The sequence below is a fragment of the Oxyura jamaicensis genome, chromosome 9 (assembly GCF_011077185.1).
Source record: "Oxyura jamaicensis isolate SHBP4307 breed ruddy duck chromosome 9, BPBGC_Ojam_1.0, whole genome shotgun sequence".
Taxonomy (NCBI): domain Eukaryota; kingdom Metazoa; phylum Chordata; class Aves; order Anseriformes; family Anatidae; genus Oxyura; species Oxyura jamaicensis.
The window spans coordinates 4,399,637-4,470,228 of NC_048901.1; the positions used below are offsets into that span (position 1 = coordinate 4,399,637).

Genomic DNA, 70,592 nt, shown 5'->3' on the forward strand with positions numbered 1-70,592 from the left:
AGGTCAGCAGCATTAACATTTATATACTTGTTTTAAATTTACAGACAGTAGTATTGCTAATGGATTCCTTTGTATGTTAAAACAAATTATAGCGAGAGCATGCTTCACCCAACATTAAAAGGCATGCAGCGTTTGAGTGCAATGCCACAGCTGTTATACTAAATAGGGGGGATATGTGTTTTTGTAACCAGAACAGTAAATACTAGAGCTGGAACCCACAAAGCCATCCTGTTCTTCTGAATGAGGTGTCAAGTATTTTCATGTTACCATTATTTCCATTTTTTATTTGAAGAAGTGCTACATGGCCAATACCTGGCTAAATACTGTGTGATTGAACTAAACTTTAGTATAGAAGATACAGAATAAAAATAAAACAGTGGGTAGGTACTTTTTTTGTATAATTGTTAATGAAGCTCTGTCAGCTATCAATTAACCCACAGTATTTGCTGAATTGCAGAACATTCTGGTGGAGCAGCTGGAGCTGTGTGTTGAATACCTGTGGAAGTCTGAGAGATATGAGCTCATTGCAGAGGTTAATAAGCCTATCATTGCTGTTTTTGAGAAGCAGAGGGACTTTAAAGTAAGTTCTTTTTTTATTGTTTAAATTGTCTTAAGCCAACTGTAACGATCAATATTTTTAAATTAAAGTGCTTTCTTTAAAAGGAATATTTTGTTCTTCCTGTCTGTAATTTCTCCTTTTAATGCTTTGTGCTATGAGTAAACACAAAACTTTGGTATCCTATCTTCCTCTTTTCAGCATCAATAAAACCATAAATGAACAATTTTTTTTCAAAAAAGAATCAACTTCTAAAGGTCATCAAAACCACAGCAACAGCTTTCTAGCCATATTTCACTGAGAGCCTTTTAGTTATGTCCAGAACTACATGTCTCTGTGGAGAAATCTATCTCTGTTAACCAATGAATGTGAATTTTTACATGCATTTTTAAAATCAAGAGCACGTTTGCATTGTATTTAAGTTCAGAAACAGCTGATAAATTATTGTGATCTCTTCACAACTCCAAGGTTCCTTCATTTCTTATTTTCTTTCTACATTTAACACATAACAGATAAATTGATGATAATCTCATTTGCTGATTTTCTGGTTTTTAAATTGGAAGTAAAGGAGTAGGTATAGGCTGTACACTGCAGAAGCAGGTCCTCAGATTTAAACTTAGGTGATCTCTCTGTTCTCTATCACAAGAAAGCCTCTTTTAGTGGTGGGTGTGGGTAGCACATCTCTGCATAGGATTAGGAGCTGACTGGAGTTGTTGGCACCGTGCCCTCCCCTGCACGTAGGACACTTACTTTCTCTGACTGCTTTAGAGGTCCCTATCACTGCTCATTTGTGGAATGCTGTGTGACACCGTACACAAAGTCCCTTCTGCCATAAAATGATGTGAAGATGACAGAAATCTTGAGATTAATGACAAGGTTAAACCGTTCCCTTAGTGTGCGCAGCCATCTTTGCAAAGGTTTGGGTTTCTGATTAAGGCAAGCCATGCTCGTGCAGAGCCTCAGTGTCATTTCCCAAAGTATTTGCTCCCTCTCACCTTCCCTCTCTCCCTCTGTCTCTTAATGTAGAGGCTGTCTGATTTGTACTATGACATCCACCGCTCATACCTGAAGGTTGCGGAAGTAGTGAACTCTGAGAAACGCCTGTTTGGGAGATACTACCGTGTTGCATTTTATGGGCAGGTAAGTTGCCTTGTGTTCTTTTGTTCTGACAGGTGCTTAGATTTCAGCCAGGTTCTTCTAATCATGATGTATTTCAGAAAAGGTAAAACAGGGAAGCAGTTGACAGTGAGTCATGGGGTAAAAAGTGCATCATGGGTCAGATTGTAAGGAGGATTTTAGAAAAAAGAGAACACTGAGTTGCATCTGTGTAAACTGATGTGGGTTAGTGGTGCAATAGAGGACAGACGTGTACATCAGCTTTAGTTCTTGACATCAGCAAACAAAGCTGAGACAGAGGTAGGGCAAGTTTTTCTTCAGAATAAAACTTAAGTGAAACCAGGTAAAGCATCTTCCACATATGGCCCTCTCTTCTAATAAAGTTTAAAATGAGCAGTATGCAGTAGATGCTTTGTTACGTTTCTTGCTGACTGACTTCTGCTTTCAGGCCACCCCTGATTCTGTGCAATATACTGTAGAGTAGTTTTATTCCCTCTGCTGTGCTTCAGCATCCTCAAAGCATTATTTTGTGCTTTCTTCCACTACAAACCAGTGTAGCAATCCAGCATGTTCTTTTAAGACCTGTTTTTAGCAAGCGTACAATTTCCTTTAAAATAAAAAGGTGTGTAAACACCAGATTGATGTGAATCATTCTGTTTGCTAATTGGATTTTAATGCAGAAATTTGCTCTTTTCTCCTTTTGGTCTTATTCAAGGCTGTGGTAAGTCTAGTTGCATGTTTTGTTTAATTCTTCTCACACGTCCTCCATCCTTCCCTGTACTGTTACTTAACATTAACTTTCCTGCGCTCCTGATTCTTTGGTTTGTGGCAGATGAAATAACGTTGTTCCATTCATTGTCGCATCCTGCAAACTAATTTTTGTTTGTTCAGCTACCCAAATTACAATGCTGTATCTGTCACCATGTTGTGTGCACTGTGGGGCTCAATGCTGTCACCTCATCTCAGTGACGGTTTCTCTCTCAGCTTCACTGGGTGCAGGATTCGACCCCTTATTTCTCTGCTGAAAAACTCAGTGTCGCACTAATGCTGTTTGAATGCAAGGCTGTTTCTGGCCTGTGCAGCAGCTCCGGAGAGGAAGGCTGCTGTCAGTCTGCAGTCAGTGGCAGTGGTAATTGGAGCACCCTCAGCAGGGTGCAACCACAGGCCCAGTATTCCCCTGTAGGAGCAAGCAAACCGGGAGTCCGAGGGGAATGGTGAGTCCTGGCTCTTCCTGCAAATCAGCAAAGCCTGCCAAATGCAAGAAAGCAAGCTGCTCTACCTGAGGAAGGGTAGAGTTTTCTGTATGCCCTTCCTCAAGATGGGGGCAGTGGAGGGGGGAAATGGGACTCTGCTTCCAGCTTCTTGCCAGGGCTGTCCCTGAGACAGTGCAGGTCTCTCCCCAGAGGCCAAGTCCGTGGCTTAAAGCTACCTGTAAGTGGGTAACTGAGCTGCTGCAGTTCTGCTCAACTGGGTTAAAATCTGTTACAGCACAAAGACTCTTCAGCTGCCAGTGCCACAAGGGCAACTTCATTTAAACAGCTTTAGTGCTCTAAAGCATATGACTTTTTCATAGCTGTGTATTGCTCGGTTTATTCCCTGGTGCACATGAATACTGAGCTCTAAATGCAAACAAGCACAGCTCCTTCATTTCCTTTTGCAGATGAGATTTTATGTGGTAGAAAGCGGGACTGCTCAGTATTGCTCCTTGCAGAGGCGTAGTGACTAAAGTGTATGGCACAGTGCAAATAATTGAAGGTAGATAATTCCCATCACCATTACTGGTGCCTCATTTGCCAAGGATAATAGCACTGAATGTGCAGAGCTGATCAAGGAAGGCATAGCAATACACAAAGCACCACATCAGGTGTTAAGAGTTACAGATGAGCCTTGACCAGGAAGGGGAAGGAGAGAGAATCATGTGTTCCCACTTACTGTGCAATTTTCCATCCAGAAAGTTTCCTTTCTGTGTTTTGGCAAGTCCCTTTTCCCTTGTGTCACTTGCTTCCACTTTGGCTGTGCGGGTGGAAAGGCATGGGGACTTCTGTTCCTTCCGCTGCCAAGAGTACTTGCAGGCCTCAACACTGAAAGCAATTTCAGTGGGCAGTTCGTTTACATCATTACAAGCTATTCTCTCGTCTGTGTTGAATGCAGACTTTGCACAATTGCTTCCAAAAGCTAATGGTTGCAGGTTTTACTAGTTACCACTACGAATTGCTCTGCTTAGGCCCCTACAAGGGAAATGCCACAGAAGGACACTCGATATGCAGGTATGGGATTCCTTTTCAGTCTTACAGGCACATTGCTCTATTAGAAGAAAAAAAAAAAAAAAAAAAAAAAAAGTGGGTAGGTATGTGTAAGCACACGTTTAAAAAATGTGTCATTACACGTGCATTCATTAATGATTGTATCAATAAACGTACGTTCTGCTTTGTGAACATGAAACATTGGTATTTCTTAACTGTAACAAAATCTACAGAGAAAATAATTAAAGAATAAAAGATTACTGCAAATACTGTTCGTGTTTTACAGTATCAGCAAGGTAGAATTTGGGGGTTGGTTCTTGGTGGAAAAAGGAAATCTGCAGCTGTACCTAGAAATGGTTCTTCACGCCCAGGCAGAGGTCGTGTTGGGTTACTACGCTGCTTTAGGGACCCTCTGGAAGGACGAGTCGAAAGAGTCTATTCCTTAGGAAGGATGTCACCAGAGAGCTTTATTTGCCGCTTCAGAGAGGACGGGTTTCATGGCAGCTGCTGTTTCCGACTGCACACTGCTACGGGCCTTTGGTGACAGCATCTCATGGCACCACCAAGTGGCCGCACTTGCTATGGGCCAGGGACCATGATTTTATTCACAGATGTGTTTTTAGAAGTCAAGATCTTTGTTGGATTAAAAAATAAAAAATCAGCTGCTAAATATGTCGAATAGCTGAAAACTTGTACTGCTAAGCAAAGAACATTCGAGACACAGTTCAGCGCAGTGTTAGCTCAGGGTACAGCTGAGGCTTTGTTCTCCCATCTGTGCAAGCTCTGGAAGTTGGAGGGCAGATTTTCACAGCGGTAGGATGACTGCAGGTTTATGTCTGAAGATCACAGGGTGTGTTCCCTTTCCCAGATGTGATAAAACAGCTGGAATAGCTTCCTTACCAAGGAGCGCAACAAGCCCACTGTCTTCCTAGACACCCAACAGCCAGGTGCTGTGGAGCTCCTCTGTCTGGAACTGCAGTAGTTCCGTGCTGTTATTAAGATGGGGCAGAATCACAATGTCCAGGTCTGGCAGCGGAACAGGGTAATACGCAAAAAAGATTTAAGGCTAGGTCATCTCTGGTGCTAAGGCAAATGCACTGTTGGGGATGTTTTCCTCTCACTCTAGTGGGGCATGCTTGCTGCGTAGGGTTTGGACCATTAGCCAATTTTAGCCCACGTAAGCCAGCAATATCATTTCCCGCCGGCGTGCACCTGGCCTGCATAAAGGTCACATTAGAAGAGGCAGGAGGCTTTACCTCAGAATCCTGCTGGGGGAACAGCGCGTGCTTCTCCAGCAAAGGGCAGAGAAGAGCCTCAGATTTACTGTGAGCTTCAAGGGCTGCGCCTGCGGCCGTACGAGGAGGAAGAAGGGCCCTTCCAGCGCTCCCACACTGACAGTCCTGGGTCACAGCTTGACTCTCGGCACATCAGAGCTCGGTGGAAACCAATAACCTACCGTCCATGAAGTTGTTCTCCCTTCCGTTACGTTCAGCTGCTCCACGTAATGCTTTTCATCTCTAAGGCTGCATTGTTCTTACAGTGCAAAAGCAGCCAGTGTGAAAATAGTCTAGGGATATGCATTGATAATGTGACCCTGTCTGCTTGATATTTCAAAATCTTTGGATTGGAGGATATTTGGCTCCTAAAACATATTTAATCTTGCTTTCAATAGTCTTTGCCAGACATATAGCATATGGCAGACACGAGTATTTATAGCTCACAATTAACTTCTGCTTGTCACTTGTCAGCTGAAATACTGCAGGGAATATGTACTTAAATGATATCCCCTGCATTAGAGACAAGACTAAATCTGATAGTTGTTTATTTGGGGGGAGTGTTGCTTTTTTTTTGCTTCCCAAGCAAAGCCGTTAACACAGATGTCATCCTAGTGTGCTATGTATGCAGCATCAGCACGGAGATTTGGTGTTTGCATATAAACATTGCCTTGCAACATGCAAACATAGAAACAGCATCTAGGATAAGAAGATAAGCTGTATTTTAGCTTGCTCTGTGATTAATTTGGAAAGCAGTTTTTGCTGTTGTTTGTGGTGTTTGCTTTGCTGTTGTTCGTTAAGAGCATTGAATGGTAACAGAAAACAGATGTGTTTTGACAGAAGCAGTGCTGAGCGGTGCGTTTGAGTATGGTTGCATGAAAGTAATGACTTCTTCAGCTATTTTCACATAGTGGTCTTTCTTCAGTGGAAACAAGATCAGAAACCAGGTTATGATCCTGCAGATTTTCTCAGTGAAATCAATAAAAAGTCGGTTGCCTACCTAGCTCAGTAAATGTTTATAGGCTTTTGAGCTCTAGATTTGTTCTCTAATTACCTGTGTGGGTCTTCACAAGCCTATAGGGTTTAATTGATAGTATTGTTAAGAATGGCACAATGTTAGAAGGTCACGGTGAGGCTAATTAAGATGCTATCAGGCAAGCTGCCGGTGCTGCTATTAGTCACTTGTTTCCTAGTGCCCATAGTGCACTTGCCAAATTAACAAAGATGGTTTTCTTGCCCCTTGTCCTGACTGAAGGAGAAGCCACAGATGCACATATTTGTCAAGCCCTGCTAAAACAAAGCTCAGGGTTTTGTTCCTAAACAAACATCAACATTTCTGATTTGTCATAATTCTGAATATCTTTTGAAACACTTGCCTGGTCTACAATTTTAGCAACCAAGGTTTGGAATACATTTCATGTATGGGGCTGGGGTTTTTTTTTGGATGAACACCTGCCACAGATTTTGGCAGATCCTCTGACTTCATTTACTTGTGCTCCCCTGGTTTTCAGCAGATCACAATCTGCTAAGGCATGCCGTAGAATTACCTGTCCAAGCTACATCATGTTAAGTTTAAAGGGCCTTGGGTCTGGCATCATTAACGCTGTCTTTTTTTTCCTCTCTGTCCCTGCAGCGTCAGGAATCTTCCTCTGGGTCACTTTGCATTAAGGTGAAAGGAGGAGTGTCTGGGGACAGCTGCAGTATTTAACACTGCCAAATTTCATCAGTGGCATATGAAAACTTAGAAGGAGGGCTGGTGCTGCCCGTGGTGTTGGGATAAATCCAGTCCTTCTTAATGGGTCAGCTGCTGCTTTCTGCTCAGCTGGGAGAGCTGCTCCCCTGGTGTGTGATGTACTTGTTCATCTTGTGGCAGCTGAGTGTCTCACCTGCGTGTGATGCGATGCTGTTATTTTTCAGCATTTCTTCTGAAGTCTGCCAGGTTCTTGTTCAGTTCTTCAGTAGAGCCTTTCATTAAAGCTCTGCCACATGTACCCAGTGCAGTGAGTAAATGACCCTAACAAGATCGAGCTTTTTGGCAAAGGAACACAGTCTGCGTGACTTCTTTTTTTTTTCTTTTCAAATGTAAACCATTTACTAATGCATCTGTAAATGCTGCAATTCCATACGGCCATTCAGGATGCCACCAGAGTTTCCTCCAGCAGCCCTGAGCAGATGCAGGTCAGTTGACAGGAGCTCCCTGTGCCACAACGCTGCCCATCGGCATGGGGCTGCCAGAGGGCTGTGCCGGCACGCAACAAGCTGTGTGCGCCCCGAGCTGTTGTGCTCAGGGTCTGATAGCATAGTGCTTCAGCAATAGGTGATTTAACTAAATGTTTCACATCTAAACGATGTGAAATGTCCAGGATTTTATTTCATTAGTTGTTTTTTCTTTCGTTGTACAACTCACGAGCATTCCAGAGGAAGCACTGTCACTGTTGAAACAACTAGATATACAGGAATAGATGTGTATGAGTTATTTCCTGGGAAACTTAGGAGACAGCAAACCAGTATACATGCAGACATCTAGGTATGTGTCTGCAAGGATGGGGAGAGGCAAGCCTTTATCTTGGGTGCTGGAAATGGCATACTGGAGGCTCCCTTTGGTATATGGACAGCCTTGATACCTGGTGTAAGCACCTCATTTAGGCTTTGCCTTGCCTGTTGTGTTCACTATATCCTTCCATTTCTTTCCAAACAGGGTTTTTTTGAAGAAGAGGAAGGAAAAGAATATATCTATAAAGAACCCAAATTAACTGGCTTGTCTGAGATCTCTCAGAGGCTGCTCAAACTGTATGCAGACAAGTTTGGAATAGATAACGTGAAGATCATCCAGGATTCCAACAAGGTAAGATGTGATTCCTGTACACGGGGGAAAAGCAAGTGCACAGTTCGTGTTTTGTGAGCAGTATTTTGAACAAACGGGAACAGAGTGTGACTTAGTTTTGTAACCAGAAAAAGACCCTAACCTGTGTGCTGTGTGCAGTGCAACACACTCAGTAGGAAGAGAGCAAGCATATGCCAGCATGTGCATGCAGAGGGCACTCAGATATATACTGTAATGCAGAAGCAGGTTGTTTTCTCCCTTTCTCTCTCATTTATCTTTCATTCACTTTTGCCTTTGGCTATGTTCAAAAAGCCCACTGTTCTAACAGGCCTCTTAGTTTAAAATATTTGTATTACTTTGTGGTCTGAAGATTGTATTTGAAAGTCTCGCTTTTTCATCTGTATTGCCGTGATAGATAAAAGCATCAGAAGTATAATGGATACCTTAGCAGTTTGTCACACTTAAATGAATTTTATTATGTTTGCCACTGTTACACAGGTCAACCCCAAAGACCTGGATCCAAAATATGCCTATATTCAGGTCACATATGTCACACCTTTTTTTGATGAGAAAGAAGCTGAAGATCGAAAGACTGACTTCGAAATGCATCACAACATCAACCGCTTTGTGTTTGAAACGCCTTTCACACTCTCAGGAAAAAAGCACGGAGGCGTGGAAGAACAGTGCAAGAGGCGCACAATCCTGACAAGTACGTCTGCTGCTGCTGCTGCTTTCTCCCTCCCAACCCTGCCTTTGACAGTCAAGCCCCGCAGCGGGTTTCACGTGCCAGGTTTTGTGCAGACAGTGGGCACAGCGTGTTATACAGAATGATAAATAATCTTTTTCAGTGTGTCCATATGCAAAGCATGTTCTTTCTTGCAGTCCTGAGGACCATCCTATGTAAGGTTATTTTCATTTGTGGAGTCATCAGCTGTCCTATTTTTCCTACTTATTAGCATCGTACAGTGATGGAATTTGGGAGTGGTTCTGCTGGAGGCAGTTTAGCACTTGGACCCATTGTTGTTTTGATAATAAACAAGGCAAAGGAAAAGCAGTGTAGGGTGCCTGTTCTGCTGAGATGAGTTAATCTTTGCAGATACGATTTTTGTTCAAAATGGGAGTAAGATGCATTATACAGTATTTTTAAAAGTGAGAGGTAAGCTTTTTAGCTCAGTGGATGCAGTCACTGTTTTAAGACAGGAATGCAGGGAATACTGGATGTGTCTGTTCTTACTGAGTCATGTTAAACAGAAAACATTCAGTTCCTTATCGTGATTGAAATCTCTGTGAAACTACTACTGAAACTTGACCTCTCTGAATTTGGGCTGGGAGTATAAGAAACAGTCTGAGACAGAAGCATTGTTCTCATGAACTGCAGCGAGCAGGGAGGCTGATGTTCACAGCAAAGGCTCCTGAGTGATAAAATCCAGTTCCCCACTGACTTCAGTGCTTGTGCTTCCCCCAAAGGGCAAAGTGAAGAAAGCTGCTTACGGTATAGGCGTAGTTGCCTCCAAGTTTTGTTCTGGCAAGTCAGAGAAGAGGCACTGATGTCTGGGGGCATCTTGTTACATGACACAGCTTTGCTTGTAAGAAGAAAGGAAGACCAGCTTGTGTGGGGGGTTTTTTAAGTGCTTGAGCAGCACTTGGTGTTTTGAGGTATGTACTGAAGCAGGTAGCTTCTCTGACTTGAAAGTGCAGCTGTTATGGTACATCTGGCAAAAACAGAGAGGTTGGTTTGTCCAGCAAAATAATTCCCTTGGGTTATTACACATTGTCATCAGCTCCCAGTGTTCTTAGCCTGGCTCCATCTTCGGCGTTAGGTGGGAATTTGACCTTCTCTTCTCCCCTGCTTTCCCTTTGGCACCTCCCTCAGCTCAGTGCTTTTCTGTAAAGGAAACCTTTTCCTTTGGATAAAGTCAAATACTTTCACTTGCTTCCTGTGCAAGCAGAAATGCTTTTAGTTTGAGAAGAAAACAAGGCTTACTGGTACAGCTGGAAGACTAATGGCAGTTCTTTGTGCTTGGCCAGAGGTACTGGGTGGCTGGAACAGTACCTGCTAGGCACCCTGCTCCAAAACCCTGCTGCCTGCATCGCACAGAGGATGAGTGTGGTCTGGCTGCAGTCTGTGGGTCATTGGCTCTCTGCTGTTCCCGGTTGTTATTTGTGCTTCTAGCTCTGGAAGTCCTTGGTTTCCTCCTGTCCGTGGAGACAGCCACCCTCTGTGATGGAGCTCCTTTAGGGCTGAGCTGCCCGGCAGCATGTGCTTGCTGGAGGAGGGCACATACGGAGTCTGAGAGGTCTTCCAGAGTGTGTAGGACAGTCAGGAACGGGTTATAAAACAGTTCGTATTAGACAGTGTGCCATACTGTATCACTGCCAAACTCCTTTGGATCTGTGAAAGCGGCTTCACTGGAAGGAATGGTTTTACTGATGAATGGTTCCTCTACCAGCTCCCATAAGTAGTATTTACGTTAAATACTAAAATTAACTCCTTGCTTTTTAAGGATGGTGCTTCAATAATGTGTTCATCTGTGGGTGGGTGGTACTTGATTCAGCTGAAACTTGTTTGATGGGATGTCTTGAGGTGTTTGAAGTTCATTATGGGCTTATTGTTTGGTGCTTTGATTCAGAAGAATGATTGAAAGCTTTTGGAATCTGAGCGGTGAGAGCCACGTGGCTCTGACAGAGCTCAGCAGCAAACAATGGTGATTGCAAAAGGAAACGCTTTTTCCAAATGTACCAGGTCTATAAAGAAAAAAAAAAATCAGGTTGGACCTGCTGAATTCTATTGCTCATTTGATGATTAAAACTCAGTTTGTAGACATGGATAAAGAGATTGACATTGTCAAAGTTAACACAATCTAAACCTTTGACTGACTCGTTTTGTTTTCTTCAATACTGTCTTGTTGGGTGAGTAATACGTTTGATGCTAATACACCTCTTGCTTTCGAGTAGCCAGTCACTTGTTTCCCTACGTGAAGAAGCGTATCCAAGTCATAAGCCAAACGAGCACAGAGTTGAACCCTATCGAAGTTGCGATTGATGAGATGTCTAAAAAGGTCTCAGAGCTCAATCAGCTTTGCACAATGGAAGAAGTGGACATGATCCGACTGCAGCTCAAACTCCAAGGAAGTGTCAGTGTCAAGGTAATGAAAATTTGCCTTTTTCCTCTTCAATACATCTACCTGAATCTTTATTCTGTTTTTCATCCTTTCTGACCTGTTTTGTCCATTTCATATTTCTGGTTGTATCTTGTTTTCCTGTGCTGTTGGAACCTGCTCAGAAAACATACAGCAGTGGAAAGCTTTCCGCTGATGCTGATGAGCGTTAGATTTATGTGCAAATATAACTACTTCTGTCAAATCTTCTCTAAAAAAATGTTAAGACCTTTCTAAAAAGACTATTGTGTCACTTGAGAATAAAACTTGTCACACAGTCAAGCATGCAGATACTTTAAAGGGAGGTTTTCTGGGATTAGTTTTGTGGTTTCCTGTTAGAAGAGTTAGTGTTGGTGAGAGGTGCATGTGTTCCTGGGGCTCTAGTTGAAATTTCTTCAAATGTACGGTTTTCTAGGTGGCTAACAAGCTGAGCACCTTCAAAGGCCAGCAGAGATCTGTGCTTTGTGCAAAGCTGCCTAGCTCCTTTTTTCTCAGTAAAACTCTTCAGGTTTCATCCAAATGGCAAGAGAAGTGATTCTGATATTCTTCAGGACAGCTTTGCCTGAGGCCAGCCCCCAAGCCTTAGGATGCAAGAGGAGAAGACAGTAACCTACCTGCTCTCTACACCTAAGCTGTGTATTTCTCCCGCAGGTAAATGCTGGACCAATGGCCTATGCTCGAGCTTTTCTGGAAGAAACAAATGCGAAGAGATATCCTGATAACCAAGTTAAGCTTCTGAAGGAAATCTTCAGGTAAACATTTAGGCTTGCCACCCTCTGCGTAGTATGAGTAAGGAGTAGTGTGACACAAGATTAGGCTGACTTGAAGCACGCTGATTTACATCTGCATTTACTCTATCTTACACGTCATTCTCAAGAAGGCATTTGCTGAAGTTTGGGGCTATCCCATTAGCCAGTGTTCGTCGTCATCTGAGGATGGTTTCTGAAATTCATTTTTAACAAGGTGTAATTTGCAAGGAGAGGAAGAGGTATAGTTGTGTGTATGCATTTTTTTTTTTCATTACTGCAATATTTGTATGGTTTTTCTTTGTGGTTCTGTGCTTGTAGACAATTTGCAGATGCATGTGGGCACGCTCTTGATGTCAACGAACGCCTTATTAAGGAGGACCAATTTGAATATCAGGGAGAAATGAAGTCTCATTATAAGGATATGCTCAGCGAACTCTCTGCGGTTATGAATGAACAGGTTAGATCATTTATTTACTGGTGGCTGGGGCTCAATGAGGGTGGCTGACTGCTTCTTCTAGTGACAAATGAAGCTCTGAAGCAAACTACTAGAAGTAAAATCTGGCAGTGTGCTCAGAACAAGTAGTTCCAATCCCTTTTAAATTAATTTGCATTATATAAAATGAATCTGCTTTTCTGACAGAAATTGTCTTCTGCCTATCTTGCTAGATAGTGAAAAGTAGAGCGTTCGTGAGACTGCAGACTCAGGTCTAGAGGCATAGAAAGATAATCAGTTAAACTAGTGCTTTATGCTTGCACACTTTACCCTATAGTTGTGATATATTTAATTAAAGCAGTAAATTGTTTGTAAGACCTAGCTTATAACTGGAGGAGATATCTCTATAGTTTCTGTTTGTATTCAACTTTCAGAGCATGAATGACATATTTTTAAGTGCACTGTCAAAATACACGCCATGTTAAAATTCCATTTCATCTGTTAGCAGCTTTAGGAAGATAAGCATGCATTAATTAAACGCAGCGCGTCCCAAAATGCTGAAGTTCACACTGGGAACTATTCCATTGCTGCGTCTATGCAGATACATTTTACTATGTTTTCTGTTTTAATGGAAATAATAATTGAATTATTCTGCACAGTAAGTGCAAATTAAAGCATGATTAATTGCTTCTCTTCATGGTTATGAGTAGGCCACTTCAGGTTGTGCCCAAGAAATATTTATTCCCTAGTAGCTGCGCTGTATTTCCAGTTGCCCATAGCACAGATCAGCGTTAACCAGAGGTATCAGTGATGGCATCTCACGGAACTGCCTGATTCTACCCCATTGGGCCATGCTATATTATTCATCTTCATGCATGAGAAAAATAATGATTTATGAGAATTTTTGTCCCATTGTTAATCTTACTGTGGAATGAAGCTAGTTTTTCACCAGGTATAAAGGGTATAAGCCTGTATAATTGCTTTGAGGCCTCGGTGCCTGCCAGCTGGGAGTCAAGCTCAGTGGTTGCTCTTTTGTGAGTTGTGCTCTCTTCCTGTTTCAGTGCATAAAGATCCGTGAAACTCAAGCATTCCAGTAATTTTATAGTAAATAATATTTATCTCTTTGTTATACTGAGGCTATCATTTGTTACACGCTGTTCATGCCTCCCCTGTGGAAGTTACTTTGGCTATCTACGCAGTGTACAGAAGACACATTCCTTGTGCTCCCCACAAAAATGGAAAATGTATGGTCAACTTAAATTAGTCATGAGCAGCCCACGAGTTAGAGCATACATTAAATATTCAGCAAGTCCTATTAAATATTCACACCTGTATTTATATCTGTATCAATGAGCTCTGAGTTTTCTTCATGTAAGTGAAGAGACTAAATAATACCAAATTACCTGTACATACCTATGTTAATGTGTAACACTGAGTTCATCCAGCAAGAGTCAAAACTGACATCGGCTTAACCAAAACCAGCAGACTTTGGAAGTCCATGCTGAAAACTAGTTTCCCACTTTTTGCCCGGTGGGTACTTACAAATGACAGCTCAGTTTTCTAAGCAGTGTGACTTTTTGGGAACAATCTAGTCTTCTTGCAAGGAATGCATGAGCTTCCTCTTCTGAGCAGAGCATTACCTCAGATAAATCACACACTGTAAATTGTAGCTGAAATATTCATTTTGCAGTTGGAAGGCTTGAGGGGCTGTTGTAACTGTACTGTGTTCTCCACAACAACGAGATCTGCCATCTTTGCCACTGTCATGATCAAGAAGGTTTTATTTGCTCACCCACTGATAGTGACGCTTTCATCACCATATGTTTTTCTCGTTTTGTTTTGTTTTTCTTTTCTGACAGCTCTGTCATGGTCCTTGCTTATACAGCTTCTCTTCTTCCCTGTCTAACATTTCCCTCAATACTATAGCCAAAAGTGGTATGTTCATTTTTCTTAAATCTATTTTTTCATTTAATGTCCTGTACATGCAGGTTTCTCTACATGCTGTGTTCATTTAGTTCCATGTCTAATGACTCCCTTGCTCGGGGAGTTAAAAAAAAATATATTAAAAAAATCTGTGTGTGTGTGCACCGCATCATCCGTGCCAGTGCTGGGACGCGTGTTGTTAGCATCCTAGTCATGAGCTTGGGGAGGTCAGTGGAGCAACCCAACAGGAGCCTCCCTCCTGATGGGGGGAAAAAAAAAAAAAGACATGCCAGGAGCTGTGTGGCACAGTAATAGCATGAGTGGCCAGGGACAAATGGCATACAGCGCACCCCCAGCTCAGAGGACATCCTCCCTCTCGCTGCAGCCTCTGGCCACTGCTGGGCCCCCAGCAGAGCTCCTCTCCCTCTGCCAGATCCTTAGCATCACTGTGTAATAAACCAAAGGTGGGAAATCACTGGTTAGACAATAAGCACTGCAGAAACTGAGATACACAGATCTAACTGTTGCATATTTTCTTTCTTTCTTTCTTTTTTTTATTTTATGAAAAGATTGCATACAAGGAGGATTCAGCAAAACAGCAAGGAATGGAGCGCACATATTCACGAGTCATCAATAGAACCAGCTCGTCTGTGCCAGCAGCAACCACTCCATCAAATCCCGATGCTTGACTGAGGCATGGGGAACGTGCAGCCTTGGAAAGACCTGTTTTTTTGTTGTTGTTTTGTTTTGTTTTCCTTTTAGTTTAATAGTACTGAAAAATAATTTGACCACGGACAATACCAGGAAAAGGATTTGTGGGTTATGATTTTAATTTATTGGAAGTCTTCACAGTGATATTTTTTAAAACTGCAAGCTTGATTTTTTTTTTATTATTTTTATTTTTGCCTGCCCCAGAATTTGCACATTCCCTGTCTTTTTGTTGTTGTTGTCCTGATTTTTGGTTTTGAGCAGTCTTTATTAAGTCAGGCTGATTACAAGATTTCCATTGAACAGATAGGTACACAGCAAGCCCTAAGTTTGCTATAAATTATAATATATCTAATACCAAGTCCTAGTATACATATATTTTAAAAGTCAGAGTGGATGTTTTATAACATTTAAGTATATTGCAATTGTAAATAGAAGATGTGTAAAATATGTCATTTTTACAAAATTTAAAAAAATCTTTTAGTTAATTATGACAGTACTAAGAATATGGATAACATTTCAGTTACCATTATATTAAAATATTTGTGTATGTGTATAAAAGTGTCCTTAAAATCTTCTCTTTGAAGGCCTGTGTGTTGGTTCATTCCCATGTCAGCGATTTCCAGAGGTGTGGAGATCAGGATGTCCTTGCATCCCATCGGTCTGTTGTGTTATGGTTGCAGATGAGGGACATTTATGACCACGTACAGCACATGGCTTCAGGCTGTAACCATGGCCTTAGTCTGAGGCCACCCTGAGAAACAGGAGCTGATACAGTCCTCCTGCTTGAGACCAAGGGAGCTCTGCTCTTCTTTGAAGTTTGTAGTCCCGGATTTTGCCCAGGGCCTGTTGGGAAACTGTGTGCCTCTAGTGAGACGTTTTGTTTGGTTTCAGCATCATGCTGGGACATGGTGAAGCTGGTCTGGTCTCTTATTGAGCTTCTTTTAACCTTGGTTCTCCCACACTCCTTCATGTTCATTCCTTTGCTCAAAGAAAAGTTCTTGCTTTTTGTTTACATGTGTTAGGACCCCTCTCTTTTATCCCTCTCTATCTTCCTTGGTGAAACCCTGGTGATTCCCTCAGAAGCCTGCACAGGTTCATGAGTGTTCATTCAGGTCAGAGACCAGAGCTACATCTTGCTATGTGGGCATGCCATGAGGATTTTGTAGTTGCCTCGCTCTGCCCTCCTGTCTCCTTTCTCCCTAACTGTCTCCTTTCCCCCTCTATCTCTTTCCCTGATGCCCTTAGTTCACAGCTGGTGCATCTTGAGTCATGATGTGGCCTGGCCTGATGGGAAAGAGCAAGATGTGGCCTCTGAATTCACACGTGTGTGTGTAGATGTGCAAGGTAAAAGTGCTACCCTCCAGCCTCTGCCTGCTTCCTGCTTACCGGCACTCGCTGCTGTCTCACTGTCAGCAGATCTGGGATCTTCCAGGAGAAACTTTCAGTAAGAGCTGAATCCCACATGGTGCTGTGTCCCGGTGGGGCAGGAGGGGAGCTGTGGGGACGTGCACCCTGCCATCACCCGAGCTCTGTGCAGAAGGCCCTGCACCCCTGGGGGTGGCAGCAGCCCTCAGAGGGGGTCCTGTGGGACTGAGCCCTGGATCACCGAGCTCTGCCAGGGCCCCACTCCATCGCTGGTAACACGGAGGAGGAAATCCCCTCCGCTGTGACTGAAATGTGACTAGCCCAGTGTTCCCATGAATAATCCTGGGTGACGAAGGAATGACTTGCATTTAACAAGAGTTTAAGCATTCCTTTGCTCCTTCCCATCTGGGTTGTTACCACAAGCATTTCTATGCATGTTCACAGGGATTTTTTCTCCTTCAAGTTAAAATGTGAGAATGCAGGTGAGTGATTTGTATCCTGTCATACATCTGTGCTCTGCACAGACCTGACCTCTGTTCCCTGGGTGCAGTGGCAGAGCCAGCCCGTGCGACTGCGGGGGATCGCCCAGCCTCTCACCCGGGCCATGCAGCGTGTTCACGGCGACTGAGCTGCATGGGGAGCCTGGCATCCTCCTCATCCTCACCGCGAAGAGCCCAGCTCTGCTCTTCAGTCTCCGCACTGCTTGAAATCAGTAGTCTGCTGGAGTGAGTGATTTCTGGCCCACATTTTAACTCGCTTTATACTGTATAAGTAATACTTGATGAAGTTACGTGCTCAGTTATGTGGATGGGAGGACGCAGCCCTCAGTGGTGGCAGCAGGAATCCCCGGCACAAAGGAGGTGGTCTCTGCGCGCCAGGCCTCAGAGCTCTGCTCGCAGTTTCAGAGCATTTGGTTTGTGTTCCATGAGTGGGTTCATCAGAAGCCACCAAGGCAATTTGGGCACAGACCATTTCTAATTAACGTTAACAAGAATTGACCAACTAAATCTGCTGGGCACCTTTGGAAATAACCTGGATTGCAAAAGCATGGTTTGCTTAGAGGAATACAGCGAACTTGGCACTAGGCTGATCTGAAGCCCAGCTGTGCTCTGGAACAGAGGTGAGGAGATCTGTGGATTGTTTTCTCAATAACTTGAACCAAAAATGGGTTTCATTTTTAAGTCTAAAGTGTCTGTGGGGATTGTTTCATTTCTTTTTAAGCAGCCAGCTTTTCAGCCTTCTCTGGAGATTTGAAAATCAAGCCCCTGTTCTAGCAGTTACCTTATTGCTGGTATTAGAGATGCTCAGGCTTGAATTTCACTGGTCCATTGTTCCAGATGGCTCTTGCTCTCCTGCTGTGTTCCAGCACTTTCAGCATAGTCGCATGAAAGCAATTAGCAGACATTAGCTTTGAACCAGGACCACAACAGGGGGAGAAAACAAAGCATTAAACCACAAATTGTCCCAGTGCTTAGCAGACAGAATGGCAGAAATGCAGAAGGCATGTGAGGCTGCAGGGTTGTTACAAGATGTGGCTTGGCCCTTCACTGCCACAAAACTCTGCTACCAAAACTATGGAGGACAGGTGTTTCAGAGCTGAGTCGGACATGCACCTCACTCCCTGGGCTATGAAACCCTAACAGAACTGAGCGGTGTTTTAAACATGGATGCCTAGCATGAATTGCATGCCAGACTGTAAGAAATGTCTGTTTTCAGGTGGTTGCTGCTTTTCAAACTCTTTTAATTTTGGTTGGTTGGTTGGGGTTTTGTTTGTTTTTCTTTTTCTTTCTTTCTTTTTTTTTTTTTCAGTTAAAGAAAACTTAAACTCCCCTCAGACTTCTTGTCAAAGGCTGCATCAAAACATGTTCAGCCATTCTTAGAGCTAGGGGTTTCTTCACTGATCAGTAAGAAATCATTTCACACTGTATTGTTTCAGCTGGGCTCATTTTTCAGTCACTTCTGTGAGTGATTCTCTGGATTTAGTTTTAGACACTAGGACAATTTAAAAAAAAAAAAAAAAAAAAAAAAAAGACCTTTTTGCCACTTTGTTTCCCCCCCATCCCCACACCATGCATGAATAATCAGCTCTAGGCAGGTAAAATGCAGAGAAAAACAGCTTAGGGAGGGAGACTTGTGCAAGAGCAGGTGCGCTTTCCACCTGCTGATGTTTGTAGGTTTATTTTTCCTGCAGTCTGGACAGGGCCTTGGTTTTGTAAGCACAAATGTCTCAAAAAACTGCAGCATTTCTTACCAACGCCATTGCCCAGTCAGAATTGGGTTAATTATGCAAAAGTAAAGAAATAACTTATGGATGAACAATGAAAACAGCTGCCCAAAATTCTTCAAGCTTTCATCTAAGTTCTTGATAGTGTGTGAAGTTCCACAGGTGTTTAACTTCACAGGTGAAACTTTGACAAATTGTTTTTTAGGCTATAAACAAGGTTATTAATAATAGGCAAAAATGATGCATATGTACAGGACTACAGTTAATATCTGTGCTGATGCTCAGCATGTTCATCTCTTTCACATTCAGATTACCTCTAAGAGTGAAAATCTACCACTTTCTCCATTACACATCTATGTCAACCAGTTCTGCCTTAGAAGATTTCTAAGTGCAGGCTGAGAAGTCACAACACAGAAGAGCTGCAGAACAGGAGAGGAATATTGCATTTTTGTACACCTGCCGGTCTGAGCGTGATGGTTTGCACTGGGAGCCAAGGAGGTAGGAACGAGCAGGCCAGCTGGTGGTGGTGGGCTCCTATACAAAGCCTGGGGCAGGCAGATGATCTCTGCCTCTTTGACAAGTCTATCATGCTGGAAAGCAACAAATAGCTTAATATAGGGGAGAGGGGAAAAATATTGGCACGTCATACCTGCTTGCAGCAGACTTGTGAAGGATTGATAGCTTACAATGAGTAATCAAGCCAGAAGCCAATCATCCACAAATTAATTATGACTAGATAGTTTTTTCATTACATTCTTGCTCATATTCTGCCCTGCAGTATGACTTTGATATTGCAGAAGTGATGAAATGTTCTTCTGCTTGATTTACAAGCATGTTTTCAAATTTTGTGTAAGAAATTGTTTCTCTCTCCACATTTACAACTAAGCGTGTGTTCATGGTTTCCTGCTGTGCACTGAGATTTGAGGAGGACGTGGATTTTTAAGGCCAGGTGCTTTCTTTACACTGTGTTCAAAAGCAGTCTGGAAGCATAGCCAGGTGATAACTTCTCCCAGGGTGCTAGTAAGGTTTGCAGGAAATGCCAGCACCTGCCTCAAACCGGAGTGCCTTGGGTAGGTGTCAGCAGAGGGTAGCACAGAGAACCAGTTGCAGTCCAGCTGGAGTTTGCTTCTGTAGATAACCCTTTTAAAATGCCATGTTATAGTGAGGATCTATTAATGGGTGAACTTTGGAACCAGTTAATAAATAGCAGCCACTTTATTAATAGATGAAACAGAGTTAGGGGGTACAGCTTATAGCAGTTATCAACCACGTCAAAAGCTGTGCAACACCTTCAAGCAATGCTTTCTACAAAAGTGCTCGTCAGGCTCGTGTCCTTGGCCTATCCTTGCTGTGGCCTTGAGAGAAGCAGGTCTGGTGGCAGTGAAGCAGTTCCCACTCAGCCACTGGATGCCCTGAGCTGGCTGGAGGATGGGGAGGTGAAGGGCAGCTGCGGACAGCAGGATGTCCAGCACCTGAGGATGATGCAGGACTGATGCACCGGGAGGGCACTGAGGGCTGTGCTCTCTGGGGCAGGTATTGTGCTGTTTTATATAGTGCGACACGTGCTGAAGTCCTGCTTTTTTACTTCACTGCAATATAAACAATGAACAATCTGTTTTTCACATTTTGTAGCAAGCTTTATGTATATATTTTTTTCTTGGATGAATTAATAAGCACTAGATTATTTCATGCAGTTTAACTCATTTGAGCAGGACTGCTGTGATACTCCAGAGCCCACCTCCAGGCCAGCTGTTCTCTTTCTGTCTTATAACACAAATCTCCTTCATAAATCTCCTTTCCAGCTCTCCTTTGCATCATAAATTGCTGCTTGAGTCATGAATAAATATCACAGTATGGTAATTAGAGGGAAAATACCCATAATTTAACTCCTGAGCAGACCAAGGGCTTCCTGGTGGCTCTGGAGGGACGAGGCCATGAAGCTCTGTGTCCTTCTGGCATGTGGTCACAGCGGCCTACCCTGCATCACCTCATCGGTGTGGCCAGCACTGCGGCTGCCTTGCTCCTTTGAGAGTTGCTTTTCTCTCATGTTCTGTGATAGAAATGAGAAGGGCCGTGTGTGGTCTTCACAGCCCCTGGGGACAGCAAGGCCCACTGAAGCTGTTTGCTTTGTGGGCAGCTTGAGGCCTTCTGCCCTGGGCATGGCACTTCGGACAAGCAGTAAACTCAGTCCAAGCAGCGCAGATGTAGGATAAACACCTCCCCAAGCCGTGTTCACATGGATCTGAGACAGAGCTCCCAGATAGCTGCGAGCCTGGGGAGCTCCATCTCCTGGCTGCCTCAAGCGCGTGCTGCTGACAGCTCAACACAGGGACACAGCCCCACGCTGGGGCTCAGGCTCCTGGGGCACTGGGACAGCTCTGAGCCTGGTCATGGTCATGGTCTGATTGACCCAGGTGTGGTCCTGGCCTGGAGGAGACCTCCCCAGCTGCTGGGACAAAGCCACCCTTGTCTGTGGGAGGTGGCAGGGCTGGGCGCTTTTTGTGCCCTCTGAGAGCTGCCCGCCATCCATGTGGGGTGCACCAAGGACATGGTGTGGCAAGGAAATTTTGTCTTTTATCTTTCTAAATTAGGAGTTCTGAACCATCTGAACTTGTTGGGGCTGCAGGAGCTCAATGCCGTTACTGGTCTGAAGTACTCCTCTCTGAGGGCTGAGTGGGAAGCACATGCTTTTCACCAAGGCAGGCTAGTTATACCTTTGCAGGTTAAATCCGTTCCTGACACCTCTTGCCATGCTGCCAAAATGAATGAGAGCTTCACACAGGGTTCCTGTTGGGCAGCCTGGGGGATATACCTGCCCACCAGGGGCTGGGGAAGCCCCTTTGTACAGCTGTGGGCTCCACTGAGGTCCTTCCTCTGGGCTCTTACTGCCTCAGGGAGCTGGGAGCAGCACAGTAGAGCACAACGTCCTGTACGGCAAAGCGTTAGGACAGCCTGTCACCACGCTCATTCCAGTCTCTAGTTTATAATCAATTGCTTGCGGAAAACCTGGACCCTGCCTATGCATCCTTTGGAAACAGCAGTGCCAGGAGCAGGCCCCGAGGAGGCAGGGCTGTGCCCCCTTCCGCTCACCCCCTGGGTGTTCTGCACCACAGGGATCTCGCCATTCCCAAAAACTGGGCGCCAAGCTTGGGCTGCTGGAGCCAGGGCACAGGCTGGTGGCAGATGGGCAGCCGGGGGCAGCGTGAAGCCTTCTGGGGAGCCAGGCACAAGGGTGGAAAGGTGGGAGCAGAGTGAGGCTTGAGGAGGCCCTGATCCCTGTGGTGGTGGTGACGTCCTTCCACCTGAGGGGAGAGAGCTCCACGTGCCGGCCCAAAATCCGGCAGTGTGGAAAAGTTCACGGAGCACAAAATAAATTGTTTGTTTGTGACTTAGTGGAAGTTCTCCTGATACCCCTAAAGGAGTTTAGCATTATACATATTTTATGTTTAATCACATCTTTAGTGACACCCAACCACAACCAAAGGCTTAAATTTCAATTAGAGGGAAACGTATTAAATGTTTAATAGGAATCATTCCTTACAGGGTAATTATATCTTAACATTCACTAGGGAGGCAATATCATGTTCTGAACAGGGATTTTGTAAAAAATTTTTGGATAACATCCAAATGCGAAGCAGGACAATGACGAGCACTGTTTGGGATGGTCATGCCTGAGCATTTTGTGGCTCAGCTTTCGGTCTGACATGGCTGTGGTGGTGGCTGCACAGCACCAGCCCAGTGGGAAGGCGCTGAGTGCTTTAAAGCCCAGTGATGTACTACTCAAAAGAATAGTTCTGAGAGAAATAGGGGAGGATGAATTTTCAAGACAGATGACCAACCAAGGATATTTTGAAAGTACTTGCTATGAGTTTTAATGTATTTCCCAATTTCTAGTAGGCTTAGTACATATGCAAAGGACTTTTTTTTGGTGGTAATATTTAGGTTGTCAAAAAAGATTCAGTTTTATGTGCTCACAAGCAAATTAAAGCCATAAAGTGAGCTTTGAACCAAGGCAGTTAAAATCGAAGGACGTGTGTAATACTGAGTGAGAGCAAAGAGAAGGGATTTTGAGAAAAGCATCCAAGCAAGGGGGGGAATCCAGAATGTGTTTCTTATTTAAGAGAATTGCATTGAGATGAGTAAAACTAATCCCAAAGGCAACAAATAGGCAAGCCTATATAGGACTGTCACTGTGACCAGGGAAGGACTGTTGGCTTCACCCTCTCTGTGTCCCCTTGGTCTTACCATGAGCTGCTGGCACAAACCAGCCAGCCCCACACAACTTTCCTGCTCTTCCTGTTCCCACTAGAGCTTCCTGGTGGCTTTGGTGTGGGGCAAGCGGAGTCTTCACAGCTCCTCTCCTGGCAGCGAGGGGCTGCCAAAGGGCCTGCCGTGGCCATGCCTGGGGTGTCCCTGAGTTGGGACTTTTGTTCTCCTTTTACTTTTTTTTCTTCCCTGTGCGTGGGGGGGGGGGGCGGGGCTGATTTTTTTCCCTGTGTGTGTGCTGCATACTGTCAGGTGTGCTAATGCAGGACAGAAAACTGCTCTTGTGAGAGGCTGAAATTTGACTTAAACATGTCCAAAGTTAAGGACTGCTGGGTTAGCCACAGGGAAACTGGAGGCTGAGCTATGAGTGTCCTCCAGGACAGGAGATACAGTCCCCAAGGGACACGTTCATGCTTGCTTGGACATCGTGTTGATGTATTTTTTGAAAATTCTCAGAATGCAAAATTTTCACATCATGCGGGGAACATCTGCCCCTGAATGCTACAATGCTGGCAGTAATGGAATGCACATTTCCCTTTCGTCCTATTAGTTTCCCATCAGGTTTATAGAAGATGCATTTTCTGTTTGCTTTTTGAGCTATGCTCCCCAGCTGTTCTAGTTAGCAATAATCATCTGTTTTATCAGAGAACAGCTGTGAGTGAGCAGATCCCATGGATGTGGGTTATTTCCAAAGCAGGGAGAGAGCTTTGAGAGTGAGGTGGCCCATGCAGACAGGGGCTGCTTCCTTTTGCAGATAGGCTTGTGGTGGTTTGCATTCATAGTCTTGCACCTCTTCTGTTAGGAGTTATTCCTCTTTACCAAAACCTGACAGTAATTCATGGCACTACGCATAGTATTTGTGGTCCTGCGGAATGTTTTCAGGAGCTGCATGCCTTGTGGTGTTTCCTACATTTCTAGAGTCACATAAGCATTTTTAGATGTATATATGCAGGTTGCATATGGTATCATATCTTAAAGCAAGATAGATTCAAATGTCCTTTTGTCCAAATGCAGTTTATATGGTGTGTTCTGTTTGAAAAAAATAAAACTAAGAAATAATGAATATTCTAATGTTAGGATGGATTTCTGCTTTGTGCTGCTCAGAAACCATAAGCTCACGAGTAACAATAAAGTAACACCTCCCTGCATCTAAGACTGACTACTTATTTCATGCTGATTATGAACATCTGCGGCTATGCATATAGATTTTCTTGCAAAAGGAGCAGTTTTTTGCTCAACAGCATATGTTGTGCTTGCAGAGAGCTGGCGTAGAGCAAATTCTCACTGCTGCAGACCAACCTGGGGCCATTTAAAGGCAGAGAGACCCCGAGGCATGGAAATGCCACATGCAGAAACTGAAGGACTCTCTGAAAAGTTTGAAGTGTTTCTGTAGCCGTGCTTAGCTGCCAGCCCTGGTCAAAACCATAGCTGAGGTTTTGGGATGTGACTCATGAAAATCAGCATTTCCCATGTTTGGGTTAAGCCTGGTTTTTAGAAAGCATTGAGCATCCCCTGCTGGAAATCAGACCCCTTTCAGAAACCTCAAGTACTCAGAATCGAAGCAGCACATATCACTAATAATGTCATAATTCTTGGCCAAATCTGGCCAAAGGCCTGAAATCTGGTTACAACCAGCTCATGTGGGATTTTCTGTGTGTACGCTGGGGGGAGGAGGCTCAAGCACACAGCTTATCAGACTGAGAATGGTCCTGGCAAAAGAAGAAGAATGTTAAATAGACATTAGGAGGTTAGGAGGCTCTGTGCCATAGTTGGCTAATTTAGATTATGAAAGGTGAGGATGTTTTATGCATTAATGACCTCCTTGGCCTCCTCTTGCCAACCTGCTGGGTGGTTTTCTTTCTGCCAGGGGCTTGCTGCCCCAGTACACTCAGAAAAACACCTTTCAGCAGAGGCCATGTGTTTTGGAAACTTTGTGTGGTCTGCTGAGCTGTGGGCAAGCTGGGATGGTGGGATGGTGCTCCGTGGCTGTGCCCGCTGCAGTGCGAAGCAGCAGCTGTGCAGGGAAAACAGGGTCTCTGCCTTTTGTAAGTGTAACCCTTACAGACCTCCCCCAGATTCATGCTTCTCAGCCAAAGCCCCTGCAGCTGCCTTTGCGGTGGAGGCTCAGCTCTGAAAGGAGACCAGGCTGGCCCCAGGAAGGAGTGGTGGCCCCACAGGGATGTACGTACCTCACGGGTAGTGGCATGTGGGCATGGACAATGGGGCCAACAGCAGTGATCTCCCAGGGAGGTCAAGGCATGAGGTATTTTCAATTTGTGCTGCAAAACCTTCTCTTTAAAGGCCTTCCATTACCAGCAGGACCTGTCTTGCTGCATGTCTGAGCATTTACAGATGAAATTTGCTCAAAGCAAGGTGCGACCTGGACTGGCAGAGCAGCACCCACGGGGCACTGATGCCAGCTACGGAGCTGCTGGGCTCAAGTGAGTGAGGGCACGAGGCCCGCGCCATGTGTCCCACCACGCTCACACTGCTGGTCAGGTGCTTGGAGGAAAATGCACTGGGGCAGAGCAGCAACCTCAAGCCTTCAGCTGAGCCCCAGGCAGCAGGACTGGCCAAGTAAGGCATGTGTACAGCTCATTTAGTGTCTAGAGTCTCGGTTGTTTTTAATGGAAAGGTCTGGATGTAGCTGAAGGTGAATAAAGCTTCACCAGGTTCAACATCCTGTGAAGCACAGCTTGCCAAAAGTATCTCGGCTGTGAGAAGTTCCATCCTTTATATTACATGACTTTAAGGTGTTTCATGCATGCTTTGGACCATATGGAACTTACAACCCAAAGCCGTCTGGTCATGGGGAATGTGCTTCACCGGCCTCTCCATCACCCCAAAATCCCAACTCATCACTCCCAGGGCAGGAAAGGCAGCGGGAACAGCAGGAGAAACAGGAGAAACTCCATTTCCTCAGAAGGCTCTGGTCCAACAAAGGCCTGTGCTCTCTGCCAGTCTGGCTGCAGCGGATGTGAGATCAGAGGGATCTTCAGCGCAGCAGGGTAAGCTACCTGCTGAGCTGGCAAGGGTCCCTGCCCCCCGAGCCTGCCAGCTGCACCACCAGCCGTGAGATTACAGCCACAGGCAAGTGCGGTCGCCCCTCCAGTACCCGATCCACTTGCTGAAAACCAGAAATGTGAATCTGAAGCCGGTGCTGGAGAGTGTCAGTGAGCACAGAGGGAGCTACTGGAATTGCTTTTTTCATATAAGGTGTATCTCTTGTTGTGAGCATCTCGCACCAGCTTCCATGGGCCTCTGGCGGTGAAGTGCATGTGGCCGAAGGTCTCTTTCCTCAGATATTCCTGAGCCACTTTTAAGCTAGCGGAAAGTGTCCGAATGGTCTCAAAGTAAAAGCTGCTTTAAATTACTTTCATGCTGGCTTTCTGGCATTCTTGGGTTTTGAATTCTGATGTTAGAGGGAAAAACAACATTTTTTGTGAGATTTTTGTGCATTTTATTGCCAGCAGAAAGATACCTTTAGGGACTAGGCAATGAGGATTGTGCTTCCCTCCCTGATGCAGATTCACATCTGATCTGTCTCTGCTTACGCTCCCAGGAGCTGGGGCGGGTGCTTCGCCTGAGTGAGCTGCCAAAGCAGCCGGCAGGGCACGGAGCGGCGCCTGCTGTCCCCCCAGGGGGGCTTTGGTTCTCCCTCATCCCCCACAGCTGCTGCCATGCCAAGCCCAGCTGATAGCAGGGGCCTTTGTGTGATTTTATCTCATTTGGAAACCTGATTTTCCTTTGAGAAACTGCTAATTCTTTTCCAGATGCAAAGAACATAAATAAACAATTCATCTGGTGGTGCAGGAAACGCCGACCCCACCGTCAGTGCTGCTGAGACACGGGGTGGGCTGAACGGATCAACCAAGGGATGTGTGCTCCAGGCGGACCCCTCTGTCTTGGTCCTTCTGGAGAAAACCTGAGCCCCGTTGCGAGGGAAGGGACAGGGAAGGGTTTTCTGATAATTCAGCAGCACTGTCAGAGATTTGTGCGAGCCGCTCTGAAAAATGACACAGGGAATTAATAAATCATGGGCCTTCTCTTAGAAACCTGATGACTTCCACCGGCTTTCGTGGTGGTGAAAGAGGGCCTGGGCTCTGCTTTAAGAGCAGGGCGAGCTTGCTGCTGGCTGAGGAGCCACCGATGAGGGGACCAGGAGGCTGGCCACTGCGAGCAGGGCCATGGAGGGCAACACGCACCTCCTCCAGGTCATCCGCGAGATGCGCTCCCAAATCGACGCGCTGGAGCGGGAGAACCGGGCCCTGAGGGGAGAGCTGCAGGCCTGCGGGCTGAGCGCCGCGGCAGCGAGAGGTGGGAGCCTCGCCAGCCCCATGGCACGGCCGGACCCCTCACCCGCAGCCCCATGCCCAGGCCCGACGGCCGGCCCTGCAGCTGCACCATCAGAGCAGGAAGGTACCATGACACCGGTGTGTGCTGCCCGAGCGGGGCCTCTGGTCTGCTTGTTACTGATCTGCGGGGAGAGGGGGGGGAGCCAGCCGTTGTATGGCTAGCTGACTTCACAGCATGCTCTGGCCTCCTTCAGTGCCCACACGCGAAGCCCCCTTAGCCAGTTTTCTAACTCCGTGATCTTACGGGGTGCCCGCACTGGGCTTAGTGCAGTGCTTGGCGGCTCCCCAAGCGAGGTGTTCACCTCAGGGTGCTCAGTTTGTCTTTGCTGAAGCAGAATTTGGCTTACTGCCATGAGCGTTTGTGGGCACAAACTACCTTGATGCGGGTTTGGGTCCCCTGTCTCTTCAGACATAAAGGACCACCAGCTGTCATTATGTGGTAATCTTGCCTTAGAAAAGGCTGAGAAAAATCTTCAAACAGTCACAAGTACTGGTGGGTTGCATGCATCACACCAGAGGTGCAGTTTCTTTTTGTGGTTCATTTTGGCTGAGGGACAGAGGGGGCAGTAAATAGGAATGCTGTCTTCTCCTTCTGGGGGAAAGACTGGAATATTTCCTCATTTGTAGTTTAGTTGGCACTCCTGAAGGATTTAACGAAGCAGGAAGATCAAAAATGTTGTTTGGGGAGAAATACCTGTCCAGAATTGGATACGGTTATTAGCAGGGTCAGGCTGGTAGGTATGTGCTGGAGGCCAGTGGCCACCTCCTCCCCTTGTGTCCGTCGAGTTCGCCTGCAAGCTGCAGAATTCCCTAGCGCAGCGTGCTGGCATTCCCGCAGCGTGCGGTACGAGCTGCAGCTGCCGTTGCAGCCTGCGTGCTGGCCGGCGATGTCCTCGAGGCCCGGCTGTCCTGGCAGCTGGCTGTATTTGCTCCCGGCTCCGCTCTTCTCTCTGCTCCTCAGACACCACCATGACCGTGCGGCGCTACTCCACCGCTGCGTCTGTGCCCGCTCCTCCTGGCACGAGGCCTCACAGGGCCGGCAAAAGGCCGCCGAGCAGCGGGCTCCCTGAAGTGCAGGGCAGGGCTCAGCTGCCCACCTGTCCCTCGGCAGCACAGCATGTCGGCGACGAGGGAAAAGGGCTTGGGAAGACCCCAGCTAACTGCTTCTCCAGCAGCAGTTCCAGCAAAATGAAGCTGTTCCAGGAGCACGTCCGCAGGTGCAGGTAGGGGGGTTGCCTTCACAGCTGGCTGGTTCTACCTAGTGATATGCACGGGTGTTGCTTTGGGATTCAGTTCATCAGCAGCAATATTTTTGATTGCTCAAATGTCTCTGGGCACTGAGCTGATGGGAGGTTTGTTTAGAGTGGGACATCCTGCTCCTCCCTGCAGTATCTGTGGAATTGTCAGTGGTAGTGGTTTAAATTTTCTATTAAAAAAAAAAAAAAAAAAAAAAAAAAAAAGGAGCAGATGAGGGGAGAGTAAAAGGGGTTGAGATCTCCCCATGGCAGCCAGGATGGCAGCCAGGCAGTTTTGCAGATTGATGCATAGTCCTGGCAAGCAACACTTCAAAGGGATTTTTTAAACTTTGAACAAAAAGCATGAAGATACTGATGCACTCTGAGCTATGTTTCTGAAAGTATGATTAATGAGATTGGTGAATGTAGATTTACTGTATCATTTTGCCCCTGTAACAGAAGTATTACAAATTAATGCTTTCAGCCTTGAGAAGAATATTCTCAGGGCTCTAAATTAAGTGAAATGGCTCCCGGACAAGTCCTGAGCATTCCTGCTCGCTGATGAAAAGCTCTCCAATGCACAGCAACAATCAAAGGTAAAAGCGCTAATGATGAGATTGTGATACGTGACAGCACCAGCGCCCTCCCGGTGCTGTTGCACACAGTATGAATCCCTTCAGATAACTCCTTTTAGTGCTGATCATGCTGTGCTCATAACAGAAAGAGTCCAAATGGCCTCAGAGCGTGCATTTAAACAGGAGAAATCCATCAGTTTGCCCACCTACACCTATGTTTTCTTGTAAGGACATTTGAGGGTCAGATGCTTTACAGCATTTAAACACCTAAATTTAGACCCTGGCAGGGAACTCGTATCATTTTCAGAAGCGCCCTGACCCTGTAGCTCTGGGTTTCAGCATACACTTCGCTGAGTTCTGCCAAACTGCAGACTCCCAAAGCACACAAACACTTCAGAGTTGTGCCCTGAAGGCACCTCACTTGGAAGGCGTTTGTGTTGGGAAACACGCGGTCAGCGTGCGGGGGAATGACCGGCACAGGCAAATGCCACTGCTGTCTCCTAAGGGAAAGAGAGTTTTTGTTTCTGAGCTAGCAGCCTAGGTGTCTTCTAACTGATGCTTTGGGGCCCGTAGATGAAAAGCACTGCCTACCTAATGGGCAGGGGAGGGTTGCAGATTGTTTTATCATTCTCATTACAGCCGCCTTGCCAGCAGTGAGTCTGGCACAGGGGCTTGTGTCTACCCAATGTTGGCTGCTTTAACAGAAGAAATAATTATGGACAGAGCTTTTTATCTAACCCTATTAAAAAATGGCTGATATCCTGAAGTTTGAAGCTCGGTGATTTTCATATGAAGAAAAAGTGTAATATATTTTCTGCCCATAATAGTGGTTGTTGCCATTTACATAGAAATGGCTAACACAGGTAGAAATCCTAGTAAGCCTATAACTAGCAGGTTAATTTGTAGCAATGAATTCAGCAAGCTAATTAAGCATAATTTTTTTCAGTGATGGCATTTTTGCTTGCCTGCATGCTGTTCTGTGACAGGTGTTTTATTCTTTGTTTATTGTACTTGCATTTTGCTCTAAAACTATAATTGTATATGAGATGCTGGATATTGTTACCTTTAAGTGACTGTTCAGGATTATAACCTTATATTTATCTAGAGTGCAGCTGCAGCCCAGGAGTAAAACACCAGCACTGCCACCAAATCACCACTAATTTGTGGGCCTACATTTTCATTCATACACGCTAAAGCATTGTTTATACCCTGATTCCCACAATTTGTTGAAAATTAAAAAAAGACTGAATATTTTAATACACCAGGCTGGATAAGAGATGCTGCAATTGCTTTCAGGGTTATCTTAGTAAAACCACAAAATGCACAAAGCCTTGGTACGGACCTCACCAAGCTGCGTCCCAAGTCCCTGAGGAGCTCTCAAGGGAGCCTCTGCAGAGGGCACCAGCGGCACACTGCTGGCTGTGCTGGCACGCTTGGCTGGCACACCTGCGCTGCTGGCATTTGTCTGGTGTGTATTTTGTTCGGTGATGACAAACAGGGAATGGCTGATGTGCAGGCTGGAAGATCAGGCTCGCGTACAAGGAAATGGTTCTGTACGTAGCCTGATGGAGTTGTGTATGATCCAGAGCAGAGGTGAGGACAATGTTTTTCAGCAGTGCTACAGGGCAGATCCCTGGCTTGACCAGAGGTAAAGCTTCTAGCAAACTAACACACTGCTTGTGCATGACTTGCACCTCATTCCCATGAGCTGGGTAGGACTGTCTTTGCTTGTTGGTTTCACTTTCCAGGTCTAATTGGTAGGTGAGAAGGGCTGAGGAAATTGCTGAGGCCAGGGACACCCCCGGTAACTATCGCAGAGTACTTTCACAGTTTCATGTTTTCCTTTCACGTGTTTCTTGAGGGGCAGAAGGAGCTGCCAGTGACTGCAGAGGTGACTCTGAGCAAAGAAAAAACAAACAAACAAACAAACAGAATTTCTGCAAAAGCCGGTCTGTTTACCTGCCAAACAGCCAGTTTCGGCACACACAAAGCAGCACGTTTCTACCTCAGCTTTCACCACCCGTGTCATTTACCACACACACACGCATGCACACACTCACCACTTCAGAACACCCGTTCTCACACACACTTTCAGGAGCTGGCTACCTGTGCATGTAAAAAACCACTGGCAGGGCCCCTGGACAAGGCACACCCAGCAGCCGCAAGGGCACCTGAGGGATCTGCATGCTCTGGGCTTTGTACATGGGAGCCAAGTGCTGACAGACAGCCCTCTGGCTCAACGGAAAAAGGCAGATGCTTCGAGCAGACAGACAGACAGCACTGTGCGTGGCCCCCTGGGAAGCCCATGTGAGCTGTCTGAGCAGGGCAGGAAATTCTGCCTCCACGCATCATGCAAGTGCTGACAGCATTTACCTTCTGCTTGCTGGTGTGTTGTTTTATTTTTGTTAGCTGATTTTTGTTGTTGTTTTTGTTTGATTCTTTTTTTTGTGTTTCTTTGCATGTTTTATATGTTTCTAATCCTCATAATCCTCTCTCATTTTTCTCCAGGGGTAAAGTAAAGGCCGTTAGTTTCCTTTTACCGATGGATGTGTCGTCATGTGCTGAAAATCAAGGCTCTCTGAAAGGCCCACAAAATCAGGACACAAAAGAGTTAACTACCATCACTGAAAAGGATATGTGAGCTGGTGAATTTTTAAAGGCCCATTGATTCCTGAGATAAATTGGCCTTAAACGATAGCTATGTGTCAGGTTCCTTTTTTGCAAAACGCTTTGGCAGGTTGCCTTCAGAGAATCACCTAGACTGTGTTTCGGGTCACTGGCCTGTTGTTCAGCAAGGAAATGGAGGCCATGACAAAATCAGCTGAAAGCCTGTACACTGCAATGAAGCCACGTGATAGCAAAGGATCCTCCACAAAGCAGCTTCTGCTCAACCTCTCTCAAGGCTCTCTCACCTCAGGACTGCTTTAAACAGGATGTTGAAGCTGTTTTTGCTGTGTTTGTCACAAAAACGGAAACCAAGTCACCTCGTGTTCACCAATCCTCTTGCCAGAAATGTCTTTGTTGCAAATGACAGAATAAAAGCTGCTAAGAACTGGGAGGGCTCTTCTGCACTCAGAACTTTAAAGCTTCACAAGACCAATATAGCAAAGTTAAGGGGATGTTACTGAATCAGTTAACAGTACTCTGAATTTCTGCAAAGACAGACAACGACTGCTAATGCCCCCTTCAGGTTCACCTCTAGCAGAGGGCAGGGGAGCATACATACTAATCAATATGAAAACATGACTGCAAATCTGTTTCTGACCTGGTGTGTCCATCCAGTCAGAGGTGGCCATATACCAAGCCAAAGTAGGAAGGATTCTGAATGTCAGAATTTTTCAGGATTGGCTTCTGAACACATCTCAGATCAAGAATCAGTAGCAGACATTCATTGAACTGGTGCAAAATAGATGTAAGAAAAGATAATGGACAGCTTGTAAAAAATGAGGAGTGCTTGCTAACTGAGGTTTCATATGAGTAAAGATAACGTCCCATATTTCATTTGACTACAGGTATTTATGGATCAAAACTGCCATACATACCTTGGTATTTCTTTATGTACAGGCAGCATGGATGTGTGAATGTCGCACAGAGAATGCATGAACAGTAGATATTGGTAACATAGGAAAGTTGTCATCTCATGGTCTACTCTTAAATTCTTGAGCCTTCAAAAGTGAAAGCAGTGAGCTGGTAGAAAAAATTCATCTTGACTTTCAGAGATGTTGTATACTTCTATAAAAACATAAGCTCCTTTTTGATTTTGAAATTCATGCTGTTTTGTATACTGAAGTACATTTTTAATATATTCTCACCAAAGAAATAATCATTTCAGTTTCACTGCTATTTTATTTGTGAATTTTATTTCCAGCATGGGTCCATACAGAGCTGCATTTTGATGTTGTAAGTATTTAATCAGCGATGCGCAGCAAATGAGGTTACAGTTTGGAAATTTTGCAAATTTCTGAAAGCACTGGCAGGGAAATGCTTTTTAAATGTTTTAATGAAAGCTTTATTGTCAGAAACCAGACACGTGTTAAGTACCTAAATCCAGTTGATTTTCCTTACCAAAGTAACAACAAATATCTTTGAAAATCTGGCCCCTAAACTTGTGAGGCACCCAAGCGCTTCTGAAACTTCATGCTTTAAAACCAGATTTAATGGGATTTGGCAATCCATATATTCTAGACAGCTTTCAAAAATCTCAGCTTTTAAATTCTCTAAGCCTCAGCATCCATGAAGTGACAGCAGGAAATTCTGTTCTCTCACCTTTTTTGTGTCAATTCAATGTAGGTAAGTCACTGCAATGAAACCTGTATTAACACGTTCTAGCTTATGACAATGTTAACTGTAGTGTGCTGAGTCTGATGCCACAAAAATGCGTAACTGTGCACGGTCAAGAAATTAAACTCACTTTACATTTATTAGAGGTGTAATGATCTTAACTTTTTTTATATATTTTTAAGAAAAAAGAACAAAAAATGTGGAAGGAAAAAGAGGGAAATGAATCAAAGTAGTCATTGAAAAATGGCGGTCAGTATATTAATGGAAACAATATTTTTGAGTGGTATTTTTGCATTATTTCAGTCTTTAGCAGTACCTACAGATCTAGAAACACAGGATGATGTACAGGCACATTAATTTTTAAAAGCAGGTGTTCAGATTTGACCCAGCTCCACATCTCCAGCAGCGCAGCAGCAGACCAGATGTAGCAGAGGCCACAGAGAAACCACTGAGCACATCAATTTTATTGAAGTACAGCATGAAGTATCTTACCATGGCACATTACTGGCAATTAACACATTCCAATATTAAATATTCATAGATTGGTCAGTGCAAAAAGGGCAGGTATAAGCAAAGCTAGATTTGGGCAGAGAGATGCAGGCAGCAATTAAGCCATGGTCCTTTTCTTTCTTCCCCCCATAGGGAATTCATTATAGTTCAGAGGGGCCCTGGCCTTCTTGCGAGAGGTTCCCTCCTGCATTAGCACCGGCCTCTGAGAGATGTTTCCTCCTGTGTAACACTTGTGCTTGGGGCTAAGTGGCTTTATATATCCATAGCAAGGCCAGATAAACACGGAGTCCACCACTGCCACGTGTTAAATGACATGTCCTCCATTTCATCAGCATGACTACTCAAGAGTAGTAAAACACGTCTCTAGGCTGGAGGCAAAAAAATCTTGTCAGAGTAGATTCTCAAGTTAAATCAGTGGGATAGCACCAATTTAACTTTTATGGCAGATCCACCGTGAGTGAGAGAGAAGTTGGGTATTACCTTTCTTTAGGAAAGACTTGTTAGAACTATGGTCACAACATTGAAGTGCAAAACTGTGAGCACTGGAAGGTGCTCCATGTCGGGGGGAGTTACTAAGGTGAAATTTAGATGTGTGTCTGAGGGTAGCACACAAGCACACCACTGGTAAAACCAATTTAACAATAATAATGCTCAGGCACATCTTCTCCCTACAGCTGATACGACCCTCTCCAAAATAATGAGCAACATCTGGATAGCAAAATCCTTCTAAATAAATACATAAATAAATAAATCCTGTCCATCATAAAATTGCACTCTTCCAGACTGGTGCTGTCCAGTTCTGTTGCTGAAAGTGCTAATGTTAAAGGGTGCAACTGTATTTGCATTTTAGTCAGTGTCAGGAGACATCCCTAGTCGTACTTACTGTACTTTGTTTCAAATTGTAGAGTGGTCTCAAAGTGCACGAACGGATCTCTTCTGCATGAAACGAAGCCAGAAGATGCACTTATAAGGTGCTCCAAAAGCTAAAAGGTATTTAGTGTATGGGACCACATGAGCAAGCCCTCTGAAATACCTGATGTGTGGATGTCAGCACTGACGGCTTCACTCTACACATCCGCCTCAATTGGTCTGCATTACTCGCTAGCATAGACAGAACCACAGAGCACCCAGCCAACACAGCTCCTGTCTCATGGGTTTAAAAAGAAAATCTAGCTAGGTGAAATTCCATCTTGTTAATACTATAGAGAGGAGGCAGTTCCTTTCATCAGTCTTTCCTCTCTGTCTGGTGTTTAAAGGGTTTCACTCTTGCCACTGACCGGGGGGTGGAAATGTGATGCTCCAGACTGTAACAGAGGAGTAACGTTATCATCTTCTCCAGTGAGTTCTTGCTCAAAGTTCATATGGGTCTCATGTTTGCGTACTTACGACAATGAATCTACACCCAAAGATAATAAATTAGTGTGCAGGGTGCATCGCATATCAAAGTCACCCAAAACCCAGCACATTCATCTACTCCATGTTCCACATAAAGGAAGGAGAGGACAATTTATGATGTGCCGGATTTCCACAATCTTCTTATCTACTGGATTTTTGCTCCTGCATGTTACACCCTTGACAGCTGAACTTCAATTTTTCTCTACCGGTTCTGATTAGGTGCGCTCTAAGAATGTATCAGCATGGAAGTGATTCAGCAAGGGAGCCTCTGACACCAGGTAAATGATGTTGATCTTTAACGGTTATTTTCAGTGATGTTAGCAGCATTAACTTCAGCATTGACACGCTCCCTCTGTAGTTCTCAAACCTTATTTTTGTTTATCTGGAGTGAGACCATGGGAAATAAACCTGAAACTCATCTGAAGGTCTCAGGTAGTTCACAGGCCTTGAACAGGCCTTCAGCATTGTGATGAATTTGATGCTACGTAATTCCACTATGTGCATTTCCTTCTCAGATCTTCTAAGTACAGCGTGGACAGCTGGTTTAAAGACTGTAGATTATTTTGTGCTTTTTTTTTTTTTACTGTTATGTGCTATAAAGTAGACAATATTGTCTCCTCAGGATGGAAAAATACAGGTTGTATTAGATGACAGAAATCTGTTCTGCACTTTTACTGCACAATGCCTCAGCCCAACAAAAGACCTATTAAGAGATTAAATTGTTGTCATAGGAGATCAAATTCTGCTGACCTTACACAGGGAAGCTGTTGGTTGTGCTGAAGTCTAGACAGATGGTCACTTCAGGGAATGTTGCTTTTTTTGCAAAAGCTCACTTGAGTAGGAATATTTCTAGTTGCATGAGTCACCTCTTTCTCGGTTGCTGCATGAGATACCAAACAGTGGTTTTTATATAGAGATATTCAAAGCCACAGCAGAAGCTGAAAAATACATCTTCAAAGTCTCTTGTGGTGGTTTCATCCTCCACTGAGAATATTATATGGCACGTGTAGATTGATTAAAAAAATATATAGCCTTCATTCTTTTTGCTGACAACTGTGATGAAATCTTTTTTTTAAAAAAACAAAATCATGTGTTACTTGATATACAAAATCAGTCCCACAACAGGAAAATGCAGTAAATCATAAGAAAAATGCTCTGTTTCATGTATAAAGGAAGAAACTTAGAGTAGATTGCAAAAATTGGAGCGAACATTTCTAATCCGTGGTTCTTCGGTAGCTGGTTTGGCTCTTTCCCTGTTCGGATGACAAGGAGCATCATCTGAATGCTGGTTGCCATGGAGACTCCCATAGCTTTTTGAATCATAAGTTTTGCCTGTAAAGAAACACTCCTTCAGTGTGAGATTTTAATGACCACAGAGGTTTCTGTTTGTCTGCACATCACATATTAGATTAACTACCATCTCAAAGCAGGTGGGAGGGGAGTAAAATATTTTCCAGTAATCAGTGACAACATTTTTAGTCTGTACAAAATCTGCAAATGATGCAAATAGAACTACAAATCTTGCTGCTTTAGATTAGTCTGTTATGGCATTAAATCCATGATTGCTTTCTCAGTATCAGCTACTTCAGACAAGAATGAGCTTTGATTGTAGAACATGAGCATGGCAATAAATCATTCTAGACCCCGCAGGAGACTGGCTTGAGAACTGATAAGCTGCGTAGCTAGTGAGGTGTCTCCCTCTCTCCCTCTCTCAGGCTTGAATTGATAAGGGCTTCCCCATAACTTCATAAAAAAGGCAGCTTTTCTAGGAAAAGATGCATATATGAAGAGTAGGGCCTGCCCATGTGAAAAGTTTTCTAACAGTTATCAGTTCTGTTTGCATTATCAGAAAGACACTGAAGTCTGACAACTATGTCAGCTTCTTTCTCCCTAGTGCATGTGTAACAGCTCGGTTTGTTCTGGAGGTGAATTTGTTTGGCCCTAAGTTATGTGCAGAATGGTTAGTTTAACCAACATGGATATACTGGGGGTTGGAGTTGGATGATCTTCAATGTCCCTTCCAACCTGAGCCATTCTATGATTCTACTGCCAGGAATTTCTGGCTTGAATAAAACCATAGTTACTCAGAAGAAGAATATGATGAAGCTGCAAGATTAAGCCTCGGTTACTCTCTAATTCTATTGCTTTTTCTAAATTGTAACTAAATAGCTACCTGTTAAATCTGAATTTTTTGCTTGATTTCTTCTTTTGAGACTGTTTTGTGCATCTGTGGGACCATCAATATACTTCATTGCAATGGCTGTGGTCTGGTCCTTCTCTTGCTGAGTCTGATTAACTGAAAAAAGAACAGAAAGGGATATTTAAGTGAGTTGTATTAACATTTGTTTCTTTAAGGAGAGAGAGATACATCAAGTTGACTCTACCTGTCTGATGAGAACTTGGTGTTGTTTCAGTCCTGCCTTCTTGAAAGGACTGAACAGATTCATGGCCAGAATCTAAGTCTTTTACTGGCCTCCCCATAATCTCATTCTCAGTTGCAGCTTTATTTCTAATGAGGAAATATGTGTGCATTTTCCCTTTGCCTTTCACTTCTATTTCTCCTCTTTCAGTCATCTCAAAATTCTTGTATTTTAGGCATCTAAAATATCAGAAGCAAAATGACACATGAAAAATTCAGGGCTAGCAAAAATGGCACTGATGTTTCAGAAGAGCTATCATAATCTAAGCAATCAAATCATAACCATTTGGGAAAAATATATATATATATATGAAAAAACATGATATTGACCATGAACCATGGAGATAATTTGTTCCAACTGTTTATTCAAGCCTAATTTGCTTTTATAGCTTTATACATACAACCTTATAAAAATTAGTGGATCACATAGACAAATACTTCGGGAAGGTTCTTTCTGACCAGTAGATAGAAATTAAGAACTGAGGCAGCCAGTATCAGTTAGACAGAACTATGTCTTTCATTCAATGAGAGAAGGCAATCAGGTCTGTCAAGTGTGCTTTACCCTCGGTAAATCCATACTAGCTATTCCCAATCACCTTCTTCGTCCAAAAATGTCTTCCAAGAGGACTTGATTTGCACTGTGGCTGACATGAGGCTGTCTAACCTACAGTTCCCCAGAGTGACCTCTTCGCTGATGGAGATGGGTATAATATTTGGCTTTCTTTGGTTGCTAGGGTGTTGATCTTCACAGCCTTCAAAGATAACAGTCAGCAGCACTGTAATGCCATCGCCCAGCTTTCTCTATACCCTTGGATGCATCATAATCTGTTCCCATTGACTTCTGTGGACTGAGACTTCTCAAAAAAATCTTGATCTGATCCTCTTCCAATACTGGTACTTCACCTACTCCTTGAACCCCGACCCTGGGTGCAGGGGCCTTAAAGACCTCATTAGTGAAGACTTAGGCAAAAGAGGCCTCGAGTAACTCAGATTTGATTTGGGGCACTGTCACCAAATCAAAACACTGCCACAGCAGGTTCACGTCTTCAGTTACACTCTTCTGTTAATGTAGCACCAGGAGCTCCTCTTACTGCCTTTGAACCTGCTTTGCTCATTTCAATGCTAGTTGAGCTCTGGCTTTCCTAATACCAGTCCCAGTTTTTCTCCTCCTCCTTTGTAGCTTATCTTCACTTCCACCTCTTGCATGCACATGTTATGAGTACACGAAATTATTGAAAATGTTATATTCATTTTTTACCGACAAGAGTTTTGGGAAGCTAAATTCCTCCCTGCATGAATAGGATAGTGGTTTATACAGTTTATCCTTAGTAGGTGCAAATAAAACTGCTTTGCCACAAATTATTATACTCAATAAGATAAATTTTAAAGTATTGTTTTGCAGGATGTAAAATTAAATGATCTGTCTTTCTATTATTGACATCATATTATTGGTGCTTCCAAATAAGCTACCACTTTTTTTCATCTTTTTTACTCTCTAGGATCAAGACTTTCAAACTTCTGTCTCCATATATATGGACACTTGAAATAATCAGAACAAAATTCTTTGCGAGCAGTGATTTTTCTTTATAAGCTGCATAAATCAATGACAAAAGGCAGCAGCATCTACATCTGCAAGCTGCAGCTGTTCAAGGTAGTGTTTTTAGCACAGGTTTTAAGAGGAAAAGTTTTCATCATAGGTACTCACTGATAGGTACTGGAGCTTAGATGAATTTTACTCGGGACACCGTGACTCTCCATCCGGGAAGCTATATTCACTGTATCGCCAAATAAGCAGTAACGAGGCATCTTTTCTCCAACAACTCCAGCCAAGACAGGACCTGTATGGATCCCAACTCTAATCTTTACAAAGACATAAAACACCCCCCAAAAATGTCATTTAACATTTAGCATCTTCTTAATGCTCTCCAGACACCTAGAAGTTCATCTTAACAAAACACTGGACACCAGTAAAATACCAAATATCCACTTGGAGAAGCTCTTGGTGAAAATACGCCCATGTGGGCCTTGCCCAAAGTCACAGTAAAGTTAAAAGAAGCTCTTTGATGTCCCACTGTAATACTTTAACCAGAAGCCCAACCCAAGAATCAGACACATTTGCATCTTTTTTTAACAACTTACTTGGATTGGATTTCCAGAAACTGGGTTCTGTACTCCTTTAGCTGCTATTACCATCCCCAAGGCAAAGTTCGCAACCCGCTCAGCGTGAGTGGAGACAGGCACAGGAACCCCACCTACGACCATATAGGCATCTCCAATTGTCTCCACCTTTAATTGAGAAGGACAAGTATATGAGTATACCACATATATCTTGTTCAGGTAACTTGCTTTGCTATTTGGGACTCTCCTTGCCTGCACCAAATCCCTCTTCCTTCTCAAAGATCCATTCCTTGGCTCCAGACTAAAAATTTCCGTGTATTTTGTCCCTGCTTACCTGACCCATTTAAGATATCAGTGTGAGAGACCCTAAGGAGTAAGAGATGCTGTACAAGTGTCAGACTGCCTTGCCTTCCACCTAACCAGGGCAGACCTTCATGCAAAGAACTATTCCCAAGCACAGGCTCCTGAGCCAAGAGGTTATCTGATAGCTGAATGCCATTAATTAGCTCTAATTCACTATTGGTTTTAACTGTGTATTTCTTTTCTTTTCTTTTCTTTTTTTTTAAGTCACAATAAATCAAGTGAGTCTATCCACTGGTGATTATTATGACATGGTTCAAATGAAATTAAGACACCTACAATTTCCAATGGCAGGATGTCAGAGAATGCAGAGTGTGAACCTGCATTCACAGCAGTTTGTGAATATCCCTCCCTACAATCGAATGCTTTCCCACAACATGCTGTAGCCTGTGAGACAAATTCTGAAGTGTTAGTCCTACCACAGGCACCCAGTCTCCTTGAAATGCCTGTTATAGCACCTGAGAAACACTTCAGTGCATGTTTCCATACCAGAATAGAGCAGGCCCTTTGGAAACAGAGACTTCTCAAATGTTTAAAATCCATTGTAAAAGACTGTTACACAGCCAGGAATTTTTTTTAACTGCTCTTCTGAGACTTCACTGTTGCATTCACCATCAGCAAGTAAGAAATTAGCTTAAATTAGATTAATTGGATTTCTTAATAATGAGCACCAATAGGAGAGCAGGAACGTAATTTCATCATTGGGCTTGTTCATTAATATAGTGACTTAAAACAGTTCAGTATATTACTCCTGAAAAATGTGTTCCTGTACAAATCTTCTACTGAAGACCCACAGTAATACCAGTAATCTTCTCTAACAAATTAAAAATAACTGTAAAAAGCTACTAATGCAAATAGATACCTTAATTATTTTTAGGCTGTGGCAGGAGATTTAATTTAACAAGATTTATTCATAAATTCAGACATTTATGAGATTGGGCCAAGTTTCTTTGATTTCAATATTTCATTTCTTTCTCAAATGCCTGAAATAGTTATCGTGTTCTCCCTCTCTGTACCTAGTTACCTCCTTCAATATTAATGGGAGTTATATACAGGCATCAAAAGGAGATTATTATAGTGACAGATAATTTGCTCAAGATGTATGATTTGGAATATGATGCTAATCTATCCTAAAATCTGTGGGCCATATCCTGGTTGCTTCAATTATTGAAAACAGTTTCCTTGCCAAGGCAGAAATTCTTCTGATTTCCCAGTACAAATTATTGCAGGATGAACTGCATGTCTTGCCTGAGTAAGGAATGAATGAGATTTGGATTTCACCCTTTACTATTTCTGCCTTCCTAAATATTTAATATGCTAGGCACAGACTGAAAATTAGGATCAGCTCCTCAGCTGCTCAAATCTAGGTAGCTCTGGAGTTGTTAATAATGCTCTATTATATGTCTGCCAGGGCTCTGATCCTTCCAGCACGGTTTGGAGACAATTCATGCATTGCAGTCTAGATCTAGTTGATGCTCTTTGGGGTCAGAAGGAGGTATACACCATTGCCTAAGATCCCGTGAGTAAAAATCAAAGTCTAGCTGTTATCTGGGTGTTGTCTGTGAGGGTATATCCCACTGACCTGTCTTACAACAATATACTGACCTGTCTTACAACAGGTTGGAGTAAAGGAACTAGGAATATTATTCAAATTGGTCCATAAACTGGAATATCCAGTCATGTTGGGTGGACATTTGACAGAGAAAAGAAAGAAATGTATAAAAACCAGCAGTTCTGGTGTAAATGTTGTGAAAGGAGACTTTAGCCCATGATAGAAGTTATACTCCTGTTTAAAACTTTTAAATATATTTAGTCACATCTCTGTACGTTTTTTGTGTCTGTTTTTTTGTTTGTTTGTTTTGTTTTGTTTTGTTTTGTTTTTTAGTTTCTCTGCGGGGCCACTATAAACATGCTGCAGAATTTCATGGTTTATCAACAATCATGCTGGGCTGAAGAAGACCGAAGTGCATTTTAAAAAAAATTGGCAAGCACAACAACGTATTTCCAGGCTATTTGTCCAGTCTTTATCACTCAACACATACCTTGTACACATCATGCACTGTGGTCAGTCTGTCAAATTGCAGGTACATTGTATTTAACATGAGAACTATCTGAATAGGCTCACATTGGGCACAAATGTTGGTAAAGGTCACAACATCACTGAACAGTATGGTGCACTCCTTGAACTCTCCTGTGAGCAGAATAAAACAGTTGTAAGTATTTGTAATGGCTGGACAATCTCAACATCTGATTAAGACTTGTTTGCAATGACTTCTTTCTAGTCATTGTCTTCAGACATAAGACTATTCAGTTGTAATATATGTGTCCGGATATGAAAGATGTTGATACAGGAATATTTCAAATATAAGAACCATAGTGCATCTAGAACAATTCATACATCTGAATATGTTCCTGTCCACCTACATTCAGGACATACTTAGCACTTTACCCCTAACTTCACGTGTGCTTACTAAAGGGAGTTTGAGCACGTTCTCACTTGCTATCCTTAAGAAAAAAAATGAATAATAATGACTCTAGGTTTATAAATACACTAGAGGAACTAGGAAAACTTTCCAAGAAACATTAATTTCTTTATTGCTTTCATTTTTGAGCTCTCATTTCCCTGTATACCCCTGTCAACAACAAAGTTTTCTGTTGAAACACCAAATTCTGCTACCCGAATGGGCAGCTGCTAACACCTTTCATCTCCTAGAGAACAGTTCTGGCAAACAACTTCCAAATCTCTGTTAGCATCAAGATTAAGGGCTGTGGTCCTCCTATCTACTACCCACGAGTTTCACTAAGTAGAAAATCTACTCCACAACAATGACAACAGGGCTGTGACAGTGCCCAATCTCTATCACCATCATGCCTGGTGCGTGAGTCATGCATCATGAATAAATACTGCTCATTCACCTGCCTCAACTCGCTTCCCTTCTTTCAGCTGGTTGGCCACGTGCTGAGGGAGCATGGCATAGAGCAGAGCTTCAGTCTTTTTCTTCTCTTCTTCCAGGTGCTTCGACAGTATTCGCAGTTCTTCCTTCTTCCTCTCCAGCTGGTTAGAGAGCTCCATCTCTGCCAGTCGCTGCTGATTGAGAAGAATCAAATCCCTGGTCACGTCATGAGGTGCAATGTCTGCAATATGCATCTGTCGTTCCTCTAGCTCGTGCAAAGTGCGAAGCAAAGGTGAGCAGAGATAGAGCATGCACTGCAGGGACTCCATCCAGATCATCTGGCCTGTTTAAAACAAGCGTTGGTAAGAGTGTACATCAACCTGGACTTTCATGTGATGTTTGGTGTTGCTGATGTTATTATTAGGGGATGATTTCTAAGGACAGTGGCTTTTTGTAGGGTCTGAGTCATTACAGGTATTAATGTTTCCTGGAATTAGAGGTGGGTTTGTTATGATGAGGTGCACTAGGTAAACAGAAAGAGTTCAGGACCCAGAAAGCAATCACTCACTACAACCACTAGGCAGAACCTAACCAAGTTTCAGGTCCTTCCTCTTTGATAGGAACCACAGCATTCACAACATTTTTCCCTTTCTCTGCTTCTCCTCCCTGAATCGCTCCTGAAGCCAATGAGTCAGCATTGTACACAGGGAAACAGACTCAAAATGATTAAGTGAAACATTTAACGTTAAACTTCAGAGTGGGTAAAATGTGACCCCAGTAAAGTCAATTAAGTTTTCCTATTGGAAGCTGGAGCTTTAAGTCACTATGCTCACATAAATAAGTAGGTACAAAAATGCCTGACAGGTAGAAGGAAGTTTTAGAGGAAAATTGGGTTTTTGTTTCCTTTGTTGAGATTTGGTTACAGGTTTGGGTTTTTGTTGTTGTTTTGTGTTTGCTTATTTTAAACCTGACTGGATAAAATGAAGTAGAATTTTTATTTGTGGCTAAAGTCCCTTGTTTTGTTAACAGCACTGTTTTCAAGGTCCCCCTGAACTCTTAATGTTTTCTGAATCTCAGGAATAGCAGATTTGACACTCATCACGTAAAGGTGAAAGAAGAGAAGGGAAAATTAGGTCATATTATATAGTACAAACGAGCAAAATCGAGGTCATAGAATACTTAAAGCAAGTGTTGTTACAGTTAATTACATGAAGCTGAATCATTCCATACTTGTTCCTCTCAATAAAAATAGAGCAAATAAAATCTCTGTGTTGCTACAACAATTTCAACTGGTAAGCTCTTACATAACATAAGAGAGGGGGAAAAAAAGACAAATCAATCTGTAAATGTCACTTCGAAAAAAAAAAAAAAGTAATAAAATCAAAGCACAGTTAATTTATTTTTATCCATATTTGAAACCCAGCCAGTATGAAATAACTCCCCTCAGAGGTATAAATTAAGAATTGAATAATGTATTCACATTTTAGGACTCAAAATGCATGGAGTCACAAGGGAAGACGTATTTTCCTCCAGCTGTAGAAATTTTATCAGAAATTTATCTTTAAGCACTTCCTTCTTCCCCTGCCCCTTCCCTCCCCTTTGCCTGACAGATCTGGAACTGTGCGCTGGCAGGAGCGCTGTGTTTTGTGGTGTATTGCTGGAATGCTCGCCCAGTGTTTTAATTATTCTCTTTATGTGCCAAACATGTAATCCAAGATCTGTGAACTGGTATTGCCTGTGCTAGCTGGCTGGGTTTAAAATGTTGTTCCAAGTACAAAGAAGTAATTTCTTTATCAAAGAAAATTCTTAGCAATGCAAAGAGATTCAATTTCAGGTGGATATGCTGATTTGCAGAGCTACAGGGAGGTGAGACCTAGTCAGTTAGTTTTACACAGCTCACTGCATTGCCACGCTGGGCCTGGTGGCAGCAATACCAGAAGCTGGCTCTGAGGGCTGGCATTGTGTCCCCTCCACCTTCCACAGGTCCCCAGAGAAACTGAAGGCCTTAGTTGAGCACTGGGGAGATTCACAGAAAAACTGGCTGTGAATCCCAACCAAAACCGAGAGTGACAATACAGCCATTGTGCTGAGGTTGCCCCAGAATGCTTAAATTACTACTTCTGACCTCTGCAAAGAAAAATACTTAGGGCAGCATCATGGGGGAAACACTCATACCTATTATGGGAAATCACCATGACTGGGTGTCTCTCTGAAGTGCCTGTAAAACGGGAGGAACTAGAGGTCTGTGTGCAGTTACAGGGTTACCATGTCTTTGGGATCAAAGACTTGGTCGGATAGTCCTGGAGAACTGCAAAGGATGAACACAGACTCTTTAGGATGGACAGGCAGGCTAGGAGGGAGCGGTGCCTTTCAAAAAGTAAGGGGAGTGCATGGAGCTCTGCCTATGGCTGGGTGATGAGCCAGTGCATAGATAAGAATTAGAGGACAGACCAATGTGGGTGACATTGTGATGACAGACACCCTGCTCAGGAAAAAAAAGTAGGTGAGACCTTCCTAAAAAAAGTGGAAGAAGCTTATGTCCACAGGCCCTGGTCCCCATGGAGGACTTAAAACTACTTTGATAACTGCTAGAAGGACAACACAAAAAGATACAAGCAATCCAGGAGGTTTCTGGATGTAAGTAAGCTTTCTGACACAGGTGTCTGATGAACCAACAAGGGGAGGTGCTCTGCTGGACCCAACACTTACAAGCAGGGTGGAACTACAGATGTAAAAGCTGAGGGCAGCTTTGGATGCAGTAACCATGACGTGGTGGAGTGCAGGCTCCTAGGAGGAACAAACAAGGCAAAAAACAAGATCATGAGACTGTACTTTGGCCTCTTCAGGGACCTGCTTGGAAGAACTGCATGGGATACAGTCCTGGAAAGAAGAAGGGTCCAGAAGAGCTGGTTGATTTCTAATGATCTCCTCCTCTGAGCTCAGGAATGGTGAATCCCGATGTGCATGTAAGTCAAGCAAATGTGGCAGGGGCCTGCATGGATGAACAATGATCTCTTGACTAAATTAAAAACAATACAAGAGGTGAAGTTGGGAGAAAGAGGGTTAAAAAAGCCAAAGCACATCTGCAGTTGCATCTGCTGAGGATGCAAGGATCTGCTGAGGATCAAGGCTAAAAAGAAGAGCTTCTGTATCAGCAGCAAAAGGAAGAGTAGAGAAAACATAGGCCTGTTGCTGAACTGGGCAAGGGAACTGCTGAAAATGGACATGGAAAAGTCCAAGGGACCCAGTGCCTTCTCTGCTTCAGTCTTTGCTGGTAAGAATTATCCTTCAGGAATTCCATGCCTCTGAGAGCAGTGGGGAAGTCTGGAATAATGAAGACCTATCCGTGGCACAGTAGGTTAGCAAATATTTAAAAAATTGGACATACAGAAGTCCAGGGACCTGATGTAATGCATCCAGGGGTGTGGAGGGAGGTAGCCACCATCATTATGAGGCCACTTTTGATAGGTTTGAGGGGCCATGGTAACTGGGGGATATTCTCGAGGGTTGGAAGAAAGTAAATGTTACTTCAAGTAGTAAAGGATGGAGGACCCAGGAAGACTTACAGCAACTATCACATGAAAAGAAGCTAAGAGAGCTGGGATTGTTCAGCCTATAGAAGACAAGCTTCAGGAGGAGCTTATCAATAAGCATAAACACCTGATGAGAGGAAGTGAAAAGGACCATTTTCAGTGGTATTCAATGAAAGGACAAGAGACAATGGCTGCTAATTGAAATGCAGGAATTCCATTTAAACATAGGAAAAAAGTTTTTTGTTGTTGTTGTTGGTTTTTTGTTTGTTTTTTACTGTAAGGGTGGTCAAACACTGCAATGGGTTGCTGGGTGAGGCTGTGGGGTCTTCATCCTTGAACATATTCAAAACCCAACTAGACATGGTACTGAGCAACCTGTTCTAGTTGACCCTGCTGTGAAGGAGGATAGACTGGGTAATCTCCAGAGGTCTCTCCCAAACTCAGCTGGAGTTGAGTCAATTCTTTGATTCCGAGAATGGCCAAGACTAGAGGTAGTTCAGAAAATGATCTAATCCTACCTTGGCCTTGTCCCTGTTGCCCAGGAAACCTGCAAAGATACATGTTTTGCAGCAAAACACAGTCTTTCCAAGACTTTCAAATGGGAACACTACCATTATTTCTAACTGAAAGCCTTCAAATTCTGGTGAAGTAATAGCAGAATTTGTCTACAAGCATCTTGAAGTACTATTTCTGTAAACAGAGTCATCTAATCCTCTCCTCACTGCACAACGAGACTATTTATATGTGAAGCTGGGAGTACAAGGAAAGGCATTAGTTCAACTCCAGCAATATTCTTCATTTAATATGAACATTTATGCTACTGAAAACAGTGAAGTACCTCTAAGCTCTAGCATTGGCCGTTGTTTCCATGATTCTGGCATCATCTCTCTCCTAGTCTGGAAAACAAATTGGCTGTTGATAAATTTCTGAATGCTAGAGATGGTGAAGGGTACTTCTGGGTGAACGATACTGAAATACTGATCCAAGCAGATGCCCATGGTCTGAAGGCCAGGTACAATCTTTTGAATGCTCACCCCAGCTTGCTTCACTCTGAGCTTAAAAAGAAAATATGGACAACGGGTTATAATCCATATCCTGTTTGGCTTCAGGCTAAGATACAGCAGATCACTGTTTATACAAGTATACGTACTCAGCCTTGCTATACTACACAGATTGTTTCTGAGCAAAGTTTCTATCTTATTAGCATATTACTGCAAAGCTCTGAATGAGTTTTCTTCATGGCAAGGCAGCCCACAGAAGGGTGTTATTATCCAAATGCTCTTCAGTATCAATTGTTAAAACCGACCCCCCCCCCCCCCGTATCTGCTCTTATTATTGTTTGTATTTGTGTAGGCCTAATGTAATTGTGTTGATTCCAGCACACTTAAGCATACCACTGAGGGAAGGAGAAGCAAGTGCATTGTTTCACGGCAATATGCAGAAGGGCGATATTGCATGGAGTAATTCTCAGTATACTTGCTAGCATTCTGGAGAAAAAAAGTGTTTCAGACAGGAGGATCTTCACTCTTTTCCATCCTCTCACTGCTCCCTAAGGAGCATCAATGTTATAGTAACTTTGCAGAAAAGTACGGGGAATTTGTATTGTGATTCAGGGCTCTCTTCCTCTTTTGGCATGTGTTAGAAAAGACAAAAAATATATATGTAGTTTATTATTTATGCTGTATCTTCCGAATACCTAGGGGACAGAAAGAAGAGAGAGGGGACTATAGTTTCTTTCCTTCTTTCCTCAAGTACTAACAGCAGTAGCAGTTCACCGGGATGAGTGGTGGCACGTGTTGTAAGAGAACCCCCACAGGTCCCTGGCCCTGCTTCTCCAGCCACGTGGCAGCTGCAGGAAGCCCTAATTTCCCATGGCTGTTATGAACATCTAGCTTTGTATGGGAATGTTCAAGAGGGATGTCTCTAATACTTCTTTTTAAAATTTAAAACTAAACAGGTATACTTTTATACATATTGTATATACAGATATGGACACGATGTAACATACATGTATATATGAAGATAAAACATCTCAGCATTGTATGTAGCTGCAAGAGAGAAACAGATACCAGCACGCATTCTAAAAAGAAAATAACTGTGGTACAAAATGTCTTGGCAACTTTTAGTTTTCTAAAGGATGGTTACCTTCTTATTTCTTCTTTTAACCATTACTATGTAAGGCTTCAGTCATTCTCGTTTAGCCAGATGACCATAGATGATGGCTTAACTCCTAAAGAAATACCCACCCTGCCATCATTGCTTGTCATCAGGGTTACTGAAGCTCTGACCCAGCTACCAATAATGGCTACAGGACTAGCCTTTTTTTCTACACCAGGATTTTTATCAAATTGTGCTGACTGGCTGTCTTAAAAGGCTAACCTTTGGCTAACACAGACAGTGACATGCCCTCTATCAGCATGATGCCAGAAATGTTCCTGAGTGGCTGTATTCAGCTATCTTCTGCAGTCCCACTCTAAATTTCTCCTTTCTTTGCTCCTCTGTTAAGCTAATATATTCTGTGCAATATTGGGAGCAAGAGGTAGTGTAGCTTGTTGGGGACCCAGGCTATTTGGAAACTAGCCACAGAGCAGTCCCTGCAAAGGCAAACGAAATTCCACTGCTGTAGAGAATGTGTGTGTATAGGAGAGGAGAGCTGAACTGGAAAATAAAGACATTTCGGGGTTCAGTTCCTACTAGATGAGACTGCGTGCTGCTTGATTTAGTAGGTGTCTGGGTTTTCCTAATGTGGAGTTTTAGAAAGCACGTAGAACCTCAGATGCAACCAAAGCCTTACAAGCTTTTGGATAGATTGTTAACTGGGAGAAGTGTGACTAACTGTAAGTACAAAGGAGTTTAAAGGATGGGTCATGTCTCTCACATATCCAAGGACAGGAAAGATGCCAGAAACTTCAGAAAATTCTGTTCTGTGTTTGGTAGACTGCTGCAATATACCTTGGTAGCATGTTTGCAACTGTTTCATATGTGGTAATCTCAATAAAGTCAAAGGAGATTCCTATTTGAAATGATCAAGATTCTGTTACTATGAGCGACTTTTATTTCGTATCTCTATAAAAAGCAATTCTGTAAATGCTACAAGTGAATGTGCACTGCATACAGAGCAAACAGAGATGAACTGTAGGACAGTCACAACAGAAGAAAACAACGATATGTTTTTGACAAATTAAATGCCCTTACACATGGTTGTCCTACCTCTTTGTCAAAAACCATATGAAAAGGAAGCCCATTGCAAAATGTTTTTGTGTCAATCCAGAGACTCTTGGGATAAACAGGGTCAAATCCTCTCAGGAGTTTACCTGTAGCAAGATAAATGTATTGTTTTTAATCAGGCTACACCTCATAAAACCATTCAGCATTACTTTCTAGCATTCAGTAAGATAGGACTCTGTATCAAAATGAGTTAAGACAAAGTAAACTGTGTGTGGATCCAGAAATATACATACATCCGTGCTAAATGCTGTGCAGTTTAATGCACAGCTGATTAGCAACTAATCTGAGTTGGCCAAATTTAAAACTTAACCACATTAAAAGCGCAGAGCACTACATGCATGAAATTATGTGGAAACAGTAGGAGTAGACAAGTGACGGTAGATATTGCTGCTCTGTGAATCTACAGATGTCACAGCAATATAACACAAATATATCCCATAGAAGTGTACACAGAAGTGGACTTAATATACTGTGGCAGACACTTATGAATACTTATGAAGAAAAAGCTCAGCAGGATCTGGATTTTAATCTCCTGTACAAGGAACATTAGTCCACAGCACAAAGAGCAAATTGCTGTTTGATTTTATTTTACTTACCCTGAATATTTTTCAGAACAGTCACAATATTTACACAGAAGGTTGTGCTTGCTAGTGAGCAGTTATTTTTATGATGCATATTCAGAATAAAATGGGTAAGATAGCCAAAAGTTTTCATTTGACTGGAGCACCTTAATTCCTTGACTTCACAGTATACACAAGCATTCTCCAGTAGCTCACAATAACCAACTGGTTAATTGTTTCAAGTGATCTTTTTTTAACAGAAGGTTGCTATTACAGTTACTCCAGTAAATTGTTTGATAACACATGCTGAAGTCACTCAGGATACTGGTGCAAAGATTATGAATTTATGACACAACTTTAAGACCTCTTACTGCTTCAGTGGAATTCAGTATGCTTCTGTCATCTTTCAAAGTTAGGCTCTTGATAATTTCTAGTCTTTATTGTTAAAGGTTTGTCATTTGTTTGTTTTCTAAATAACAGTGCTACTCTAAAATTTGCTTTTGAGTATCTATTAACTTCTCAATATATCTGCGCTTGCAATACATTTGGCATTACAGTGGATGATATCAGTTTCACTTTTTCACTCCCTCCTAGAATCTAGACAGTAGTATCGTACTAAACTGGATTACCATTCCTCCTGAGGAATCAAAAGATCCTAGCCACAACAACACTGGTAACACCTTCTGGTTTCCCAGCAGGGACAAACAGACATTATTAGACTACTACTGGTAGCTTTTTGGGTAGTAGAAGGTGTAATCTGGCTTTCAGAATTTACTACAATTGTAAAGAAATCGCAGTTACCAAGTTAAAAAAGCATTCTTTAAATTCATCAGTTTAGAGAATGTGACATGAAAGGGAAGTATCAGATGTACCACACAATGCCATTTTTTTTGATAAATACTTTGCCGAAGAAGACCATGTTTATGAGACAAAAGCGACAGGTCATATTCCATTTCAGTATCTGTCATTATTGAGCATGCTTATTATCTGCAATTTATTTTTTTTTTGGCTTACCAAAGTCTAACTGAAAGAAGTGTAACCAGAAACATTTTGAAAAGATGCAGAGGAAATACAAATGGTAACTTTGAAATGGATGACTGGGTGAAGACAGCAAGACTTACTGTTTTTCTTATTAAAGAGACTCATAAATGGTGACAAGCTCCCTCTGAATGATCTCTCACCTCTTCCTAATGTGATTATTCCTCTTATTGTTTTCCAGTGACTTTTCTTGACAGGGCAGACCAAGTTTCCTCTGTCACTAATTGTATTCTTGGCTTTTTCAGGGTCCTGTTGAAATAAACCCAAAGGGATTTTTCAAGGGTATTTTATTTTAATCATATTTTAATAATATAATGATAAAGAATATTGAAATACCTCATTATTCAGGTGGGTCTCACTTTGTTTTTCAGAGTCAGCAAGATATGGAGGTGAGGAAGAATATTTCTTTCTTTCTTTGTATGGAAGTACTGGGTTTTGAGTGACAAGAAAAACAATATGCTCTTTTTTCCCAGTTCTTTCTTCTTCTTCTGTTTGATTGACTATTTCCATTGAAATCTCAATGTTAAAAAAATCCGCAGCTGCTGCACCAATGATTCCTGAAGGTGAAACAAAAAACAAAATATTACCAAGAACAAAACCTTTCAATTTCCCTTTTAGAGAGCTCACAATGGAATTTCACTGTTTCAGGAATTACTTTTCCAAACGAGTCTGGGAGAAGAAGGCGACCTGCAGTTACCTATTTCATTCCTACTACCATTGTCACGGTAAGAATATGTGTATAATAAGATATTCTCAGAAGCCACTGTAGTTTTTTGTTTGTTTGTTTACTCTGTCTGATGAGAAATGCTTTATTTTCACTAGAAAAAAGATCAGCAGACTATCTTAATAAGGTGGCCAAATAGTCATAAATTGCAATAATATAAATTCCCATTAACCTCAAAACCACACAGAGTCTAAAGAGATTCTGCTATAACAATTTCAGTAACTGCAGAATATTTTCTTTTGAAAGAAAGTATGTCATGAAGATGCGTTATCAGTCTTCTCATTTCTAGTTAACTATTCGGTGAAATATTGGACAATGACATGAAAAGCTGTGTCTGAAATTCCAAGTAGCCCTGTGTTCCAATAGGAATATGAGTTTTGATAAAGGGGGAAATTTTGATAAACTTGTTATTCAGAAGCATCTAGGAAATAAATGAATATGATAATCTCTTACAGACTTGTAGATGTTTAACCTTTGCATAATTGCAGAGATTTCCCCAAGTTAAAGATCTTTACTCCAATAAATGCTATAATAAGGATCAGTTTTGAGCATTGTCGAATAGCAGTTTTACAAAATTGCATGTTCTGCAGGAGTATGTATGTATGTCCTTAAATCAACTATAATTTTTAGTCACTATAATTTAAGGAGTATGAATTATTGAGAATAAATCAACAGCTATAAACAAAACACACCATGGACTTTAATTTCACTTCCACAGAAGGAATTCTACAGGAATTCTCTAGAAATTCTAGAGCACAGACACTGAAGGCTGGGTTGGCAAGTTATGAATCCTGGTGAAGCCACTGGGAGCTATGAGTGATCAGGCAGTCAGGGAAATACAAAGGCTGGATGTCTGATGACTAGACTTTACTAGGCTTCAATTTAATGACCAGTCCTCATCTGAAAAAAGATTCTGAAACCTGAGCAAATTGTATCTGCAAATATATTAGTCCGTATTTATATTGCTTACCAGATGATCTGTACTCTGTATTCTATCTGATTACCTGGCACAATATGGTATAGACCTCTTCTATCTGAATAGTAATGTAAATGCATTGACCCATCTTCATTTTTTTCTACTCTAAAAGACGGTGCGTTCATCTCCTGAGGAAAAACAAAGCAAAACAAAAGAAAACCTTCAGTATCCTTCTCTGATAAGGAATATGGTGATTTCCATTTGCACAAAAGCATTGTGTGCCTTAACAAAATAAGCAGTAATACAAACAAGCTGAAATGTAGAAAATGAAATATGCTCAACCCTGAAGAGCCATCTCCTATTTATTACAATAGTCTGTGTACAAAGTAATAGCTATTGATCTATTGTTGTGAACTACTCAGGAAAAAAAAAATTAAAAATATTGTCCTAACATTTTGTAGTAATCAGTTTCAGAACATAGGAGAGGCTATTAGAGCAGCTTTCTCCCTTACTTGTACATACCAATGAGATGCTCTTCTTTGTGTTGCAAACCCTGGCAGAGTCCACCTATACCCGCTCAGTAATTACTACTTGAACTTGCCTGGTAAGAGAGGGACAGGTAGCTGTGTAATGCATCCAAGTTCTCTATGAACTCATATAGATTTCCACCCAGTGTTCTCAGCATGTGATCATAGCCTGATCGTTTACAGAATTCAAAGAAATATTCTCCAAACTCTCTCAGAACCATGTCAGCAGGAACACCTGGCAAAATAAAAGTATCTATATGACTACAAAAGTCTTGGAAATTCTTGCAATGCTGTCAGACAGATTAAGAGGAAATGCAGAACATTTGCAACGTGGGGAATGCATTCCAAAAGCGCAGGAGACCAAAATGTGGGGTGCAGTCTCAGGCTTGAATCAGGAGGGCTCATTTTTGAGGTATGGTGACGCATACCTAATACTTTGCAGGCTTTGTCAACAAGTTGCATTGTGATCTCATCTTTGTAAACTTCAAAAGTCAAGAAAGTATCCTGAACTCCGGCCTGGAGTCTGTAACAGGAAAGAAAATGTTCTTGTCTCAGTGGTGTTGTAAATATGACATGTTTGGGTGACTAAGCCAGCATTCATTTAACACTATCAGCTATTAACACACTTCTTAAACTCCTTCACGCATTATATTGGAACACACTATTTTCAGTAATAGTTAAAAAGCGTTGCTTTAAAATGGCTGAATGTTTGTGTCCACTTCCAAATTTCTGCTATTTCATGTTATGCTAATAAGATAAATTCTTCCCAGGATTAGGGCATCATAATGTGGAGTTGTTAGAGCAATTACAGTGGTAGCTTGTCTTCTGGTCTCCTGGCTTGCTGTTCAATACAGCCACATTGTCACGCTCTTAGGTCTCCACAGATCTGACCAAAAACTTGCTGAATTTTTATACTGTCTTCAGTGGCTATTTTATGTATATATCTAAGAATCATTTGTATATCTTCAGGTCTTGGAAAATATCTAAAAGCTTATAAAGTAATGATAAAAATGGAAAAGATCATATATTTACCTACTTTTCTGAAGGTACTGGAATGAAACTGACTTAGTAACAAGAATGATACATTTCAGGGTAATTACTTTTTGATATTGTCACAGTGAGATGGTGACGCTATTGCACAATTGTCCATAAGACAAAGCATCATCCTTAATTATGTGGTATAACAAATTAATACCAGCTGACGACCTGTTACAAAGAACCTCTTGCTTTTGCCCTGGTAGGTACTTCTAAAAAAATAATTGAGATAAGCATCAGCTGCCAAGAAATTATAATCTGCTGCTAAATTCATGAACATTTTCTTTACATATACCACATTTATTGCAAACGTGTTACCTTAATTTTTCCCATACTTCTTCGCCATACTTTTCAACCACCAAAGACTTCAGGCACGTGTTTATAAATCCATACTGCAAAAGCAAACACATGAAGACGGAACAGATTACACCGATTTCCAAACTGCAGCCCAAACATGCCCTCCTATTGCATTTAAGACCCCGCTGCTGGTTTTATACCGCAGAAGGGATAACGTGTGACAGCCCTCCCGCCTCCCGGCAGGGATCGTACCCTTCACCCCATCCTTTTACAAAGCCGGGTGAGCAGTCCCGTGCCGTTCTGCAGCCGAGGGCCCAGCACCGCCCTGCCCGGGCTCTGTGGGGCCGTGCCGCAGCCCCAGCAGGACCCGGCGGCTCTGCCCTGGCTGTCCTTTCGGGGTTAGGGCTGGCGAACCAGGCGCTGCGGGGTACAAAACGCAGGGTGCGAGCTGCCCGCCCTGAGGTGCCCCCGCGCCGCGCCGCCCGCCCGCCCCGGCCCCCTCGCAGCCCCCGGGGCCACTCACCATCCTGCCGCCAACCTCCGGAGCCGGAGCCCGTCGCCTCCCGGCCTCCGTGCCTCCCTCCCGGCCTCCTTCCCTCCCTTCCCTGCCTCCTTCCCTCAGCCGCCGCCCGGGGGCCGCCTCCCCGCACGCCCCCGGCCCGCCCGGGGGGAGGCGGCCGGGCCCGGCCGGGTGCCCCAGCGCCAAGCCGGGGCGGTGGTTTTGGGTGACAAGCACAGCCCGTGCCCTGCCCTCCCTTCAGTCCCACGGGCTCCGGGGTCCCCACTGGTCCCCACAGCGGGGGGTTGCTGGGACAAATGACCCAAGCTCTGCACCCCATGCACGCACACTCCAGGCTGGAGGCCTGCTGGGATGGCCTAGGGGTGTCCGTGGGGTGTGAACGTCTTTGCTGGTCTCTGTCTTTCCTGGGTGATCCCAAATTTTTCTATAAATGTGTACCTGTGAGAGGTGACGCTCGCCAGCGTGGCAGCTGAAATGTCTGTTGGCTGCCCGTGCTGTGGCATCCTCCATAGCGCATCCCATCGTTGCCCAGTGTTGGGTGCAGCTGGTTGTGCTCACCTGGCTTTTGTGGAGCTCAGCCTAAGTCCCTGCATATTTCTCCTGGGCCTGAGAGAAGGAGAAAGAGGATTGGTGGGAGTGTTGGTGATTTTTATTTTATTTTTTTTTCACGTTACATCCATCTGCTGAAAGGGCAGCATAAGAAAACAAGTCCAGAAGGGCTGCCCGCCACCCTCAGGGTCAGAAACCCTCGCAGAGAGCCCAGCAGCACGTAGTGTGGATCTCCCCTACCTCCTCAGTGGTCCAGGAGCTGTTTGTGGTGCCTGCATACTGCACATCCCCACCGCATCCTTCTCACCTCAGTTACCTTACAGAGGAGCACATCAGGCTGGCTGCTCAGTCACAGCCTACAAGGTAACTAAAAATAACCCCAGTACGAGCACACCTCCGTCACCGCCATCACTACAACTGTAACTTACTCTGTGATTACCCATTATTTTTTTCCACACAAGTTTTACCCACGTAAACTTGCTGCTGATACGAATGCAAATAATGTGACACTATAATGACAAATTAGGGAGATAAAGCTGAAGAAAATAGAGGAGCATTAGATGCCACATTCTGTAAGAGCTGTATATTTTTGTGTATTGCTTTCAAAATATATTAAATAATACTAATTTTAGCTTTATAAAACTTGAATCACTATAGAGGTTTGCAAATTAAATAAGTTCTTTAGCATCTTTAATTTTTCTTATGGTATGTATAACACCTAAATGAGCAATCTGAAGATTTTTAGTAACAAAGTTAAGTAACTATCAAAAACATTTGGAGATGCAATTTGGATGAGCTATCCAAAACTCAGATTAATGCCTGTATATTAACTCTGTACTGTACAAGGTAATTCATATTGGAATTGACTTTGTGGTCTTTGCTTTAGCCCTTCTGCTGGCTAGTGAATTGATTCTATTTTTTCAGGTCTTTTTGCCATGATGAGAGAAAATTGGATAAAGACTATTCAAGTCAGGATTGTCTGCAAGCAGGTCACTGGTGGCCCTTTCCAGTCCATGGACCACAATGTAGTCTCAGTCACATTTGCCATCCCTAGTTGGACAACAGAAGACTTCCAAGTAAGAGAACATAAAGTAATGAGATAGAAGTCTTTTAATATCTTTCTGGTGTGATTTTTTTGTTATTCTTTTGGCACAATGTAAGCAGTGCTACAATTCACAAAGCTTTGGAGAGCAGCAGCTATTTCTGTGTCTAACTACCAGTCTAATCAGAGACAGAACACCCCACATGTTTCTGTATCTCAGCCCACTGTGTGTCAAATGAAGACAACAGTACTCCCTCTCTCAGTCTGTTTGTGTGGTCCAGGAACACAATCTCCCCTGGTGCCGTGTGTTCAGGTCTCTCAGTGTGTACCGACACATGTTGACCCTTTGCAGTGGTCTAGCACTGGAGCAAAATGCCACCTGCTATGGCCAGTAAAGGGTACGTAAAAGAGAGGTCGGAGCAAGGCTTCTTTAGTTTCAGAGGATTTCTTGCTTCTCAGAACAATTAGGGTGGATGGGGATAAGTTCAGGCAAAACTGGGCACTGTTATTTTCCTGGTTTCTATCCTATAAGACTATAACCCTTTTTGTGAGGGCACATTTGAAGTATGTTTGGAAAGTCCTCGGTGGTCTTCATCTGTGCAGAGCTTTTCCATCTTCTCATAAGCAGCACAGTGCCCATTTCTGATGCTGGGCTGGAGACTAGGTCAAGTACTGATTGAGTGTATCTGCCCCTTATGAATGGCTAAATGTCATGAGTCTGGAAGCTAAACAGCAGCCTAAGTACTGTTCTGCAGCCCCTGTAAGTTCTGAAGTCTTCCTTGCAGTTTTTCAGCACTTGTGTCTTAAGTTTTTTCTGCCTTTATGTCGAAAAGTCCATTAATTCAGAAGGGTGGTGCTGTGGCCTTACCAAAAAAGATATTCATCTGTACCTGACAAAAACAATTATACCTAGAGCCAATTTTCCCTGGCCTTTTGTTGTGCTCGTACCCAGCTAGTAATAAACAACATCCTTGAGCTCAGGTAGTTCAGCAAAATAAATGAGCTATCTGCAAGAGCTGGATACACTTTCTTTCTTCAATTAGATGAGAAGTGAAAGTCAGCAATAAAGCTATTTATAACTTCTGGTTACGGCCTTGGAGAATGTAGTCACAGACTTTCTTAGTCTGTGCATGCAAAGGCATCCTCCTTTTTGCTACTTTTTCTTTCTGTTGTGCAATTATTAGCAGCAGTGAAGAGCCATATGCTAGTTGCCGTGATGTAGGGACTGCTCCCGTAACTGTCTGAGCAGATCACATTCTAAACATTTCAGTCTGAAGCCCAAAATACCACTGTTGTAATGGAATACTTTCTCCAACTGGTTGCCAGCAATCTCTGCTACTGAAGACCCCCAGTACACAGTCCTTGCTTTAAACATAGCCTCACATCCGTTGTTCAGGTATCACATGCTCATGTTTGTCTTGAATTAGCCTGCAGTGACTTATCGGTGACTTGAAGAGAAAAAGGATCTGTCCTTTGACCAAAGGAAACCAAAAGGGAAATTTTATGTGTTGGTAGGCTTCTAGTACTTCATGCTACTAAAGCATGAAGACAGCTGAAGTAGAGTTTAGATTATGAATAAAAATAAACACAGAAGATGTGCTGCCCTGCATAGTTTGGATGGCTCCAGTTTTTGAAAGATATATTTAAGAACCCCAACATTATATCTGAATTCTTACTAAAGAATCTGGCCAAAATGTAAATGTTATCAATGTGGACTAACTCAATTTCAGAGAAAGCATGCTACTGCAGGCTTTGCTCTCAAGAAGGCTTTCAAAAACCCAGCTCCTCTGGTTAACAGTTAAACTGAGCTGGAGATAGAAGGCTCTGTCAATAGTATTCAAATCATCTTTGCAAAACTGTCAGGAAAAGTTATTGGCTCGGGTCCAAAATCTATTCACAAGTGCACTTTACCACACTGGAGGGAGGGGATTTAAGAAATGAATGATTTGTTCACAGAGCTGGATAGCCTTTGGCATCGTTCCCTTTCCCTCTTCTTTCCATGTGTGCTGCCCATGTAGTTAATCTCTTCCTGTGTGTGAATTGCTCTGCGCTCCCCTGGCATTTCCCTTCCTGGGCATTATTCTTTTCTGAGCCTGGGGAAATCAGGGCTGCATCAGTGAAAATATGTGTAATGCAAAGGAGAAATGGACCCTGTGTTTACATCTGCTGCATGAAACTTTAAATAGAAAGTCTTTGTCCGTGTTCCTCTGGGCATTTTCTTTAGCTCGTCTCTTTTATCACTACTTACATTCAGCAGTGGGTATCCAATATCTTTGTTTTCTAGACAGAAAATAGCTCATTACTGGTATTTTGGCCTCTGATTGCTAGTTAATGAAATTTGTTCCAGCTTTAACATCACTGCAACAAGTTACAAAGAATCATTTGTCTTCACTGCATGGGCCGGGCTCATTTCTGCTGTAGCTCATGGGCAGCACAGTTATCCAGGAGACTAGAAGAATGCAGTAGAGAATAATGCAAAAAAAAATGGGTAAAAGCCAAGGCTCATCAATCTTTGGTGCTGTGGTATTACGTCCGTATTGTACTCAAAGCCGTGCAGTTTGAACATATTAGCATATGAAGCTGGTCGATTGCTTTCTGGGGTCTTGCTCTTTTGGAAAAGTAGCTACAAACTTAAAGGTGCTCAGGTCAAGTGAAGAAACAGTTTCATACTGGCTGGCACAGGCTGTGCTGTTGAGCAAGGTTGTATCTGTGGAGCCTGTTGTATACTTCTCTTCCTTCCCATCAGCTGTCCTTCCTGGAGCTTGAAAAAGAAGGCATTTGGGTACCGTTCCTGTCACCTGTAATCTTCTATGTAATTAAAAAGAACCTCCAGGGCACAGTTCAAGAACTCAAAGCAATGCTGCAACATGCCCCCAGCAATGTTAAATAAACAATATCAGGTAAATGCTGGCACTAGTTCTATTTGAACTTAATATAGTTAGAAACTGCTGCTTTACTTTCGCAAATGATAATCCACCCGTCCTCCATTGTGGCACGTTAGATGCCTGTGGGTTTTACTCTGAAGGGGTGGACTCAGGTTTCCTGTGGCAACAGTCTTAGTTACACCTATAACTGTTAATCTGCAAATCTTAATAAACTGATGTTTTTACTTTCCTCTTGTCTGAGTGCTCTCAGCCTCCATCACATCTGGCCTTGTTTGAATCAAAACCTTCTTTCATCTGGTGAGCTTTCTCCTTGGCTACCCTTTCCCTCTGAGCCACCTTCCACAGATACTTACTTGGTACTTCAGATGTAACTTTCAGCTTCATTCCTGTTTGTTCTCCTGGTAATATTTGTAATAGGAATTATTGTATAACGTACCTAGGTTTCTCATACCGTTAATCACAAATATGTTTGCTTAGATTTTCTGGGTTTGGACCTAAACTGTAAGTGATTCTCGTGCCGTATCTTTGACTGAAAAATACTTGGAAAATACTTCAATTCTGTGAAAAGGTGTGGATTGCTGTCTCTTTTTACAGATAGCCACAAACCTTTACAGCCCTGGGGGGCACAAGGCCAGCACAGGCTTGGTTTTCAGAGGACTACAGCTCCCAGGATCCCCAGGAAAAACAGTACCTGAGCTTTGACAGTGATGCACTTTGGGAAAATGGGGAGGAATACAAAAGTTTCCCTTGCATAAGCAAGGCAAGTTTGCAAGTAACTAGGGAGAGGTAAATGGGGAGTGGTAAACTCTCCTGAAAAAGCCAGGTGGAAATCTGTGACAACAGGAGAGATGTCCCAAGGGCAGAGAGAAGCGGGTAAAAGGGCTCTAAGGCAGCTCTGTAGGTTTATTAAGTAGGAAGGTGATTAACCAGGAGTTTTTAAATGTTCAAGCAGGGATGGCTAACAAGGTAAAAGAAAGTAAATTCTAAGGAAGAATTGTAGCTTCTAGTGAAGTGGAAAGAAATGCTACGGGAAAAGGAAGACTGAAAGAATAAGGTTCTTTTCTCCTTGTCCAGTGCGTGCTGGTGTGTCTTGAAAAGCACAGTGGGATGAAGACTTGCGTTCATCCTGTAAAGGGACGGGAAGGTGATAGGTGCTGGTTGGTCCCCAGAGCACCTTTATTTGTTGTAATGGACTGTATGAGGGGTAAGGACTTACGTGGAGAGTTAAAGTGACCCGCCTGTTGCGGAAGGGTGAGTTGGTAGGACAAGAAACCCAGATAGAGACTAGCTGATAGCAAGTGGAAAGAGGTACTGTAACTTAGCCTCATGCTTTCTGTCTCCGCCTACAGCTGCAATCTCCTTTTTGATCTCTCCCTTTCGAAACTGTAGGTGTTGGTGATGATCTAACTAGCACCTGACTCGCCAGCCAGCTGTCCTTGGAGGGCTGGGTAGGGATGAGTGCAGCTGTGCTCTGCGATGGGGAGTGGCCGTCACACTGGCGGATCCCACTGGAGGATTATCCAAACATCTCCACGATTTTCCTTTCACCCTGGAAATACCCCCTGCAGCCAATCAGCCAGGAGCAAACTTGAAAGGCACAGTCTGTTGAAATGCTGTGCAGAGCAGAGAAGCACTAAACTCTACTCCACCAAGAAATGAGAGAAACCATCCTTCTCATGTGCATTCCCAAGGTGTGTTGTCAGTCTTCCTTGTCTATCTCTATACAGCAAATTTGTTTCGTAATGCAGGAAGGTCCTGCCTTACAGGACCAAATCAGAATAAATATAGCCAAAATAACTGTAATTCGATGTTTGAAAAGATTCACCACAAAGTTAAATTGTTGGCCTGATTCCTGTTGTGGCTGATTACACCAGTCCTCAGTAACAGAAGGTACCTTTTGCAAACTAGCAATGGTTAAAAAAAAAATAAAAATAAAAAAGAAAGAGTAATCTTAACAGTCCAGACTACCTACTGAAAATGCACTGTACCATTTTGTTCTGTGTAGGATGTACTGTGTCTACCACTAGCTCTTATGAGTTAATTCAGAAACAATAGCAGTCTTTGCTCTGATTTTGGATTTGTGCTTGGTTTTGCACTGTTTTGGATGTAGATGTACAACTGGGACTTTGAGATTCTTAATACTAAACATGGAGCTATATATATTTGAGATTTCCAGCAATACCCCTTACAACTGCTTTTTCCTTTGATAATTAGATTTGCCAAACCTAATGTTTTGCAATCTGACTTGGACGATATTGATTTCAGCAAAAAACAGTTCTATATAGTCGCTCTTTGAATGAGGCTGGGGAATAATGTCTCTCTTTTATTTTAAGATGAATGATTTTGTTGAAAGGCTATTTTGTTTAGAGTAAGAACTTGAATCTGCACCACTCTGTAGTACACTTGAACTAGTCCTGCCCCAGCTGGATGAAGCAGCTTAGTTTTAGCAATAAGGAACTTGACAAAGATACTGAAAGCTGTCCAAGAAGTGAGATAAATAGCCTGTGCTTAGCTCCAGGATCAGAACCAACCAGTTAGTGTGCATCTCCCATGTTTCACTGCAGATCTGTTGTATGCTTGGAAACTGGCATTGTCCTCGTGATGGATGTAGTGGAAATCTGCCCAAATCTGGGAAGGTCTTCGGCCTTTAAAAAAATAATTTGCAAGTGCAGCTGCCCCCTTACTGTGGTGTGCCGTCCAGTTTTGCTTCTCACTCCTGACCAGGACTGCTACATTTACTGCTGAGAGCAAGGGAAATCCCAGTCATGGTCTTTCATGGAGGGGGAACAAGAGCTGGGGGGAGACGGCTGTGGAATTAGTGAAGTGGGGTGAGGTAGCTATGCATGTGTAAAAGAGGAGCTGTACTGCAATACAAATTACAGCTCCGAGGAGCAGTGCTAACTTTGGCTACATGGAATAATATAGAGATGACAGCAAATGCACTGTAATTTGTTTGTGTGGACAGCAAACACACTGCAATTTGTGTGCATGTAACTGTTTCAACGCATGCAGGATATGTTTGTCTGAGTAATTTCTCCTCTCTGCAGCACGCACTGCAGTGCCTGAAGCCCCTCAAGGAGAGTGCCGTGGCTTTGCCTGCTCCTTTGTTGCTGCTTGGTGAGTTTCTCCCCTTTCTTTTTTCCCTTCTTTTCCCTACTCTGACAGAATAGCCTGCTGGGAAAGGGGACGCCTGGTATTTATGGAGCACAGCAATGCAAACAAACCAGCTCCAAATGAACCTTGACTAGGAAAATCTGAGCCACACAGTGTGCATTATGTGCTAGCGGCTGGAAAACGTGGCCAGGCTGGTGAGGAGCCCTAAGGATCAGGGCCCTACTCAGTCTTTTACCAGTGATTTACCAGCAGCAGCATCTGTGAGAAATAGATTAAAACTAGATTGTTAATTAGCTTTAAAATGTTAATTTGTTTCTGCCTGATGGACCTATGCCCAAAATACTAATACAAAATAATCATCAGTTAGCAGACGGAGCTGTGCCACCTCTTTCAAAGCCTTGTACAAGGGATACTTGTAATGCAGGTGGATAGTGTTGTCCATATTTTCCTAAGGAAAAATAGAAAAGCAGTGCAACGTGCAATGTGGTTGTAGGGGAGATGATTCAACATATAGCTCCAGAGCTCCTGGTCAACAGATCTGTACTCTGGACCTTGTTTTGTTAGCTGAAATAAACTAGTACAGATGTAAAGCTGGAGAGATGTGAGTTTATTACTGAGAAACAGAATCATTAAGCAGCTAATTGAGAGGAGGCTAGCTCCAACTTGTCCAGCTGCTCTGTCCCAACAGCTTGTCTGATGGTGTAATACATGAAAAACAATAGTAACCTTGCTGTCCAGTGACATGTATAGTCTAGTTATTATAATCTTAACTACAGCTGAAAGCAACTCGCAGGAAGGAATACCGCAACTAAAGTCAACCCCAATCTAACAACAACTCTTTCAAAGGATTGGCCATTAAGACGACAGTCTCCAAGTTGCACTGGCTTCCTTTGCTTAGCAGATTTCCTTTTGCTGCCCGTAAGCCAACAGTTTCATACCCTGCTTTGTCCTGTGGCAGCATCCAGTTACCAAAAGCTGTAATGTGGCTCTAGGCACGGAACTTGTTGGGATTTCCAGTGCTATAGGCACTACATCTTCTCTCACCTCACCTTTAGGTACAGTTATGAAGAGAAGGTACCACTGCCTGCTTCCAAATCTAAGGCAAGAGAATTGTTAATTAGGTTTGAGGCTGCTTTTCTAATACAGCCTCACATCCTCAGCTATATGGCTTGATTCCTGTGCATTGGGGGTAGGGGGAGGGAACAGCAATGCAATATTCTGATGCCAAAACAGCGCCTGGCCACGAGCAGCAGGCTGCTGCCATGGTGCAGGGTGCCCTGACTTCGTGCTGCTCTGACAAGAGCTGTTTGTCACGTAACTATCTGAACAAGCTGTCCCTCATTCAGGATTGTTCTTATGACCACAACGTCTGCTTGTGCATTGCAAACACTTCCTTGCACAATGCTTTAACAAGGGGAAAATGAGGTGGAACTGTTTGAACATCTATCCAGCACCAGAAAACTTTGTGGCCAAAGTAACCCTGAAGAATCTTTCAAATCCATACTTGTCACCAAATTATAATTAAGATGCTGGATTACCCAACAGAGCTCTTGATTCATAGAACTAGCACTGTTGAGCACCAGAAAAATAATAGATTTTATTGGGTAATCTATGTGTTTGGACGCACAATCCTTTAAGCCAAGTCATTCCTGTGGCCCTGAGAAATCCCTGAATGACAATTTCTGCCATTGCCACAAGTCTTTATTAAAACGCAGAGCAAAATCCTCCACATTTCACCTATAACTTAATACCAAGGAGAAAACACTGCGAGGAAAATCCTGCTTTAATGGTTAAATTCACGTTAAGTTAAACCAGTAATCTTTTTTTTATTTTTTTTTTTACCTTATCGCTGTGTAAATGAGACCTGGGCTGAGGCTGCTGACCGTGGGCTCTGCCAGCCAGCCTGGCCCCCGCTCGCCACGTGCAGCAGCTGGGCTCCCACGGATGCCATGTGCCAGTAGGCCAGAAAAGCACATTAAGTTTAATTAAATGTTTAAGTTTCAAGTTTAAAAGGCCTCCACAAATACATGTTGGTAATGTATGTTATTATAAATGATGAGGCGGGTCTTAAAATATGTATTGTTGTTAAGCAAACTAAAACTACTGAGAATGAATAAATATATATGCATGTATGTCTCTGTGTGTGTATATATATATGAATATATATATATATATGTTTATTTTTTAAGAAAGGCATCTGGTGCAAGTAACAACTGTACAACTGTGACAGCACTCCGCCTGCTTGGGTTTCTGTTCAGCACCGTGACGGTTTCAAAGACCTCGATGTCTGAAGCAGCTGCGCGCAGGAGGAAGTTGGTGCACAGAAGTTGGTGCAAAGAGTTTTGATCAGAAGGGAAAATCCTAAAAATAATTTCATAACCTAATGCTGACACACGTGTAAAGAGCTTGGCAGAGGTACATAAAGGATTGGTTAGTATGGTATAGACTTCTGTGCAGGGAAGGTTGACTTAGATTTTCTGGTTTTGGTGACAAATATCTAGGAAAGAAAGGAAAAATAGAGGACATGAAGAGAGAGTTTTAATGGTTTAGGCTCTACTGAGATACGACTCGAAAATGTTGGATGTCTTGGTGGTAAATAACATTTCTTTAGTGCTTCCATCAACGTTTCTAAGACAGGACCAGGAGCTTCTGTCTTTATTTGCTGTCTTTTTATTATCTAAATAAATATCTATATAAATAAATATTATTTATTTATTATCTTAGAGCTAGACGGGTATATTCTTAGCAAGCTGCTGTTCAGAGCTTTGAAGAACATCTGAGGCATTTTCTGAACAAGCTGTAGGCATGGGTTCATAGGATGGTGTTTGTGCTTCATTTTTTCCCCGTTGTTAGCCTGTGTCCTCTGCATGTAGAGCCCTGTAGTAATATTTGGCTTTTCAGCAGCCCTTCTGCCAAAGGAAAGGAGGCAAGTTCTCTTTCACCCCCAGCTTTGTTATAGGAAACAGGTACCTACAAGAGCAAATACACTGCAAGGTTTAAGCAACCTTTTGGAATGGGAGAGCAGTCCATAAACATCATGCCGGGGAGGGGAAATCAGAGGCATCCAGTGTTACAGCTAGAACAGGCCTGAATGCTGAAGCAATAAAGCCACCCAAATATGAAGATTTAGGGCGTGAATCAGTGAATCAGCATGTCCTTCCAAACTTAGAAACGCATCATTTTCTCGTGTAGGCTTATGTACCACCCCATAAGGTTTAGTAGGAGGCTCATAGAAGCCTGGAAGACTTAATGTTCCCTATGGAAAGAATTGCATCTATTTCACTATCTCAGTTAATTTCAGCTATTTATCCCTCTTCAGAACATACTGGCTTTCTAGTAAGCTTTTAGGAGTTTGACAGAAGGTATGAAGAGCTGGACTTTGATTCTTCTTTCTAGGTGCTTTCCTACAAGGACTATAAAGCAGCCCCAGAATATCATAATACTTCTCATAGGCATATATGTGTTTTCTTGTCAGTAAACACCGTATGTCGCTCTTTAATAAGCCCGCTATTGTATCTTCTGGGACCTGCGCATACATGGTAACACCGCAGTCCCTGTGTACAGTGCACCACCTATATGTTATGCAAAACTTCAGTAAACAAGTATTTTTTAATCTTTTCTCCCTCTTTTGGAAATGAGCTTATTTATGTGTCATTTTCTTATCCACAGTGAGGAAGTGTTTGGAATGTGTTATTAGAAGTAATGGATGCATTTGAGTAAGGGCTTTGGTGGATTTCTGGTTGTTCAGTGGAATCATTCCCTGAAGTCAGAGGAGTTCTGAAATGTGAAAGGAAATCCAAAAATAATACAAAATAATAATTAAAAAAAAAAAGCCACTCTCCCTGAGTGAAAATCTATGATAAAATGAACCAGCCTTTTAAATAATTACAAAATTATTTAGATATGTGTCTTGAAAGGCAACGGTGCCATTAGGCTGATTGATGGGCCTTGTGAAATGATCTTTAGGACTTTCCACTCTGATCAAAAATCTTCTCAACTCCTAGTAGTCCAGCTGGCCCAGAGATGGAGAGAGAGATGTCTTCGTAGATCCTTGGGATGCGTTCAAAAATGCAGTCTTTCTTTTAGTCATTTAAATATATATATCTTTGGTTCTTTTCCAGCCACTCACTTAAACTTGACTGTGTATTGAGCACTAGGTGTTAAAGAAATATACTTGTCTTTAAAGCTAACTAGAAAAGGATTTTTGTTTGTTTAATTTAGAAGTTGGCATTCTGCCTCATACTTTTTCTCATTGCTAATAGCAGGCAATTTCAATCTCTGTCAGGTCCTGAGAACTGCTACAGGAACTGAGTGCACAAGAGGAAAGGATTTACACCTTTCCATTTGGCTGACATAGCCTAATTTGGCAGGAAAAAAAAAAAAAATCTTTGGCACTCCTGGTTTTAAGAAATTTGCAAACCAAGCAGGGTTTGCTGAGCTGTTGTCTGATGTCAAGGAGTTGCTAAACTGTGACAGCATTTCAACAGCAAAATGCCTACAATAGAAGGTGCATTGCTTCTATTGTTTCTAAAGAGCCTTGGGAACATCTTAGAATTTTCTTAGTCTTATTTTCCTGAACAATCTGGTACTAGAGGCAAAGTTTGCAGTTAACATTCATCCCATGTGTTTTTCATTTATGCACACATTTGTTAAATTCCTCTTTTCCTAAGATGCCTACTTGATTTTTTTTTTTTTTAAATAAAGGGGGGGGGGAAATCTTTGAGGAGGAGAATTCTTGGATGTCTTTAGTGAAGGTCAATGCAAACCCAAGCAAACGTATGGGGAAAGCCCCGCTTCTGGCATCCATGGTGCCATCTGGGTACTGCTCCCGGCACGGACTGTCCCTGTGCCTGCATCTCCTGACCCCTGCAGAGATATGCGCTCAGTGACTCAGGGAGCACAGGCTAGAGCCTTAGTGACAAACACATTTTATCACAGGCAAATGAGTAGGAATTATTCCTATTATGTGTAAGTGTGCACAATTGTCCTGCATATTGCAGATGCCAGAAATACCCCTTATGATAGCCTCTGAAGTGAAATTGATGGAAATATCAAGTAATGTTGATTAAAAAGGGAAGTTGTGTCATTTTGAAAATGCCCATTTATTATGATTGTTTCACAGCTTTCACTTTTTATATATATTTTAAAGTCCTAAAACCAACAGAAAGTAATGAATCATATAACTGAGTCTGTATTACTGGTTGACAAAGGTCTCTGAAGAGAGCACGCACCTTCCTGTAGTTGTTATAACTCTTCAATTAGAAGAATCAGAAAAACAGGAGAAGATTAAAGGTAAGCAATCTGCAGGATTTTTTATTCCTCCACTACCAGCTAGGCACGACAGGATCATATTGAACTGCATAGGAGATAATTATATTAAAGAAATCATTCTTACTTTCTTAAATTGTATTAAATTTACTACTAGTATCCCCTGTCCATACTAAACCAGAAGCATTTTGCAGATTCATATTTTCTTTACTACGGTATCAAAGTTGCTGTTTGTCAAATTAAGGAGTATCATCGATATGTGCAATAAAAACGATTTTGGGGAGTGCTAGGCACAGCTTGCATAGCTCATTTGAAGAACATTTATTGGCTTATGCTATATAGGCTGAATCTGCAGACTCTCTAACAGCATTTTAAATTGAAGTAGTGATTTTAATAACGACATGAATAAAACATCCCCCAGCCAGGCAGCTGGAGCCAAATATGCTTTGAGATCTGGCCACAGCACATTTCAATCCCTAGAAAGAATTTGGGTCAGAAAGAAGCACTATGAAATGTGATTGTCAACCTGAGTATCACCTGCAAAACCTGTTACTGTTGTTCAAATATTTTCTTTTATCAGCACAGTAGGCTTGGATAAAGTACATTAGTAACAACGAACCTCAGTTAATATGCACTACATATATTAGGAACATTTTGCCATATATCTGATACGCCCATCCTGGTAACAAGGTCTTGCATAGACACAGATTTGCATTCTAGTCGTGTGCAGCTCTTCACCCGTTATGATCTTGTGTTGTTTTTTCTGTGCTTTATCTTCTAACGTCTTGAGAAACTGTAGCTATTACCTCTGAGTGGGTCTGTTACCAGGCATTAGCATATGGTGTCCTCTCACCAGGACAGTATTTATTTAGGTATTTCCTGAAGGTAAAACCAATAACTTACTGGCATCAAAAGCTTATCCTTACATTGCATCCATGGCACAGCTGTTCAGACAGCCAGGTTCAGATCACGCAGGCCTGATTTAGCACACTCACTGGATTCACTTCATAAGAGAGCTGTGCAGGTTCAAGATATCTAATATGTGATTTTTTTGTGCATGTGCTTTAGGGATCCTTTCAGACCTAAAGTCCAAGAACCACAATCCCAGTCCTGCAATCACACCTTCCTTCCTGCCACACCTTCCCCATAACCTGCCATATCTATGTCATTTACGAGCTTTTTTGAAAGAGACTGTATATTTTTTGTGCTTTCCTGGTGCTAGATATGAGTATTGTTTGTTGGCCCTTAGATAACAATGTAGGAAAGCTGGTAGCAATAATCGTCTAGTTTAAAGAAGAATGGTGTCTGAATTTATTGTCACGGTATAAAATCTGTTAAAAGGACACTTTGTTGCATTGAACTCAACCTTGAAGTTGAGTTGAAAGCTGTGTAAAGGCTGAAGAACAGTTGTGATTTTCATGAGTGTTTCACATTTTTTATGCAGAACTAAAAAAACAGGCAGTTGTACTGGGCAGTGGGCTTCAGGAGTTTGTGGCCATGTCCCAGCACCCAGATCACAAGCCCCTTTGGCTGTCGAAGGCCTTCCTCCTTCAGCCACCAGCTCTGCCACCTGCACAGCTTGGCCAAAAAGGTGTGTGTTTCTGGGGAATGAATGCACGCTACTCGGCTTCAGGCAAGGCCATTTAGGTTAGTTCAACTAGTTGACAAAGGTGGGCTTGTGCCAAGCAGCACGCTTTGTCCAGGGCAGATCTGGGAAACAGTAGCATGATTCTGACCTGTGGAGCTACAGGAAGAGGCCTGATTTGTGGGAGTGACCATTCCATCCTTAGGCTGCAGAGCCAGGTCTGGAAGAGGATGTTTACTAGCAGCCTCAAAAATAATGAGTGTTTTCTGGGGCTACAGTCACGTGGCAATTGTAGAAATGGCTTGTGGCAATCACAGACGTCCATTCCCATCCATAAACTGGAAATTACCCTCTTCCTCGTACAGCTCAGATGTCCAAATAAGTCATCTGGACGCTCCTCGTGTCTTTCAGGGCAAAGGCAGCAAGGTCAGCGAGTGTTGGCAGAACTGATGTGAGTGCATCCACCTGACCTTGCGCTGGGATTTGCACTTGGAATTTTTTATACAGCCTTCCCGGTGCAGTAGGGCTGACTGGACAGCTGCTGTGGAGCGATGGCAAACATCTGGATGGCTGTCACGTCTTAAGCAGGCCCAGCTGCTTCTCCAGTACATACCTGAGCCCAGACTGAAGATCCATCACGTTGCTCCCCGAGGCTTTCCATGGCAGTGTGAAGGACCTGGAAAGTATGCAAACAGCATCTGAGTAGAGACTTCTCCTGTGCAAGAGTAACTTTACAAACAATGCACATATTTAAGAGGAGGAAATTTCCACATGGGAAACCTAGAGT

At 42.9% G+C, this 70,592-nt stretch overlaps 3 protein-coding genes across 21 annotated transcripts in view; 2 read left to right on the forward strand and 1 right to left on the reverse strand.

The window, feature by feature from the left end:
• Positions 1–15,570, forward strand: part of DOCK10 (dedicator of cytokinesis 10) — a 153,080-nt gene extending 137,510 nt beyond the window's left edge. For 12 of the 18 annotated variants that reach the window (XM_035335209.1, XM_035335211.1, XM_035335214.1 and 9 more), the window contains 11 exons: positions 1–2; positions 458–580; positions 1,583–1,696; positions 2,388–2,393; positions 7,888–8,034; positions 8,512–8,722; positions 10,969–11,159; positions 11,823–11,923; positions 12,239–12,377; positions 14,213–14,288; positions 14,846–15,570. The exon at positions 1–2 is cut by the window's left edge and continues 105 nt beyond it. In XM_035335209.1, the coding sequence (XP_035191100.1) occupies positions 1–2; positions 458–580; positions 1,583–1,696; positions 2,388–2,393; positions 7,888–8,034; positions 8,512–8,722; positions 10,969–11,159; positions 11,823–11,923; positions 12,239–12,377; positions 14,213–14,288; positions 14,846–14,913 (1,178 nt within the window). In that variant the 3' untranslated portion in view covers positions 14,914–15,570. The remainder of the gene's footprint in view (positions 3–457; positions 581–1,582; positions 1,697–2,387; positions 2,394–7,887; positions 8,035–8,511; positions 8,723–10,968; positions 11,160–11,822; positions 11,924–12,238; positions 12,378–14,212; positions 14,289–14,845) is intronic. The other 6 variants (XM_035335218.1, XM_035335208.1, XM_035335219.1 and 3 more) reach the window with 3 other exon arrangements.
• Positions 15,571–26,759: 11,189 nt separating this feature from the next.
• Positions 26,760–32,788, forward strand: LOC118171663 (putative coiled-coil domain-containing protein 195). The gene is made up of 3 exons (XM_035334952.1): positions 26,760–27,261; positions 28,159–28,420; positions 31,516–32,788. The coding sequence occupies exons 1-3, from the start codon at positions 27,030–27,032 to the stop codon at positions 31,646–31,648; spliced, it is 627 nt and encodes a 208-aa protein (XP_035190843.1). The 5' UTR covers positions 26,760–27,029; the 3' UTR covers positions 31,649–32,788.
• A 209-nt stretch (positions 32,789–32,997) lies between these two features.
• LOC118171662 (guanylate cyclase soluble subunit beta-2-like) lies at positions 32,998–55,474 on the reverse strand. Of its 2 annotated transcripts, none has more exons than XM_035334951.1 (16): positions 55,366–55,474; positions 54,864–54,937; positions 53,939–54,033; positions 53,585–53,745; positions 53,072–53,171; positions 51,680–51,900; positions 51,487–51,592; positions 49,728–49,831; positions 47,356–47,572; positions 43,007–43,327; positions 42,133–42,281; positions 39,752–39,898; positions 39,318–39,472; positions 37,578–37,792; positions 37,367–37,489; positions 32,998–36,446 (listed from the first exon to the last, which is right to left on the reverse strand). In XM_035334951.1, exons 1-16 carry the CDS (start codon positions 55,366–55,368, stop codon positions 36,304–36,306), a joined length of 2,334 nt encoding a protein of 777 aa, XP_035190842.1. In that variant the 5' UTR covers positions 55,369–55,474; the 3' UTR covers positions 32,998–36,303. The 2 variants fall into 2 exon arrangements, with proteins under 2 accessions (XP_035190842.1, XP_035190841.1); XM_035334950.1 differs by having other exon boundaries at positions 32,998–36,525.
• Positions 55,475–70,592: the final 15,118 nt, after the last annotated feature.

What these genes read in the sequence shown, in the direction of transcription:
- LOC118171663 (XM_035334952.1), top strand. Translation starts at nt 27,030, where the DNA reads ATGGAGGGCAACACGCACCTCCTCCAGGTCATCCGCGAGATGCGCTCC. An exon ending in TGCACCATCAGAGCAGGAAG is followed by an intron (nt 27,262 to 28,158) that starts GTACCATGACAC and finishes TCTGCTCCTCAG; the next exon opens with ACACCACCATGACCGTGCGG. An exon ending in GAGCACGTCCGCAGGTGCAG is followed by an intron (nt 28,421 to 31,515) that starts GTAGGGGGGTTG and finishes ATTTTTCTCCAG; the next exon opens with GGGTAAAGTAAAGGCCGTTA.
- LOC118171662 (XM_035334950.1), bottom strand. An exon ending in TTTCTGGAAATCCAATCCAA is followed by an intron (nt 39,473 to 39,751) that starts GTAAGTTGTTAA and finishes GTCTTTGTAAAG; the next exon opens with ATTAGAGTTGGGATCCATAC. An exon ending in AAAAAATTCAGATTTAACAG is followed by an intron (nt 36,526 to 37,366) that starts GTAGCTATTTAG and finishes GTTTCTTTACAG; the next exon opens with GCAAAACTTATGATTCAAAA.